General features: G+C 35.7%; 8 protein-coding genes, 1 long non-coding RNA gene and 1 pseudogene across 18 annotated transcripts in view; 5 read left to right on the top strand and 5 right to left on the bottom strand.

The window, feature by feature from the left end:
* Positions 1-13,973: 13,973 nt before the first annotated feature.
* On the top strand, positions 13,974-15,332 carry LOC110621608 (annotated as a pseudogene).
* Positions 15,333-17,207: 1,875 nt separating this feature from the next.
* LOC110620445 (protein SINE1) lies at positions 17,208-20,844 on the bottom strand. 3 transcript variants are annotated; one of them, XM_021764185.2, is made up of 3 exons: positions 20,508-20,844; positions 18,514-19,865; positions 17,208-17,938 (listed from the first exon to the last, which is right to left on the bottom strand). In XM_021764185.2, exons 2-3 carry the CDS (start codon positions 19,855-19,857, stop codon positions 17,453-17,455), a joined length of 1,830 nt encoding a protein of 609 aa, XP_021619877.1. In that variant the 5' UTR covers positions 19,858-19,865; positions 20,508-20,844; the 3' UTR covers positions 17,208-17,452. The 3 variants fall into 3 exon arrangements, with proteins under 3 accessions (XP_021619877.1, XP_021619878.1, XP_043814681.1); XM_021764186.2 differs by having other exon boundaries at positions 18,526-19,865; positions 20,508-20,842; XM_043958746.1 differs by lacking the exon at positions 20,508-20,844 and adding an exon at positions 19,984-20,480.
* A 1,586-nt stretch (positions 20,845-22,430) lies between these two features.
* On the bottom strand, positions 22,431-25,608 carry LOC110620393 (PHD finger protein ING2). 2 transcript variants are annotated; one of them, XM_021764112.2, is made up of 8 exons: positions 25,437-25,608; positions 25,238-25,309; positions 25,044-25,094; positions 24,715-24,923; positions 24,020-24,083; positions 23,442-23,698; positions 23,265-23,303; positions 22,431-22,660 (listed from the first exon to the last, which is right to left on the bottom strand). In XM_021764112.2, the coding sequence occupies exons 1-8, from the start codon at positions 25,480-25,482 to the stop codon at positions 22,550-22,552; spliced, it is 849 nt and encodes a 282-aa protein (XP_021619804.1). In that variant the 5' UTR covers positions 25,483-25,608; the 3' UTR covers positions 22,431-22,549. The 2 variants fall into 2 exon arrangements, with proteins under 2 accessions (XP_021619804.1, XP_021619805.1); XM_021764113.2 differs by lacking the exon at positions 25,044-25,094 and having other exon boundaries at positions 25,437-25,602.
* A 941-nt stretch (positions 25,609-26,549) lies between these two features.
* On the top strand, positions 26,550-32,470 carry LOC110621338 (pentatricopeptide repeat-containing protein At4g13650). Of its 5 annotated transcripts, none has more exons than XM_021765592.2 (7): positions 26,550-26,882; positions 27,143-30,334; positions 30,448-30,521; positions 30,702-30,911; positions 31,020-31,074; positions 31,897-31,998; positions 32,345-32,470. In XM_021765592.2, exons 1-2 carry the CDS (start codon positions 26,763-26,765, stop codon positions 30,218-30,220), a joined length of 3,198 nt encoding a protein of 1,065 aa, XP_021621284.1. In that variant the 5' UTR covers positions 26,550-26,762; the 3' UTR covers positions 30,221-30,334; positions 30,448-30,521; positions 30,702-30,911; positions 31,020-31,074; positions 31,897-31,998; positions 32,345-32,470. The 5 variants fall into 5 exon arrangements, with proteins under 5 accessions (XP_021621284.1, XP_021621281.1, XP_021621282.1 ...); XM_021765589.2 differs by having other exon boundaries at positions 30,685-30,911; XM_021765590.2 differs by having other exon boundaries at positions 30,685-30,911; positions 31,511-31,998.
* On the top strand, positions 31,875-33,597 carry LOC110621340 (NADPH-dependent aldehyde reductase-like protein, chloroplastic). Its single transcript, XM_021765594.2, has 2 exons — positions 31,875-31,998; positions 32,505-33,597. The coding sequence occupies exon 2, from the start codon at positions 32,578-32,580 to the stop codon at positions 33,391-33,393; it is 816 nt and encodes a 271-aa protein (XP_021621286.1). The 5' UTR covers positions 31,875-31,998; positions 32,505-32,577; the 3' UTR covers positions 33,394-33,597.
* An 8,907-nt stretch (positions 33,598-42,504) lies between these two features.
* Positions 42,505-43,375, bottom strand: LOC122724461. Its single transcript, XR_006351834.1, has 2 exons — positions 43,236-43,375; positions 42,505-43,144 (listed from the first exon to the last, which is right to left on the bottom strand). It is a non-coding gene; the product is annotated as an uncharacterized LOC122724461 (long non-coding RNA).
* On the top strand, positions 43,279-47,063 carry LOC110620100 (myb-related protein 2). Its single transcript, XM_021763681.2, has 6 exons — positions 43,279-44,124; positions 44,219-44,295; positions 44,759-44,816; positions 44,905-44,989; positions 45,076-45,145; positions 46,057-47,063. Exons 1-6 carry the CDS (start codon positions 43,911-43,913, stop codon positions 46,792-46,794), a joined length of 1,242 nt encoding a protein of 413 aa, XP_021619373.1. The 5' UTR covers positions 43,279-43,910; the 3' UTR covers positions 46,795-47,063.
* A 2,647-nt stretch (positions 47,064-49,710) lies between these two features.
* LOC110620847 (general negative regulator of transcription subunit 3) lies at positions 49,711-61,331 on the top strand. 3 transcript variants are annotated; one of them, XM_021764774.2, is made up of 16 exons: positions 49,711-49,971; positions 51,442-51,573; positions 53,511-53,648; positions 55,036-55,086; positions 55,473-55,562; positions 55,644-55,790; positions 56,005-56,115; positions 56,313-56,369; positions 57,012-57,749; positions 58,019-58,180; positions 58,878-59,043; positions 59,118-59,266; positions 59,966-60,250; positions 60,349-60,483; positions 60,569-60,750; positions 61,071-61,331. In XM_021764774.2, the coding sequence occupies exons 1-16, from the start codon at positions 49,879-49,881 to the stop codon at positions 61,135-61,137; spliced, it is 2,703 nt and encodes a 900-aa protein (XP_021620466.1). In that variant the 5' UTR covers positions 49,711-49,878; the 3' UTR covers positions 61,138-61,331. The 3 variants fall into 3 exon arrangements, with proteins under 3 accessions (XP_021620466.1, XP_021620465.1, XP_021620464.1); XM_021764773.2 differs by having other exon boundaries at positions 49,712-49,971; positions 58,013-58,180; positions 58,881-59,043; XM_021764772.2 differs by having other exon boundaries at positions 49,712-49,971; positions 58,013-58,180.
* A 1,901-nt stretch (positions 61,332-63,232) lies between these two features.
* Positions 63,233-64,927, bottom strand: LOC110621019 (GATA transcription factor 5). Its single transcript, XM_021765011.2, has 2 exons — positions 64,542-64,927; positions 63,233-64,186 (listed from the first exon to the last, which is right to left on the bottom strand). The coding sequence occupies exons 1-2, from the start codon at positions 64,683-64,685 to the stop codon at positions 63,425-63,427; spliced, it is 906 nt and encodes a 301-aa protein (XP_021620703.1). The 5' UTR covers positions 64,686-64,927; the 3' UTR covers positions 63,233-63,424.
* Positions 64,928-66,301: 1,374 nt separating this feature from the next.
* The window catches only part of LOC110621020, a 5,207-nt gene continuing 2,251 nt past the window's right edge, over positions 66,302-69,257 (bottom strand). The window contains exons 3-7 of the mRNA XM_021765012.2: positions 69,083-69,157; positions 68,838-68,929; positions 67,959-68,040; positions 66,889-66,972; positions 66,302-66,645 (exon numbers count right to left, since the gene is read on the bottom strand). Of these exons, the coding sequence (XP_021620704.1) occupies positions 66,520-66,645; positions 66,889-66,972; positions 67,959-68,040; positions 68,838-68,929; positions 69,083-69,157 (459 nt within the window). The 3' untranslated portion in view covers positions 66,302-66,519. The remainder of the gene's footprint in view (positions 66,646-66,888; positions 66,973-67,958; positions 68,041-68,837; positions 68,930-69,082; positions 69,158-69,257) is intronic.

Genomic DNA, 69,257 nt, shown 5'->3' with positions numbered 1-69,257 from the left:
AGGCAGTAAGAGATGGGGTAAACCCAAGGGTAAAAAGAACAAGTTCTGGAATAAAGTCAAGTCTAGTCTGGGATTTGGGAGTGGCTCAAGCTCTGGTGCGGATATTCCAAATTGTGCAAGGTGTGGTAGACCACACAAGGGAGTATGTCGGTTTGGGACGAACGCCTGTTTCAGATGTGGTCAGGAGGGGCATATAGCTCGAGACTGTCCAAGAGCGGCCCCGATGGCTCAGTCCCAGCAGACAGCTTCAGGCAGTGTAGCGCAGCCAGCAGCTCCAGCCATGACTCAGGCCAGTGGCAGAGGCAGAGGGAGAGGGGCAGCCTCTTCTTCAGCGGGTTTCAGAGGTGAAGGTCCATCAGCTCCGGCACGGATCTTCACAATGACTCAGCAAGAGGCAGATGCATCTAACACCGTGGTGGCAGGTAACTTAATTATTGGTTGTTCAGATGTATATGCCTTGATGGACCCTGGTGCATCTCATTCTTTTATTGCTCCGAGAGCCGTGGGGAGGTTAGGTCTGATGACTTCTGGGTTAGAGTGTCCTCTCTGGGTCAGTGGACCCAAGTGTGATCCATCTGTGGCAGAGTCAGTCTGCCAGTGTAGTCCTGTGTTTGTTGAGGGAAGATGCTTGTCCGCCGACCTAGTGGTTCTAGATTTGACAGATTTTGACGTCATTCTAGGGATGGACTGGTTATCTACCCATGGTGCTACCTTGGACTACAGGGACAAGGTAGTCAGGTTCAGAGGTCAGGATGGGTCTGAGGTTGTCTTCAGAGGAGACAGGAGGGGTACACCTAGAGGTCTGATATCAGCTCTTCAGGCTCGTAGGTTGCTCAGGAGGGGATGTCAGGGGTATTTGGCTCATGTGAGAGAGCTTAGCAGTCAGGTCAGAGAGCCCACCTCGGTGCCAGTGGTTAGAGAGTTCTTAGAGGTGTTCCCAGACGAACTGCCAGGATTACCACCTGCTAGGGAGATAGAGTTCGAGATAGAACTGATGCCTGGAACCCGACCAATCTCTATCCCTCCCTACAGGATGGCGCCAGCAGAATTGAAAGAGTTGAAAGAGCAGTTACAGGAGCTGGTAGACAAGGGCTTCATCCGACCGAGTACCTCACCCTGGGGTGCTCCAGTGCTGTTTGTGAAAAAGAAGGATGGATCTCTTAGACTTTGTATCGACTACAGGCAGTTGAACAAAGTCACTACCAAGAACAAGTACCCATTGCCAAGGATCGACGATCTATTCGACCAGCTAGCAGGAGCGGGTTGTTTCTCCAAAATAGATCTGAGATCGGGGTACCATCAGTTGAGGATCAGGGAAGAGGACGTACCAAAGACAGCTTTCAGGACCAGATATGGGCATTTTGAGTTCCTTGTGATGCCGTTCGGGTTAACCAACGCCCCTGCAGCATTCATGGACCTCATGAACAGAGTGTTTAGCCAATACCTGGATCACTTTGTTATTGTCTTCATAGATGATATCTTAGTGTATTCCAGGAATGCAGAGGAGCATGCCCATCATCTGAGGTTGGTTCTACAGACCTTGAGGGAACATGGCTTGTATGCCAAGTTCTCCAAGTGCGAGTTCTGGCTAAGGAGCATTTCATTCTTGGGGCATGTAGTGTCAGAGAATGGGATAGAGGTGGACCCCAAGAAGACAGAAACTGTGGCTAACTGGCCTAGACCCACTTCAGTGACAGAGATTAGGAGTTTCTTGGGTTTGGCAGGTTACTACAGGAGGTTCGTTCAGGACTTCTCGAAAATTGCAGCTCCTCTGACCAGACTAACCAGGAAGAATCAAAAGTTTCTGTGGACCGACCAGTGCGAGGAGAGTTTTGAAGAGCTCAAGAAGAGGTTGACTTCAGCACCAGTTTTAGCTCTGCCATCTAGTGATGAGGACTTTACAGTCTTTTGTGATGCGTCCCGTGTGGGACTGGGTTGTGTGCTTATGCAGAGTGAGAGGGTGATTGCTTATGCTTCTAGACAGCTGAAGAAGCATGAGTTGAATTACCCCACACATGACCTTGAGATGGCAGCAGTAATCTTTGCACTCAAGATGTGGAGGCATTACCTCTATGGGGTAAAATGTGAGATCTTCACCGATCATAAAAGCCTGCAGTACATCCTGAGTCAAAGAGATTTGAATTTGAAACAGAGGAGATGGGTAGAGCTGCTGAGTGACTATGATTGCAAGATTCAATATCATCCGGGTAAGGCGAATGTCGTGGCAGACGCCCTAAGCCGGAAGTCACTAGGCAGTCTATCCCACATCACGGCAGAGAGGAGACCAGTGGTGAAGGAGTTTTACAAGCTCATTGAGGAAGGTCTACAGTTGGAGTTATCTGGTACAGGTGCCTTGGTCGCTCAGATGAAAGTGACACCCGTGTTTCTGGAGCAGGTGGCTCAGAAACAGCATGAGAACCCAGAGTTAGTGAAGATTGCCAGGACTGTTCAGTCAGGCAAGGACAGTGAGTTCAGATTCGACAATAAGGGGATCCTCTGCTATGGGAGTCGATTGTGTGTACCAGATGACATAGGGCTAAAAGGAGACATTATGAGAGAGGCTCATAATGCAAGATACAGCGTTCACCCCGGAGCCACCAAGATGTACCAAGACCTGAAGAAAGTTTATTGGTGGCCAGCGATGAAGAAAGAAGTGGCACAGTTCGTATCAGCCTGCGAAGTGTGTCAGAGGGTGAAGCTGGAACATCAGAAGCCGGCTGGAATGCTTAACCCGCTACCTATTCCAGAGTGGAAATGGGAGAATATAGCTATGGACTTCGTAGTGGGGTTACCGGCGACGTCCAACAGATTGGACTCCATATGGGTGATTGTGGACAGACTCACCAAATCTGCTCACTTCATCCCTGTCAGGAGTGGCTATTCTGTGGACAAGTTGGCGCAGGTGTACGTTGATGAGATAGTCAGACTGCATGGGGTTCCTGTTTCTATAGTGTCAGATAGAGGGCCCCAGTTCACCTCCAGGTTTTGGCGGAGTCTGCAGAATGCCATGGGTACTAGATTGGATTTTAGCACTGCCTTCCATCCACAGACAGACGGACAATCAGAGAGGACCATCCAGACCATAGAAGATATGCTGAGAATGTGTGTGCTGGACTTTGGCGGTTCTTGGAGGCAGCATCTACCTTTGGTGGAGTTTGCCTACAATAACAACCATCATGCTAGCACCGGGATGGCTCCATATGAAGCTTTATATGGAAGGAAGTGCAGGTCACCTGTTTGCTGGGAGGAAGTTGGAGAAAAGGCCTTGGCAGGGCCTGAGCTAGTAGAGATCACCAGCAGGGTGGTACCCTTAATCAGAGAGAGAATCAAGACAGCTGCAAGCAGACAGAAGAGTTATGCAGACATCCGCAGAAGACTAGTAGAGTTTCAGGAGGGGGATCTGGTACTGCTCAAGGTGTCTCCTATGAAAGGAGTGATTCGGTTCGGGAAGAAGGGTAAGCTGGCTCCACGGTACATCGGACCCTTCGAAGTCTTGCAAAAGATTGGGAATGTATCGTACAAGCTGGACTTACCTGCTTCTATGGCAAGAATTCACCCGGTTTTCCATGTTTCTATGTTGAGAAAATTCGTGTCAGATCCGGGCAAGGTTCTTAGTGAGCCTGATGTGGAGATCCAAGAGGATCTAACCTATGTTGAGCAGCCAGTACGGATCTTAGACACCCAGATCAGAAAGCTAAGGAACAAGGAAATCCCGATGGTGAAAGTCCTTTGGAACCACCACAATATTGAGGAGTGTACCTGGGAGACACGGGAATCCATGCTCCAACAGTATCCCCATCTCTTTTAGAGGTTAGTATCTATGTGTTCTATGTGTTTAATATGTATGTTACGTTTCATGATATGCATGTACTAGTTGAGGAACATTCGGGGACGAATGTTCTTAAGGGGGGGGAGAATGTAATACCCGGCTAGACTCCGGTATCGGAATTCCTACCATCCGGTGGAATCTCGGATGTCGGAGACCTCTAGAAGGGTAGAATCATGTTTTTATGAAATGTTTTTATGTTTTTAATGAGTTTTAGCATAAAAAGTCCTTGGAGGAAAACCCAGGTTCGGCTGCCGAAAGTCAAGTTCGGCCGCTGAACATGCATGCGTTTCGGAGGCACGTTAGGCCCCCGAAAGCATGAGTTAGGGAAGTTCAGGTTCGGCCGCCGAAAGTCAAGTTCGGCCGCCGAACATTGCATGGATGCGGAGGCACATTCGGCCCCCGAACGTGGCCTGGCCAGCCACCTATAAAAGGGGCACTTAGCCGAAATGGGCGAGTTTTCTCCCATTTTCGGCCACAGCAAGCTTCCGACCTTCCCTTTGCAACTCTAGTGTTCTTCCTCCAAATCTCTTCCATTTTTCTTGAGTTTTAAACTCACATTGCAAGTTTTGAGCGTTTAAAGCAAGTTTTGGAGCTTTGGGAACTCAGGAGCTCATTTTTGTGGATCTCCAAGTTTAGGTCGTCTCCCTCTCGATCTTCAAGAGGTAAGAGCCGATCTTAAGCTCCTTATGTGTTTTAAATAAGTTTAATGCAAGATCTATGGATAGAAATGCATGTTAGGTTATATGTTGAGTTATGGGTTAATATTGATGTTTTGAACAATGTGGCTTGTTTGAGTATGTTTGAAGTGTTGTAGTTGGGGTATTTGATGTTTTGAGGCCCCTAGGAACTTGTATGCATGATTTGGTTGAGATATATGCTTGATTTGAGGTTTTGGGAGGCAAGGGGTTCATGTGAACCAAGTTTCTGCCCTTCTGGCAGAAACCAGGTTCGGCCGCCGAAGGGAGTTTCGGCCGCCGAAGGGAGTTTCGGCCGCCGAAGGGAGTTTCGGCCGCCGAAGGGAGTTTCGGCCGCCGAAGGGAGTTTCGGCCGCCGAACCCCCTTTGTGGAGGCAGCATTCGGCTGCCGAAGTTGCTCCCGAAAAGAGACTTTCGTCTCTGTCTGGGACTTTCGGCCGCCGAAGCTGCACCGAAAGTGCCCTGTTCAGCTATTTCATGCATATCTCTATGTGATATTTTCAGGATGTTTTAGGGGGTTTTTGGGGAGTATATTAGAGTTGTAATTACGTATGTTTGGTCCCTCATTTGAGTCCACCTGTGTAGGTTCGGACCCGAGGAACCGAGGACCCCAGCAGTGAGTTCAGCTGCTTCCGTATTGTCAGAGTCAGCCAGAGGTGAGTGGAACTAAAACTTAATCTTTTAAATTAAATGCTTTATCATGTTTCATGCATCATGATTATGCAATAGGATGATTGCATTAGTTTTCACGAATATGCCGCATTGCATAATTTATTGTTGTTGTGGGTGAATGTCGGATGACCCAGTTAGTCCATGACAGGAAGACCAGGCCCCATGCTACAGGCCTGGCACAGAGTAAGGAAGACCAGGCCCCAGTCTACAGGCCTGGCACAGAGTAAGGAAAGATCAGGATCCCATCTTATGGTCTAGCGCGATTATGGGACTTGAAGACCAGGAGCCAGAGGAGGCCCTGGGAAAATGGTAAGTAATGTATGTTCTTACAGGAAAGACCAGGACCCCATTCTACAGGCCTGGCACAGAGTTAACTTGGACTAATTGGTGACAAGTTCACCCAACCCTTATGTGAATTGTTTGTGTTATGATGCATTTCATAGAGCATAGTATTAATGTGTTTTAATGGTTCAGCTCACTGGGCTTTTAGCTCACCCCTCTCCCTTTACCCCCAGGCTTGCAGGTACAGTATAGTGCGGGAGTCCGGATAGAGTAAAGAAGTCATGCTTATGTAATAGCTAGCAATGGATATGATCAAATTGTAATGTAAAAGTACAGTATAGTTATGTAATGAGTTTTATGGATGTTAGTGTGTGCTTGACCATAGATTGTTGTATCCCTTTTAATACATGATCTTAGAGATTTTTATGATGTTTACGTAACCAACTCAGCATATGTTATGTCACCCATTGGGGACACTGATGAGATCCCACAGAGGGATCAATGTTATGTTAATGTTTATGCACAGGCTGAGTTTGGTTGATGTTCATGGAAAGAAAAGTTTTAATTTTTATGTATGTTGTTGATCATGTATGGGATTAAGCAGGTTTTCAGGATGCATGTCAGGCTTGCTACGGGTCCCGGCGGCCTTAAGTCGACCCTGATCCTAGCGCCGGTAGCGGTCCGATTTTCGGGTCGTTACAGGACTATACCAGTAGACTGACTCTGCCACTGATGGATCACACTTGGGTCCACTGACCCAGAGGGGACACTCTAACCCAGAGATTATCAAACCCAACCTCTCTATGGCTCTCGGAGCAACAAAAGAATGAGATGCACCAGGGTCCATTAAAGCATACACATCTGAACAACCAATGATGAGATTACCTGACACCACGGTGTTGGATGTGTTCGCCTCTTGCTGTGTCATAGTGAAGATCCGAGCTGGAGCTGATGGACCTTCACCTCGGGAACCTACTGAAGAAGAGGCTGCCCCTCTCCCTCTGCCTCTACCCTGAGCCACGGCTGGAGCTGCTGGCTGAGCCACACTACCGGATGCTGTCTGCGGGGACTGAGCCATAAAAGGTGCCCTAGGACACTCCCGAGCCATGTGTCCCTCCTGCCCACATCTGAAGCAGGCTGTGGTCCCAAACCGACACACTCCCTTGTGTAGTTTACCACACCTCAAACATACCGCACCATCTGAACCCGAGCTCGAGTCACCACCGAGTCCCAAACCTGATTTCAAGCGATTCCAGAACTTATTCTTCTTTGACTTTTTGGTGGTGCTACTCCACCTCTTACTGCCTGAAGTTGCTGCATTCAGAGAAGAGGGATCCAACCTTCCCCCGCCTGGGGTCTTGGAACCCGAAGACTGTGCCACAGACTGCTTAACTGTCGCCTGAATGATGGCACTAGCCTCCATCTTCCGTGCCGCATCCACAATAGTGTGGAAGCTCTCCCTCTCTGCTGCAAGAATTAAGGAGGAATACCTAGAGTGGAGCCTCATGTTATACCTCTTTGCCTTCTTCTGATCCGTATCATAGGTTTGCTCCACAAACGGCAACAGCTCCAAAAACCTGTCTGTAAACTCATCAACACTCATCTTTTCGGTCTGCCTCAACTGTTCAAACTCAATTATCTTTAATTCTCTTGAGTTATCAGGGAAAGCCCATCCTGCAAACTCATTAGCAAATTCCCCCCATGACAAACTGTCCAATCTGGGGTCCACATAGTTTTTAAACCACTCACGGGCCTTTTTGCATTTAAGAGTGAACCCCGCCATCTGAATGGCTCTACTGTCATCTGCCCCTAACTCATCTGCAATCATCTTAACTGTCTTCAGATACTCAAATGGATCATCGCCTGTCTCGAACTTGGGAGCATCCAGCTTCAAGTAATCTGTCATCCTAACTTTGCTCCCTCTAGACGAGCTAGGCTTAGGTACTTGAACTTCAGGAGCTACAAGTTCAGAGGGGTGGTGGAGGAGGTGCAACATCCCCTTGATTAGGGTTTGTTACATTTGGACAGAAAGGTGAGGGTGGATACATTGGGTATTGGGGGTATGGTGGATAGAAAGGGGGGTAAGGCATGAAAAAGGGATAAGGGTTAAAGCTAGGGTAATCCGATGTACCTCCCATCGAATACCTGGGGCCTTGTGGAAAGGGTTGATATTGGGGTGGTTGAGCAAACCCCGAGGCTTGAGTGCCTCCTTGAGATTCTCCCATGCCCTCTTCAGACATGCTTACACCCAAACTTCCATCCCTTCTCTGATCAACATCCTTATAATCCCCCTCAGCTGATACTCCTCCCTGAACTGCTCCCCTTCTGCTTGTATCAAAAGACCTTCTAAGGTCCCTTGACACACTCTCCCTACTAGACCTGCAGGACATTGCCCTTAGCAATGCAGGGGGACGGGCATCCATGCCCTCACTTTCTGGTGGGACTCCAGTCAATCGTGCAGATCGACGAGTGCCTCTCATCTTACTTACTGAAAAATAGCACACATCACATAAAACATTAGCATCAAATGGTTCATGTGGAAACACATGAACCCGCATCATACATAGCATAACATCAATGCACATGCATATCATCATGGCATTTCACATCATCATTCAAGACAGGACTCTACATCCTATCCTAGTGGACATGATTTTTCCTATTGTGCTTGCCCTTCTATGACATCTATGAGCCCGACACACTCTAGGTCCGACCATATGAACCTAGGGCTCTGATACCAATCTGTAATGACCCGAAATCGGACCGCTACCGGTGCTAGGATCCAGATCGACTTAAGGTCGCCGAGACCCATAGCAAGCCTAACATATAACCTGTCATACCTGATAAATCCCCTACATGATCATACATTACATAAAAAATTTTAAACTTTTCATACACCAAGCTTGACCTGCATACAACATAACCATAAACATACAAACTCCCATACTAGAACCCTCATCAAATGCTCTAGCTGGGTCAACATTACATTACTCAAGCTTAGTTCTCATATAACATCATTAAAACATTTCATTAAAAAGATCATGTACCAAAAGGGATTAACCATACACTAGGGCCAAGCACAATTCTATCCTCAATACACCTCTATACAATATCTTACATTACCATACATTACATTACATTATTTCTCATGTCCACAATCTATCTATTACATACATAGACTTTTCACTCTTGCTGACTTCCTGGTCTATCCCGTACCTGCAACCTGGGGGTTAAGGGAAAGGGGGTGAGCTACTAGAGCCCAGTGAGCAGAATAGTAAAACAGTTTATAAACATATGCTTTCATGGAATGCATCACATCACAAACAAATCACATCAAGGATGGACTTGTCACCAATAGCCCTCTACACATTCCAATGGTGCTAGGGGCATAGAATGGGCCTCACTGGTCTTTCTCTTAACATAACATAACATAACATTCCAATGTGCCAGGGGCGTAGAATGGCCCTCACTGGTCTTTCTCTTACATCGTGCCAGGGGCGTAGAATGGGCCTCACTGGACTTCTATACCGTATCATCATCATCATACCATATCGAGGACTAATGGGTCATCCAACGTCCATCCCCATCAATATCAAAATATGCAATGCAACATATTCGTGAATTCTAATGCAAACAACCTAGTATATATCATGGCATTCGTGATGCATGAACATGATTGAAATTTATTTGCTTTGAAACATAAAGATCCATTCTACTCACCTCAGGCTGACTCTGAGAAGACTCTGAAGCAGCTATCTCACTGCTGGGGTCCTCGGTTCCTCGGGTCCGAACCTACACAGGTGGACTCAAATGAGGGACCAAACATATACTATTATGACTCTAAACAACTCCCCAAAAACCCCTTAAAACACCATAAAACAATCATAGAAAACATGCAAAGGAAGGCTGAACAGGGCACTTTCGGCGACAGGTTCGGCGGCCGAAAGTCCCTCCAGAGCCGAAAGTCATGCACCTCCGGCAGCACCTTCGGCGGCCGAAGGTCCCTTCCAGATTCGAAACTCATGCATTTTCGGTGGCACCTTCGGCGGCCGAAACTCCCCTCTAGAGCTGAAAGTCCAAACTTTCGGGGGCGAGCTTAGGCGGCCAAACATGCCACCACAGGCAGGTTCGGCGGCCGAACATTGCTTCGGCTGTCGAACCTGAGTTCTTCCAGAATGGCAGAACTCAGCCTCTCATGCACACTTTGCCTCCTAACTCTCCAAACTCAAACACAACTCATGCAAACACATGCATAAACATGAACACAAGCATATAGGGGTCTCAAACTATCCTATACCCCAACAAAACACCACATAGCAACACATTAACATGCATTTCATCTTTAAACCCATATAAACCCTAACATTTTACATCTAGCTTAAACATGCATCTCTACTCCAAAACCCTTCACACAACTTGCTTAAAACATCAAAGAAGGTGAGGATCGACGCTTACCTCTTGAAGATCGAGAGAAGGCGTGACCCAAACTTGGAGATTAAGAGGATTTGAGCTCCGGGGTCTCCAAGCTTCAAAACTTGATCTTAAGCTCAAAAATCTTCAAAACCAAGTTAAAACTCGTTAAAACTTGAAGAGATTGAAGGAAAAACCTCAAATCTAACATGGAAGGTCATGGACTCACCTCTGTCCGAAAATGGAAAAGAAAACTCGCCCATTTTCGGACATGGGGCCTTTTATAGGTGGCTGGCCAGACCACCTTCGGAAGCCAAAGGTGACTCCAAAACTCTACCATGTTCGGCAGCCGAACCTGGGTTTCCTTCCTTGGTGCTTTTCTTTCAAAACTCAACGTCTTTTGTACTTAAAACCTTAAAACTCTTGAAAATATTTTAGAAAAACATATTTTACCCTTTCTAGAGAGTTTCGACATCTGAGATTCCGCCGAAAAACAGGAATTTCGATGCCGGAGTCTAGCTGGGTATTACATCTTTGCCTTTGCTGAATTTTCTTTTTCTCAATGATTTGGGCAAATCAACACCCATTGCTAAAATAAGTCATGTTTGTTTCACACATCTTTCATTTTATTATTCTCTCTAATAAGTAATGAAATTCATTTTTCACCATAGCAAGCTCAGAGATTCAATTGAAAAGAAAATTCCCAAAAATGAATACAACTCACTGCAATTAATTTAACTTAGGTTTAAAGAGTCATCACATCAATGGGGTCATGGAAAGAAAGCTCATTCAACATAGCCTATGTGTTTGAGTAAAGCATACCAAAACAGAAAAAAGAAAAAACTGTGGCTACATGTGTGTGAAGGCTGTGGTTGTGTGAAAGCAAAAATGAAAAAATTTCACCTAATGTATGCTAATTAAAACTTAAATGGATATAAAAGAAATAAAAAAGAATGTATGAAGCATCAAAATTCAGAGATATGCACCCCTACACCTAACTCATGTATTGTCCTCAATGTATTGGAAACATTAAAGTTCAAAAGAAAAACTGAGTACTCCCTTGGTGTGGTTGCTTGCCCAGTCTGTTTGGGCAAACAGTCTGGTCAAACTAGGTGTCTTGGTGAGCAGATGGCAGTATGTGCTGGACTAGCAACTCCAGCATGCTTTCTATGTGGGCCATCCAACTTCTACCTGCAAAATAATTGAAAATCCTGAAAGTGGGTTAAAGCTCTTGTTCCTGCGCGTCTGGTCTGGTTTGCCTCTGCTGTTTGGGCAAACAAACACATATCTTTTTTTTTTCTTTTTTACTCTAAGCTCAGCTCCTATGGAGGATGATTCAGTGGAACTTCTTCCAATACTTGTATTGCAAACCCTTCATAAAACGGTTTTAGACGATACCCATTCCATTTGAAGATCTTCCCTATTTCTATACTGCGAATATCTATGGCTCCATGAGGATAAGTATGCTCCACAATGAATGGCCCAATCCATCTAGACCGTAGCTTACCTGAGAATAATTTCAAACGAGAATCGAAGAGTAAGACTTTATCACCCAGCTTGAATTGTTTTCTTGAAATGCAATTGTCATGGAAGGCTTTGGTATTGACTTTGTAGTCCTAAGAAGTCTCGTATGCATCTCGTCTGATTTCTTCCAGTTCTTGTAATTGTAACTTCCGATGAGCTCCAGCCTCCTTAAGATCCATGTTGTAATTCTTGACAGCCCAGTAAGCCTTATGTGCAAGCTCAACTGGAAGATGACAGACTTTTCCGTAGATCAATCTGTAAGGAGACATCCCTATAGACGTCTTGTAGGCTGTCTTGTATGCCCACAAGGCATCTTCCAACCGTACACTCCAATCTTTTCTGCTAGGGCATACTGTCTTTTCTAAAATTGCCTTGATTTCTCTATTGGATACTTCAGCTTGCCCATTTGTTTGAGGATGGTAGGCGGTGGATGTTCTGTGTATAACATGGTGCTTTTTGAGAAGGTTTTCCACTACCTTGTTACAAAAGTGAGTTCCTCTATAGCTGATGATCGCCTCGAGTACTCTATGCCTGGCAAAGATGTTAGTCTTCACAAAATCTACTACGACCTTTGCATCATCAGTTCTTGTTGCTCTAGCTTCCATCCATTTGGATACATAATCTACTGCGAGGATTATATAGGTATATCTAAAGGATGGTGGAAATGGCCCCATGAAGTCTATACCTCACACATCGAATATCTCACAAACCATGATTGGATTTTGCGGCATTTGATTTATATTGCTTAGATTTCTAGTCTGCTGGCATCGTGCACATGATCTGCAAAACAAATAGGCATCTCGAAAAATGTTAGGCCAAAACAGTCCACTTTTAAGGATTTTATGGGCTGTCTTTCGTGGTCCAAAGTGTCCACCGCAACTGTATGAATGGCAAAATGTAAGGACTGAGGCTATCTCTTGATCTGGGATGCATCTTCTTATCACTTCATCAGAACAGTGCTTCCATAGGTACGATTCATCCCAAACATAGTATTTTACACTCTTCTTTATTTTGTCTTTTGTGTGCTTGGGCATATCAAAAGGTAAGTTGCCTGTGGCGAGGTAATTCACAATGTCTGCATACCATGGTTCATCGGTTTGGGCATAGAATGAATGTTCATGGAAGTTACTTTAATCTTCTGCATATTCTAGAAGTTGCTGGATGGAGATCTACTGCTTGGGCAAACAAGTTTCTGTCTTATCTTACTGTTTGGATAAACAAGTTTCTATCTTATCTTGCTGTTTGGGCAAACAACTTTCTGCTTGTGTCATTTGTATAGCTTGTTTGGGCAAACAAGCGTCTACCTGTGCTAGTAATCTGGTCGAATTGGATTCTCCCCTCTCTCGCTGTTTGGTCAGACAACAATCTTCATGTGTCAGCAGCCTGGGTAAACTAGACTCTGCCTTCTCCCGCTGTTTGGGCAAACAATAATTTTTCTCATGCTCCTTTGCTGGCTGCTTGAGTGAATGGCATTCAGTCGAGGCTACCTGCTCAACGGGTTTGGGCAATCTGAATTCTGCTTGCTGAAGTGGTGTGGACAGACCACGATCTGTTTGTGTTGGGTGCTGGACTTGCTTGGGCAAACAGCAGCTTGCCTGTTTCTTCTCTTCTATCTGTTTGGGCAAATAACAATTTGTCTACTGTATGCAGTTTGCCTGTCTATTTGGCCTAATGTTTGGGCAAACAAATTTTCTGGATCATTTTCTGGCAGATTTCCTTCAGCTACCTGTTTTTGCAATTGTGCAGCCCTATCATTAGCTCTATCATTCTGAAGCTCTCTCCCACTTCTCAACGTGGTGGCACTAACATTTTGCTTTAGATTAATCTATATTTGGGAAGGTAATTTCCCTTGAGATTCTAGCTCACTCATGGAAGTAGCCATTTGACTCCTTTGCTCTTGAAGGTTTTGCATCGTATTTGCTAAAGATTTTATGATCTCTTCAAGGGGCACACTAGATTCCTGAGGTGCTGCTTGGGCTAGATTTTGATATTGATTTGCCCTAGCATAGCTGAAGTTCGGGTGCTCCTTCCAACCTAGATTGTAGGTGTTAGAGTAGGGATTGTATCTCTGCTGTCCATTTAATCCTCCATTGGCATTGACTTGCTATTCTTGATGAATTTGTTGAGCCTGATCTACAACCAAACTACGGACAACAGAAGTTAAATCAAAAATTTGTGAGGCTAAGGAAGATGTACTTACCTCATTAACTCTATTTGGTAGTTCTCTTTGATCTCCATATTGCTTGGATGCGACTGCCATTGTTGAAATTAACTCTCTAATTACTTGAGGTGTTTTATCTTCAATTGAACCTCCACATGCTGCATCAATGAATTTTCTTTCGGATGGCAGCAAACCTCCATAAAAATGTTCAATAAAGGATTTATCAGAGATGTCATGTTGAGGGCAGCTTGTGCACAATCGATTGAATCTTTTTCATCTTCATAATCTTTTTGCTTGATGCAATGGATCTCTCTTCTGATGCCAATAACTTTTGAGGTTGGGAAGTATTCGCTCAAGAAGGCTCTTACCATCCCTTCGCATGAAGTGATGGATCCGGATGGTAAATAGAACAATCAATTTTTGGCAAAATCATCAAGAGAAAAGGGAAAGGCTCTTAATTTAACATGGCTTCTCTTCTTTCCTTCTCTCTCTCCAAACCAAGCTTAATAAAAGCTTCTGCAACCACCACTACACTTCCTGCTCCAGAGATTCTTGAAGAAAGGTTTGGTAGAAAAGGTATCAAATTCTTGGAATGCAACAACATTCCAGTTGTTGAGCTAACAGTTAGAAATGGCTGCCCTTTAAGGCTCCAGCTACCTGATGCTCATGTTACTTCCTACAAGCCAAAAGTTTATTGGAAGGATGAAGGTTTTGAGGAGCTTCTGTTCACTGTTCCAGGAAATTAGGAAAAGACCCTAGTAAGTCAATAGGTGGTATTGGTTCGGTCATCAATGATGCTTCTAAAGCTAGTTCTAAAGAATCACTCATTACTAGTTCAGAGTGGATTATCAAGAATGTTGATTCTCATGCCATTGATGCTTTCCAGCTATTTGCTTTGCTTAGTTTCATTCCATTATTCACTCTTCTTGAAACTAGTTCACTCCTCACACTGATTGGTACTTTTGGGTTTGATTTTGATGCCATTAATTTGCTGTTAGTTGGTGATCAACTGCAGTGATGGAAGGGAGAAGAATCTAGGATTAATTTCAGGGAACTTCAGTTTATCCCCTTTTAAGCTTTTTATCCGAGTATTTGTCTGAATTTTCAGAAAAAATTAGTCTGAACAATTTTAAACTCACAATAGACTGAACTTGTGATTGTTGATTTCTTACAGGTGGAACTCAGCTTTACTAGTGGAGTCCTGGATATAACATACAATGTCTCACTATATCCATTTAGCATTGCAACAGCAGTTATTGTAAAGAACAATGGCCGCCGTCCTGTGGCTCTAACCAGTGCTATACTGAGTCATCTCAAATTCAAGAGGCGAGGAAAGGCGGCAATCCAAGGATTCAAGGGTTGCTCCTACTGCCCACTCCTCTCCTTTATTTTCTCCTTTCGAAATTTTGTCACCCAGTGAAGCCATGAAATCTGAGTTTCCAGGCTTATTTGATTTTGATTCTGAGCCTGAGGACAAACCAGGCACATGGAGAATTCAAGATGTAACCTTCACAGTTTTGAAGGATAAGTTCAGTAGAGTATATGCTGCTCCACCACAAGAAAGACTCAAGGCAATTTATAACACCCCACCTTCAAAATATGAAACACTTGATTCAGATGGTTTTCGAAGCCCTTATCAGAAAGGTATAGTCAGGAGTAATTTATCTGCACTGACCCTGCTGCAATGCTGGTGCCTGTTGTTGTGGAGCCAGGTAAAGATTGGAGGGGGGCACAGGTTATTGAGCATGATAATTTGTAATTAAAAATTCGTCATACTTTTCTTTTTCAGTTTCTGTGGTAGTCAGATTGGTTGATTTGTCTGGAAATCAATCTTGTAATCACAGAGTGTTGTCTTTGCTCAAGAGATGTGATTATAGATCATTAGTCCTTGAAGCTCTCACTCTGATTTGAAGCTCTCACTCTGATTTAAAGCCCAAAGAAGTGACCTATAAGATTGAATGAAGTTCCTTAGCAGCTTGGAAAGAGAAGGCCTCGAGGACATCTAACAAGTGTTTAGCTGCAAAATATTGGTGGCTGTAAGCCAATTTGGAAATCAATAGTAATGCAAACAAGATCAGCATCATATTTTGTATTTGTTGTTTATATTACAATGGAAATGAAAGAAAAGGCAGCAATATCTGTAAATCTGAAGAGTTAAAAGAATGACACAGGTAATTTCTTTCTGTCACCTGAAAGGATAAGATTGAATTCTTGGCGAACAATATTGGAATTGGAGGAACTTAAAGGCACAATGGAAAGATGTATTCAAAATACCTAAGTAGTTTTGAATTAGAGCCAACCAAAAGGGACTAGCTGAGGCATCCATGGAAAGAAGGGTTAAGTATAGCTTCCAGTTCTCTATTCTCATTGAACTTTGTTTCTATCTCCTTAAGTCCCCCCAACAAAAAGACATTTTCTTTTCATTCTTAGTTTCTTCCTATTTTTGTTCAATGCAGCAAGAGAGAATTCCCACTTCCATCTGCAGCTTCATTCCCATACCAAACAATCAATGTGGACTACTTTGAGGGAGAACCCAGTGGCTGTGGAGTGACTTTCGAAGATATCAGCGATAGCTGCATTGCCAAGACAGATTGGAGAATGGCAGTTCAGCCACCTTGATACTTCCAAGTGGCCTGATCCATCATAACAGACTCATATGCAGCATTGTGGTGCAGTTGAGCTGCTGCAAACATCTGTCTCAAAAGTAAAAGATGGTAATCCTGTTGTACATGGGGATCCTCAGCCTTAAACTTTGGAAGGAATGCTGAAACTTCATGATCTCCAAGTACTTGGGCTGTTCATGCTATTTGAGGATCTCCTCGAGACGATTCAGTTCTGTCCACATGATATTGTCAATTTTAAAGAGATATTCCCAAGAAACTGGATATGGTTCCGGCAAACTAAGAGATATCGTGATTTGTGAGTCTCAACGGATATGGCTGGGGTGCAAGAAGTCAAAAGAACTCTGACAAAGGGAGAGAAAGGCAAATACGAGTGGAGAAAACATGAAGCCTGAACTGAAGAGACCGATAACTATAAGCATTTAACTGACCAAATTAGCAAGAGTTTACAATAGTGGACCATGGGATTTCAGTCATTGACAGGATACTCGCTCAATAACTCATTTCCCTGTACGAAACATTTTCCCTTTCTTTTCTTAGATAAACGATTAATCTAAAAATTCTGTGAACTCCTCGGGTTTGCAACGTTGATTCCAGTAAAATGTCCATCCCAGAAAATATTTGATATTTCCACCTTTGGTAAGCATCAGAGTTGGTTCAACCAAGAAAATAGCTAGGTTGATATGTGGGACTTGCAAGCCAGTCCTGTCTATGAAACTTATTGGATATACTCAAGAAAACATTCAATGCATTCAGTTTTACTTTGTTTTTGAATCTTGCTTCAGAATCTTTTCTATGCTGATACAAAAGCTATGACATGTATTCATTCATATGTGTAGGAAATCAGAAATGTGTAAGCCAGTAATGTCCTTGAGATGTTTAGCCAGGTAGACAGCATAACCCTGATCCTTGAATAATGATAAAACTCAATAGTGCTAGAAAATATAAACTTTCCTGTTCTTAATTAGAAATGATGTGTCGTAAAAATGCTGGTATGCAAAAACATCTTATTGTGTGAAAATGAAAATTTTGCAACTCATAATGCATGTAATGAAAAGAGAGCACTATTTCTTCCATCTTTCAACCACCTCCATAACAATAATTTAAACTTTAAAAAAAATCTCAACATACATTTGAACACCTAAACGAAGTGAGATTTCGTTCAGACAAGCTAAAAAATTTTCTACGTAGAAGCACATTAAACATCCAACAAATTGTTGGAATGTCTATCAAAGATTTTGATTCAACAAGGAACTGATTAAGTTGGAACAAGATATTGGCCTTCTTTCTGACCATCAGTCCACATTAATGAGGTAAGAACTGCAAGAAGAGCAAAAAACAGACCAACAACCAACCTGTAAGAATTCCTCCAATGGCTCTTTCTGTTATGACACCTTGGAGTATCATCTTTACTTTCTGTAACCACTTCAGGAGACGCTTGCCCATCAGTCTCAACTGGAATACCATCTGTCGAAGATACTGACTCGGAAGTGTCTTGGAATTGCTCATCATCAGCATACAAGTTTCTATTATCTTCAACCTCACATCCCACGCTATGTTGAAAGCCATTTATGTTGAACTTCATATTTGGACTATAACCAAAATTGCTTGACCATGGACTTCTAACCTTTCTGCTTAGTTTCTCAGAGAAGTCTGAATCCACATCTGTGGGGTCCTGAAGAGAGCGAATGAGCTTTCTTGGAGTTGTGAAGATGTTCATGTTATTTATATGAGAACCTGATCTCTGAAAAAAAAACAGAGAAGCAAATATGATTCATATTAGTAATCACAACCAATTGCATGAACAACAGGGGGAAAAATGCATTGTAGGCAAATTGTAATATTTTTCATGCTTCAACTAGCATAACAAGGAAGCACATAGTAAGAGTAATAAGTATATGGAAAAATATCAACAGTCAAATTACATTAGAGCTATGAACTCTCTAATATGTGATTCTCGTTCCAAATTGGCAACAATTTTTAGATATAAAGTATGCTGCTCCAAGGGCAACAGGAAAAGAAAAAACATCCACTTACATAAGAAAAATCAGAAAATGAAGATAGCGCAGTGGCTAGAAGGGTCAGAATCAGAAACCCTTGAAATTAATTTCAAACATCAATTTTTTTATCTTCATTTTGAAAAACTTGCTAGAAGTTTAAACATCTATTTTTTCCACTTTTCAATGGAAAGTTTATCACCATAACTTACCTGTATTTTGCAGGCTCAGGTTAAAATTTATTACCTCCATCTGACCCATGCTAAAATATGAGAACCAAAACAGAAAAAAAATTGAAGCAAGCAATCGTTGAAACATGTACCAGAACAATCACCTGAGGGCTGGGAGTGGTACTCCTTGGTCCATTTCTAGGAGTTCTTGGCAAGAAACCTGCAAAATCTCCAGCTTGATCTCCATTTTCGGTAACTTCATGATGGCCAGAGTGATCAGAAAATGCATCATGGATTGAACTTCCATGAGCCAAATCTGAAAACAAACCATCTTTTAGAGATACATCCACCCCTCCATTCTCAAATCTCCAAAGTTTTCGGTTCACACTCTGACGGTCAAAATCCATGTCTTGAGAAATCTCAGTAGTTGAAATAGGTGATTCAACCAAAGTGTCATATTCAATAAAAGAATCAAGTGTCTGTGATTCAGGTGATATAGATGCTGGAGAATGATTTCCAGATCTAGATACAGTCCTCCTTCCTTTGTGGTCTCTTCTACCAAAATTTGAGCCAGTGACTGAACTAGAGCTCTTCTCAAATTTTGATCCTTTCTCTGTGGATAATTTTTTGGCGGTTTGCAAAGCTTCAAAAGCAGCCCCTCTCACAAAAGCCATCTGATCGGTCTGGCACTTCTCCATCTCCTTAATTATCAAGTCAACCTCTGAAAAAATGCTTCTAGGATCTAAACACTTCATCAAGAAATTGACCATTTGAATAGCAGACAACCTTTTTTGAGAATTACTCTCTATGACACCAGCATCCAAAATACGCAATCCAGATTGTATCAACAATCTTGCATATGCTTCAACTATTAAAGGATTATGCTCAGCCAAAGCCATGACTAAGCCCATATGTGAGATAGTCTGAGTGCACTTCTCCTCTAAAGCTACAGCTACATTTTGGCAAACCATATTCACCATCTCATCTGAACAAAACCGCCAATTATCTGAGTCTACAAGAGCCTTTAAGCAAAGAGCAGCCCCAGAAGTAAGGCTTTCCTGCGAACCCAAGAGAGCTTGTGAAAGTGGCTTACAAAGAGAGTGAATCACATGCCTCTTCTTGTCCTCATCCATTGTTGGGTCTATGCCATATCTTGCAATTGCTGGCACCACTTTGGAGCATGCTTGTTGAAGAGGAAAAGATCCTGCACTTGAAGCTAAGGTCTTGATAATGGTAGCCATGATGCTATCAATCTGAGAAACGATATTGACTCCATGGACACGAGCAAGAACTTCATAGAGTGAGATAGTGTATTCCCCAGATAAAGAACCCGTTTCTTTGGTTTCGGAAACTTGGGCGAGAAAGAGCGGAATTGCCTTAGAATCCAAGCTCTTGACATATGATTTCAGTGCTCTCATGGCTGATCTACGACTATCAGCATCTTTGTCGAGATTTGCCAATTCTTGCCGAAGAACTGGACTGAGATTCCTACCCATTTTTTTACCTGAAAAACAGACGTCCCAATGGTTATTGAAACTAAAGATAGTTAAGTTACTAATGGAATTTCTTTCATGATTTAACTAGGGTTCTTAAGTACATCCAATTCTACACCCAATGATTACATCTTTAACAACTTAATGTTGAATTCATGCAAAGTTGAGAATTTCTTCAATGAAGATCTAAGACTGTCCAAGATTTGATTTTCTTTTTCAGGACCAAACTGATGGTAAAGAACAAAATTATGCAATGTGGAGAACAAAAATAAACGAAGATCTTTATCTAGGAAAAATCACAAAAACGCAAACAGAAGAGAAAACCAGGACCATGTATGTCAACATTGGGTACTAAATCAACAGATATAAATAAGAAATAAGAAAAAAATCAAGGAGTAACTACAGAAATACAACAGAAAAGAATCTTGCTTTCTGTGAATAAAGTTCAAAACCAAAGGTTTATCAAATGGGTCCGTTGAATGCCGGGCAGCTAATAACATAATGAATCTAAAGTGCACAAAAATACAAAAGCAACAAACACTGAAGAAATACAGCACATTAACTAAAAAGCCTCAGATGACTAACTCAAGACTTTTTTCCTTTCAAAGCAACTTAAGCAAAATCAAAACTAAAGCACAGAATTATAGAAATACCTCCCGAATAACGCTCTCTTGCAGCTTCTTCTTCTTCTTCTTTCCCTTCTTGCAGGGCAATGCTCAGCTCAGTGTTCAATAGACTCCAATACTTGTTTACTTAAATAAAAAAACAGGGTATCCAAATTCAAGAAAATGAAAACAAGAACAAGAAACAAAACCACCCCCAAAAAAAAAAAGTTGGAGAATTTGGAAGCAAATCCAAATCAAATAGTGTTTCTTGAGGGTGTGAAGAAATTTAGCTTGTGAAACGTATAAGCAGGTGAGCGTTTTAGGGTTTAGTCCAGGATAAGAAATATGAATCATTAATTTTTATGGGCTGTCCTATGAGATTTCCTTTTCTGGGTTTCTTGTTTTTATACAGTAGGAGTACGTTGAAATTCAAATCTTTCTATATAATTCCGCCGCTATCCCTTCTCTAAGGGCTTTAGTATATTTGAATGGTTTGACTTTCTTAATTTAATTTGATCCAGTAATATTTATTTCTTTAGTTACCCGAATATTATTAAAACTATTACTTTCCATATTATGGATTGAGAGTAATTAAAATTTTACTATATATTATATAATTAATTACGTTAAATTAATATTATTATTATTATATGTATATGATTATTTTTTTCCTCAATAATATTGAGAAAATTAAATTCAAAATTACTGGAATTGATTATCATAGTTTTAAGGGTAATTTCTTATTTAATTTTTATTATATAGAAAATTTTTTTAGTTTAAAAATATATTAAAATATAAAAATCTATTAATTTTAACTATCAAATACTTTATTATTTAATTTTGGTAATATAAAAAATTTATTAATTGAATTTTTAATTTATAAAAATATTTATTAATTAATTTTTTAATTTAAATTTTTTTTATAATATTATAAGAATTAAATAGTAACTTTGATAAAAATCGATTATTTATATGACTACAATTTATTTGAAAAAACAATTCCTACAAATCTCCCAAACCAAGTAGGCATTCGATCGCGTGGCGGTTATCCGGTAGTGATGGCAGATGATTGAGGGTAATGTAGTAGTTTTCTAAAAAATTTGTTCTCTACGGTTTCGCGCTACAAAAGGAAAAGTTCGTAGTGTTTCCCGCTCTCTTATACTTACTCGCCCAAGATTCCAAATCCCACAAAATGAAATGACCGTGAAGCCCTTCTCCCCAACAGGTTATTTTTTTTGGACGCAAAGCTTCTCCCCAACAAGTACTTATAAAAAGCATTCCATTCAGCTTGTTAAATTGAAATTTTTTGATATTTTTCTCTTTTTTTTTTTTTTTGCCAAAGATGATATTTTTCTTTAATTCACTAGTCTAATTGACATGAAAATAAAGTGAAGATTCATCCCTTTTTCAAGATTTTGCCTTTTTTTGAACCCTAATTCTCAAGGAACTAAATTCCAACACCTTGTTTCCATCAAAGGTTGTGCCAAGAAGATGAAGAGAAGGGTGTGGTCCCATTTTCAGTAGACAAAAGTGATAGCTTGTGATCACATCTCTGCCAAACAGATAATAGGATAACTATGTGAGCTGCAGCGTCATACTGGCATCCATTTATCCAAAAATTTACTGTTTGTTTCCATTCAAGATTTAAGAACCCAGAACCAGACTATAAAGTCCTCTATTACCATTTTGTCCAGTTTAGTCAAATTTTAAATAAATTAAATCGATTTCAATTCAGGATTGAACCAATTCAGTTTCGATCCAGACCATGGCCAAGACTAGTTAGATTACAGATTTTGGCTCCACAAACCCAGAAAAGCAGAAAGTATTAGTGACAAGCTTTGTATACATGTCTATACTTATTGTCTTCAAACCAACAGCATTGAAGGCATGCATTGCCAGCACATTGTTGCTGTAAATTAGGAGAAAGTTGAAGCAGTGGACTAAGGAGGACTATAATTGGAGAGTTGTTACTTGCAAAAGAACTTGGCTCTAATTGACTAAATCACTGATCATAATGTTGTGTTGCCAACAAGAAGGAACAAATAAAGAAAGCAGCTGAAATCATCAAATTCATGTACATATATATATTATCATTGACATTGAGGTAGCAGTCTGCATGTCGGACAATACCATTTTCCCCTGAACCTTGTTTCTGGTGTCAGACCAACACATGCGTAATGGAACCATTCACCTCCCTCGCACTGTAATGAGAAATTGTGAGCGTTAAAGAAAAAGGTACTCACAAAATAGTTTATGAATGCAAGAAACAGTAACAACTATCCATTGTTCATAGAATGAATTTAAAAACTACCCATAACCTTTTTTAATTAAAGTTCTATACCCGTAACCTTTTTTAATTTCAGATGATCTCTCTCTCTCTCCATCCAGTCTCCAGCAACAATTACATATTTCATTAGCGCACCCACCCCAACCAAAAAGGGGTAGAAATGGGAGCAAGTAGCTAAACCATTTTACTGCTCTATTGAGTCTGCCTTTTACATTTATGCTATATGCTCATACAAATTCAAGGGCCTGTCCCAACTTTCATTAACTCCGTTTCAGTTAGAAAATGAGAAAATAAATCATAACAAACTCATAAAACTTCTCCATATTATGTACTGTGGTACAATTAGTTAAACACACAATTTTAGATCTTTACTCTCACTATGTCAATTTATCATGTGAACATCAGAAATATCGTCCAGAACTCTTAAAAAGTATTCTAATGCCCAACATGTAGAAATTAAAATAAACAATTTTAGAAAAAGAAGAAAAGAAGGATACAGTAAAGCTAAATCTACTTACATTTTCATTGTCACAGGCAATCATATCTCCAAAAGACACCTAAAATGGTCACAACCATTATGGTAGTTTAGTAGATGTTCATGACCTTTTATCCATAACCAAAGAACTTGCCAAGCAACTCTCTAGAAAAGGAGTTGACTTTGAGCTGAAAATAGTAACAAAGGTAAAAGTAAGAACCTGATGGCAGACGCAGTAAGTAGGTTCATTTGGATCGATGGGCTGATCAACATCAAGAGGGACATTGAAGTCCTTCTTAATCCCTGGAGGAGGCATGAGCTCAAAATCCCTATCACGTTCTCGATCCCATTCTCTCTCCCTGAAATCAATCCTTTTTGATTGAGGTGTTCCATAAAAGGACCTGCGTTTTTCATTTTTAGGGACTAATAGAGGTTGTGGAGGAAGTATTGCTGGCTCATCTGCTGATATTTTTCCCTCTGAGAACACGAAAAAAGGCAAAATAAAAACATAAAGTCTGTGAACAAAAGAATATGAGCAGTTCAAAAATCTAGAAGAAGCACTGAGTTCCCAGAAAAGTAGCCAGTTTACTTCGTCTTGAACAACTAGATGAAATTGATTTTGGCAAATGGTTCATAATGAAAATTTGTCCGTAATCACAATATGTTAAAAGGCCCTTTTTTCTATGAGCAATGATTTGTACCGAGGTAAAAGCCCAATAACTAATTTTTCTTCACTAGATAAGGGCTGTTCTGGGGTTGAGTGTTAAGATGAAAATAAATAAATTGCAATCATTGTACCATGCTTCAAATCCTCAGCAAAGTTGTTCAGATCTTCATCCAGACGTTTTATGTGGCTGTCTATCTGCATGACATAAAAAAGACAATGATTATAAGTTAGCTATAGTAGATTCATTAAAGCCTGCAAACAGTTAAGCTGTAAAACAAAGCGAACCAACAAAACAGGCTCTGGTTTACATTGCAGTAAGCCAACAATAATTGTTCTTTTACTAACAGAACACTGTCACATTTAATTGGTTTTATATATGTTAAGGGCCTGGTAAGACCAAAGCACCAGAGAGGACATGTTTAGAACCAAGGAACATGATAAAACTGAAAAAGTAGGGGACTAGAGAGATATAATAGTGTGTCATCGGTGGCAGGGGTTTTCATTGAAAAAAGAAGCTCCAAAAGAAAATCTGCATATCAATAGGCATTAAATGCTCTTTTCCAATTTCAACAATTGTAAATTCAAACCTCACAATATAACACTGTACTCAACCACTCAAAGATACTGCTCAATATGCATTAACCTAGCTCTCAAACCTAAGATGCATATTTCAAAACATTTGTCAATAAATAAACACTTTTCTAACAGGGACTACAGCATAACCTAGGAGTACATGGAAAATGTCCAATTTCTCCCAGCACAATCTCACACCATAAATATTTAGTAATTTCAACTGATTAAAGGCCTTAGCATGAAGAAAACTTACGAGGTCATAAGCTTGCCGTGCCAGCAAAACTTTCTCAGTGCATAAACTCAATGCGTTATCCTGATTTGCCTCAATATCCTTTCTCATCCTCTCAACAGCATCATCCTCTTCATTATTGCTGTTATTATAAGTACCATTCCCTCTCCTTGAGCCTTGTAATGCCAATCCCAAACAGTAATTTGTTTGCTGTCTGGTTTGGTTTATCATTGCTTCCACCCAATACAGAGACAAATCAGACATATGCACACTTAAAAGGGGAGAAACACAATAATATACAAGTGCGTGAAAGACATTTATGGACCCGCATGGAAAACTAGACATATGCCTACATGGAATTGGATGGAAGTGTACATTAATTTCAATAAAAATTGCATGCACCGCTGCATATACATGTAAAAGATTTGTATTAGAAATATTCTTTTGGAAAATATCACTGAAAATCCTAAAAACGAAATTACCCTACATTCATACGCTGGAAAATGAAAATAAGGAAATATACACGAATTACACGTATAAGGCTTACAATGGGATCGTTCATCGAGTTCTCTGATAGTATTCAGAAGCCTTTGAAGCTCAGCTGGCAATGTACTTGCATCTATTCAAATTAAAATTCAATTTCAGGTCGACGAAATTGGAGAAAATTAATCTCATATCAAAATTTCACCCAGGAAAAAAGTTATGAGGGAGGTTCTAACAAAATGCGACGAAATTGTGGAACTTACACTCAAGGTAATCGTCGACGTAGACTCCGGTCCGGGCAATTGCCATATTTGGGTTTCTTTTTCTTCTCTTGTTTGGGTTCTAGGGTTTTGCTTCTGCGAGTTCTTTTTTTGTGTGCTGTGTTTAGCGGGATGAGAAGGAAGAGGAAAACGGTGTCGCTTGGACTCCTGGCTTCAAGGAATTTAACGATGGTCAGAAAGTTTTTTCGTTTTACCGTTGGAAGCAGACACGTAATCGTAAATGGGTAAGGTATCGATAAAAATTAAAATATCTAATTTTAAATTTGATTTATATTTATAATATTCGACTGGTGTTAAATTTAATTAAAAATTAATATAAATTATTTATTTATTTTAATTTAATTATTATTATTATTTAAATAAAATTTAAATTTATTTAGTATCATATACTTTAGTTAATAATTTATATAAAAAAAAAATTTTAATAATTTTTATTTAAAAAAATTAATATTTTTAAAAATATTTAATTTTTAAATAAAAAATATACAAAATTTTATAAATATTATTGTAAAATATATATTTTTATATTAAATTAATTATTTATATAGATAAATTTAGATAATAAATATTTTATAAATAAAATCTCAATTTAATTTAAACATGTCATAAATATTAATTTTCAAATTTAATTATAATTATTTAAATTTATTTTATGAGAATTTAATTAGATCGACTATCTGATAATATTTTACCCGTTGCCCTTTCTAATTGGGAAGCGGAAAATTTAAATAACTACTAACAATTCTAGTTTAAACACTTAAAATTATTTTTACTAAAATATATATAAATAATTCTTACATTACATTTCAATAGTTATCCACGACCTGGGAGTTCAATTAGCCAAACTATAGTAGCATCCATTTATTTGAGCTATTTGCTAAATGCGTGTTGTAGATTTTTTTTTTTTTTTCCTTGGCGTTAATAACTTAAAATTATGTAAAAACATAAAAATTATTTTTAATAAAAAAATAATTCGTACTCGCTTATTTTTATTTTAAAGTTTATAATTTAATTTATATTAAAATAATATTTATATATTAACAAATAATAATAAAAAAAAAAAGAGCAGGTAAAATTTAAAAGATTTTGTAAATTTAAGTTTCTAACGTGATCTTTCATGGAGGGTAGAAAATTATCAGTTTCAATATCGCCGAGTATGCTTCTCATGTCTATGCCGACGGGGCGCCAATAGCACCACTTCTCAACAGACAAGCAGACTAGAGAAAACCAAAGCTTAGTGATCCATATCTCTCTGAATTTTCTTCCGCATATTAATGCTATTTCTAGCCATCTCAAAACCACCAAGGCATGATTATTAGCCATTTCTGCCCAATGTCCCTTAGAGGGTCTTCAACGTCCCTCCCTTTTCATGTCCTGCGTAAATTCAGACCACCATTCACTCTAAAACCCATCCAAATCCCCTGGAAGGTAATACCCAATTCGCCATTTATTCATTTCATTTACTTTCCCAAGAGCCTTTGTTTCAATTATCTGTACTTCTTGTTTCCTCTTTGTTGGTTGCGTTTCATTTTTTGTGCAGCGAGTTCATAGGAATTATAGTAAACTGACTCACAGTAATCTTATAGAATCAAGTATGGCGGTGTTATTTATTTACAGTCCAACAAAATGGGTATTCATATATATGAGTTATCCTTTTGTTAACTGAACTATTATATTCATTTTTTCAGTGTTTTCGTAGGAATTTAAGTCCACCGAGATTAGCTTATGATGCAGTTGACGAAATTTACGACCAGGAAAATGAAGGTCACTTTAGAGGAACTGAATTCCTGCATTTGATGGACGAGCAAGGAGTTCGAGCGAATTCTCAAACATATCTGTGGCTTTTGGACTTCTGTTTGAATTCTGGGTCCTTTGCAGAATGCAAAAAGCTTCACGGAAAGATTGTGAAGGCGGGTTTCGATAGAGAAAGAGTTTTGTGCGATAAGCTTATTGATTTTTATCTTGCGGAAGGCGATTTGGATAGTGTAGTTCAGGTTTTTGATGATATGCCTACTAGAAATATGATTACTTGGAATAAGGTATTATATGGTCTCGTTGCAAATAAAATGAGTAACCGAGTATTGTCTCTCTTTTCGCAAATGGTACAGGAAAATGTAAATCCGAGTGAAGTTACATTTGCCAGTGTTTTAAGGGCCTGTGGAGGTAGTAATACTGCTTTTTGCTACATTGAACAGATTCATGCTAGAATGATTTGTCATGGGTTTCTAACAAGTCCAATTGCGTGTAATCCTTTGATTGATTTGTATGCCAAAAATGGGTTTTTAGATTCTGCTAGAAAGGTTTTTGATAAGTTAAGTGTAAAGGATAGTGCTTCTTGGGTGGCTATGATCTCTGGTTTTTCACAGAATGGATATGGAGAAGAAGCAATTCGCCTATTCTATGAAATGCATATATCAGGAATATTCCCCACTCCCTATGTATTTTCCAGTGTTTTAAGTGCCTGCACCAAAGTAGAGTTGTTTGATACCGGGGAGCAGCTTCATGCCCTGGTTTTCAAGTATGGATTTTTTTGGGAGACATATGTGTGCAATGCTCTTGTCACATTGTATTCCCGCTTAGGGAACTTTGTATGTGCTGAACAAGTTTTCAGCAATATACATAAAAAGGATGAAGTTTCTTATAACTCACTAATCTCAGGACTAGCACAGCAGGGATACAGTGATAGGGCTTTGAAATTGTTTAAGAAAATGCAACTCGATCACCTGAAACCAGATTGTGTTACAATTGCAAGTCTCATGAGTGCTTGTGCATCTATTGGGGCTCTTTGTAAGGGAGAACAGCTACACTCATATGTGATAAAAACAGGAATGTGTTTTGATATTATTGTTGAAGGTTCTCTGCTAGATCTTTATGTGAAATGTTCTGATATAAAGACTGCCCATAAATTCTTTCTCACCACACAAACAGAAAATGTGGTTCTATGGAATGTAATGCTTGTAGCTTATGGGCAATTGGATAATCTAAGTGAGTCATTTCAGACATTTAGACAAATGCAGATTGAAGGGTTGATACCTAATCAGTTTACCTACCCAAGTATTTTGAGAACTTGTACGACATTTGGAGCTCTTGATCTTGGGGAGCAAATTCATTCCCAAGTAATAAAGGCTGGCTTTCAGTTTAATGTGTATGTCTGTAGTGTGCTTATAGATATGTATGCTAAGCATGGAAAACTAGATATTGCTCAAGGAATTCTTAGAAGACTTACTGTGGAAGATGTTGTTTCATGGACAGCTATGATTGCTGGGTACACGCAGAATGATTTGTTTTCTGAAGCTCTTAAACTTTTTGAAGAAATGCTAATCCGAGGGATCCAATCAGACAACATAGGGTTTTCAAGTGCAATCAGTGCATGTGCTGGTATTCAAGCACTGAATCAAGGACGACAAATTCATGCTCAATCATATGTCTGTGGTTTTTCACAAGATATTTCAATTGGCAATGCACTTGTTAATCTTTATGCTAGATGCGGTAAAATTCAAGAAGCATACTTGGCATTTGAAAAAAATGATGCCAAGGATAGTATATCATGGAATGGATTGATATCTGGATTTGCACAAAGTGGATACTGTGAGGAAGCGATGAAGATCTTTGTTCAGATGAAAAGAGCTAATGTTGAAGCTAGCGTATTCACATTTGGCTCTGCAGTTAGTGCAGCTGCCAATATGGCCACAATAAAGCAAGGGAAGCAGTTCCATTCCTTAATTATAAAAACAGGATTTGATTCAGAAATTGAAGTTTCTAATGCTTTAATCACACTCTATGCCAAGTGTGGTTGCATCGATGATGCCAAAAGAGAGTTTTTCGAGATGTCTGAAAAAAATGTTGTTTCTTGGAATGCTATGATTTCAGGCTACTCTCAACATGGATGCGGAAAAGAAGCAGTAAATCTCTTTGAAGAAATGAAACAGGTAGGTGCACTGCCAAACCATGTCACCTTTGTGGGAGCTTTATCAGCTTGTAGCCATGTTGGTTTGGTCAATGAGGGTCTTGCATACTTTGAATCCATGAGCAAAGAGCATGACTTAGTGCCTAAACCTGAACATTATGCATGTGTCGTGGATCTTCTTAGTCGTGCTGGTCGTTTGAGCCAAGCAAAAAAATTTGTTGAGGAGATGCCATTTGTTCCAGATGCAATGGTTTGGAGAACCCTTTTAAGTGCTTGTACAGTTCATAAGAACACAGCAATTGGAGAGTTTGCTGCCCTTAATCTGCTGGAATTGGAACCTGAAGATTCAGCAACTTATGTTCTTCTGTCAAATATGTATGCAGTGGCTGGGAATTGGGATTGTAGGGATCAGACAAGGCAGATGATGAAAGACAGGGGTGTGAAGAAAGAGCCTGGTCGTAGCTGGATTGAGATTAGGAACTCAGTTCATGCGTTTTTTGTTGGTGATAAGCTCCATCCCTTAGCAGATAAAATATATGAATTCTTGGCTGACCTGAATAAAAGGGCAGCTGAGATTGGTTACATGCAAGATCGATATAGCCTGTTAAATGATGTGGAGCAGGAGCAGAAGGATCCAACTGTATATATTCATAGTGAGAAACTGGCTATTGCATTTGGACTCCTTAGTTTGTCTGATCCAATTCCCATACATGTAATGAAGAATCTTCGTGTCTGTATTGATTGCCACACATGGATTAAATATGTATCAAAGATTTCAAACCGGACAATTGTGGTACGAGATGCATACCGTTTTCATCATTTTGAAGGTGGTGTATGTTCATGTGGAGATTATTGGTAAGCAAAATTGCAATAATTTTGTTGTAAACAAGGATTTCAAGGGGTTCCGAGAGCATGTTATGTTCCCAGAAGAATCTGCATCAGTGCTAAAATCACCTGCCACTTACAACTAATGGTAGGCTAAGATTGTCAGATTTCTTAGCTTTTTATAAAATTTGATTCATAATCTTTCATGGGAAGGCAGTTAACTCTGATAATTCCTTTTTGTTGTTTGTTGGTGATGGCCAGTCCAATCCTCTCCTAGCTTTCTGCCTTTTCATTTATTGATGTAAGAGTGGTGCTTCTTCCTATAGAGATTACAGGTAATTTCTTTTCCCCATTCTTTACAAGTTACCTAAATTGGTTTGTGAAACGTCCATTAATCAGTTTCTTCTTATTTTAAAAAAATTAAATAGTAAATTTAATTGCTGATTTTGATCATTTATTCATTTCCTTTTTGCAATTGAAAAGAACTATCCCTTGCAGTATTCTTGTTGGTACAGATGGTGCTAGAAGTACCACGTGGAAGCTTGTTGTGATAGAGCTGAGAAGTGAAAAGGTCCTGCAAAAGCTTGTTAGCATTCATTTTTTAGCAGACCTTTGGCAATGCTTGCTCAATGAGAGACCTGGAATTCTTTTCTTCATTTCTCAACACTGAAGCTGTTGGGCTCCTTGTTGTACATGATCTCAGGCAAGGGGAATCCATATTGCAAGTATACAGAATTAGAGAAGTTCAGAATGCATTATATATATATATATATATATTGTACTGTTTTATTATGCTCTGAGCACTAACAGTATTGTATTGTTTCATTGCTTAGCATCTCATAGGTTACCTTCTATCCTCAGCAGAATGTGGATGATTTCAGCTCAGAGGTATTTTTCTTTCATTTATGTAGGCTTTCTGAATTTCAGATAATCTTCATTGTCCTTCTCTGTAGTTTCCTTAGCATGATTAAGTGCGAAGAAAGATTACTGAAGTTAGGTTGAGGATAAGAAAATCATAGCTGTATGGTGCTCTATATAATAAAAGATGCTGTGAATTAATATTTATAATAAGATTTAACATGCAAATATGGACATCTTCTCCATGTAAGTAATTGTTTCTTTGAAGGGCTCAGCTTCTTGTAGATATGTGAGAGATTAATTTTAAAATTAGTTGTTCAAGAGTGAAACTAATTCATGTATGCTGAAGTTGCTGAAAAGTTTGTGAAATGTGACAAGAGAATAATTCGCTAGTGATGCTGCTTATTGGTTTCCTTTAGCTGGTGAATATTTCGGTGAGTTAGTTGTGTGTGATTTGTATTTTCAGGAAGAGTCTTCCCTACTGGGAGTAATTTCATGGATGCTACATATGATTTCAAACTGACATCAAGAAAATTCTTTGCAGACAAGTGGGGGAAGTCGATTTTATGTATAATTTTTCATGGCATAATATTTTTATGCTGCAAATGACCGTGGTGTGTCCATTAGAATTTACCTAGTTAGCATTATAATTGTACAGTTCAATGCATTTTTATCTTCTTGTCATTTGTCTACTCTGTCGACTGGGCAAATCACATACTATGCAAAGTTCTGTACATGCATTGCCTGGATGAATGCGGTATTTGGGAAAGTCTCTGCAGTAGTGCTTCATCATGTATATATATGTAAAGAAGAATTAAAGTCACTTTCTTATATTTTTATGATCTTTTTCAGACTAATGGAAAAGTTCTGTGATTCGAGAAAAATAACTCTGGTCTCTGGAGCAGGCAATATGTGGGGGTTGTAGAGCCGTGGGACATCGTTAGGGAAGAAAAGGTAAAAAAAAAAAAAGAAATTTTCCTCTCTAGTTTTATTTGTTACTTGATATTTCTTCTTGTATTCGACATGTCTAATACCCTAATGCTACTTTTCCTTTTTCTGATTATAACCCTCAGATTTTGAAAATTTTCCTTTTGAGATTTTTCTTAATAATGTGTGAGTGTGTGGTAGGAGGTGGGTGGGAGAGTTGTGACGAACCTGATGATGCATCATGCATGATTGGTTTAATTGATATAACTTTTCCACCTTTGCGTAGGCATTGACGCAATTCAACCAATTAAATAACAGTTTGATCAAGCTGACTTTTTCAAACTAATTGCTTCTATTTTTTTCTCGGGTGCAGTGACCAAGCTGCCCCTCTTGAGCCATGAATTACAGCAGGCATTCGAAGGGCAGTATTGGAATGCTAAGTTTAATGATGCAATGACGCATCTTCCAAGAAGATGATTTTTTTTTTCAACCTTCATATCCAAATCTGAAGATTTTTCTCTTGCAATCTTCAGCTACAAATAGTGAAGGCATCAGTTGCATACCTCCCAAAACAACAGAACTGTGCAAACTGTCCTAGTCTTCTTCATGGCAGGTGAAATTACTAGCGAGGTAGCAGTAGCTTCTTCTTCCCTTCCACTTAATGGTCGGGTAGCCATAGTAACCGGAGGTTCGCGTGGAATTGGCCGTGCCATTTCCGCTCATCTTCATTCCCTTGGTGCAAGAGTTGCTCTCAATTATGCTTCAAATTCCACCCAAGCTGATATCCTTGCATCTGAGCTCAATGCATCAGCTGCATCTTCTACTCATCCCCAAGCAGTTGCTATCAAAGCTGATGTTTCAGATCCAGATCAAGTCAATCAACTCTTTGAGAGGGCCGAACAGGAATTCGGCTCAAAAGTCCATATCCTTGTAAACTGTGCTGGAGTTATGGATCCCAAGTACCCAACTTTGGCCAATACCACAGTGGAGGACTGGGATATGATTTTCAATGTCAACACAAAGGGATCATTCTTGTGCTGCCGTGAGGCAGCTAATAGGTTGGCTCGGGAAGGTGGTGGAAGAATCATCACAATATCAACATCTGTCGTTGGAGCAAATTTTCCAGGATATGCAGCTTATGCTGCCTCCAAGGCAGCAGTGGAGACAATGACAAAGATACTAGCCAAGGAGCTGAAGGGTACAGGAATAACAGCTAATAGTGTGGCTCCAGGACCTGTGGCTACGGAGCTGTTCTTTTCAGGTAAAACTGAGGAAACAGTGAAGAGAATAGCTGATGCTTGCCCTTTAGGCCGACTTGGTGAGCCAAAGGATATAAGTGAAGTTGTGGGATTCTTGGCTAGTGATGCAGGGGAGTGGATCAATGGCCAAGTCATTAGAGTTAATGGTGGATTTGTTATTTAAATGACACGTGTCTGTGTTGATCTGAGGGTTTGAATTTCTTTTCACAAATGTTATGGGTGTAAGACTTGTCTTCAACTGCTCTTCCAACAGGGACTAGGCTGATGTTGTAGCCGAAGAGATCAGTTCTGTTCTTCAGAATGATTCGTTGGACTTGTATCATCCAATGGCTGATTTAGTCTTTATTTATTTATTAATCATTTTAGATTTTTAGAGAGTTAAAAAATTTTATTATTTTATTTTATAGAGATAAATATTTATATATATTAGTAATATACATTTTTATATTCATTATAATATTTATAAATTTTATTTATTTATATATATTATAAATTTAAATTATAATAAAAAACTAATTATAATAATTTAAATATAAACAATAATAAGAATTTTAAAATTTAAACTTATTATGTGATATCTTAATAATCTAACATTTAATATATTTTTATAAATTAAATAAATTTATTATTTAAATTATTTAACATTTTATTATTATTTTTTAATAAATTGAATGATAATGTTAATTATTTTTAATAAATATTATATTACATTATTTTATTTTTTTAATATTATGAAATTAAATTTTAAAATTTTAATAAATAGAATTTAAATGTAAAAAATCTTCTATAATAAAATTTAATAAAAAATATCGTCAATCAATTTAAATTTAAATATATTAATAATATAATTAAATAATTAAAGTAAAAATTTTTAATTAAATAATTAAATTAAAAAATTTTAAATAATAACATACTATAATTATTTTTTAAAAAAAATTATAATTTAACTTATAATAAAACTTAAATTTAAATCATTTAAATATTAATAGAATCTTTCCTTAATAAAATTTAATCAACTATAATTTAAATGTTAAGAGATTTCATCAACCAAACTGATTTTAAATAAAGTATTAATATAATTAAATAATTAAATAAAAATAAATTTATAATTAGAGGTCTTTTTTATTTTTTATTTTTAACTGAAAATTGGAGATTGAAATAGTAGAATTTGAGATTTTTTATATTTATTTAGATGTATTTATTATTAAGTTAAACTTGTGAATATTTTTTTATTTATATATATATATATATATATATATATATAAATTATTTGATAAATAAAATAGCGTGGGAGTAAATTCATATTAAATTTTTTTCCCCAACAAAGTTGAAGGTAATGTATCTGATCCAGCCCATTTCAAGTCTCTTTTGGACGAGGCTGAAACTGAGCTGGTGGGTTACCGGTTCACGTCTTAAGAGTGTTGAACTTGGATCTAACCGTATATTGGGTGGGTAAAAGAAGCAAGTTTTTATTTGAAAAGAAGGAGATTCATTAATATATTTTTAACAAAAAAATATATATACATTTACGATTCTATTTAATCCCATTAAATATAGATCAACTTGATTTCTCAATTATTTATTAAATCTTCCTTACCCATTCTCATCCATCAAAGCAGTATAAGTATCAATGGGTTTTTATTTTTTTTTGGGTGGGGAGGGATCTTGTGAAGTGGGATTTTGTTCACTTCCATTCTTTGGGATTGATGATTAATTTTTCAAGCCTAGCAGATTTTATTATTTCATGCATTTTGTATATGTCATGTGTATCAGTTATTTCCTAGAATGAACCAAATTTTGGGCATAGGAAGACAAAAAGGAATGGCTAAAAGAAATACAAAAATTGATACAAAGCAATTTTTTGAAAAACTGACTTGACAAGACCAAAAACAGATCAATGAAATTCAATGAAATAAAGGCTTTACTTTTAGGCAGTGTGTGGCCTTCCTTTATTGGTCCCTGGATATTCATATATTCATGCCTGGCAAGGCCAAGCACACAAAGCAGATCAATGATTTGGTTCACTTGTCTTTATTTTTAACTCAAATGGAATTGAAAACTTTATATTCTACATATATTTTTAATATAAAGGAATGGATGGAAATATAAGAGAGCAGATTTCACAATAACAAAAATATATGAAAAGATGCAGTAGCTGACCATAACAATAGTAATAAAAACAAAAATTATTATTTAATTTTCATAGTATTGATTGATTTTGAAAAATATATTAAAACGCTGTTGACGTATTAAAATATTTATTAATTAATTTTTTTTTGTTAGAATAGACATTAAATATTTAAAAAAAATCTAAAATACTATCGGTCGAAAATATTAGTTAATTTAATTTTATAAAATTAAAGAATTAACTAATAAATTTTGTTTATATTGTTGAGACTAAATAGTATAATATTTAATATTTAAAATTAATAAAAAATTGATTAGTAAATTTTTTTAATATTTAAGTACGTTGTGATGTGTTTTAAATCAATACATTAATTAAGAAATTGTATTAAATTGAGGGATTAAATAATTATTATTTTTAATTAAAAAAAGCGTAAAGATACTGCCTCTACCCTTGTTACGTCAACATCTCCCACTTGCCATCACAAAAAAAAAAAAAAAAAGCTGAGAATATATGCATGAAATGGACATCTACTAAGTGTGCCTCTTGAAGAAAGTTTCGGAGTGAAAATGAAAGAGAGAGAGAATGTTTTTATGTTTAGTACTTGCAAAATGGATCTGTCTATGGAAGGACAACTTTAAATGGATGGTTTGGGAGAGGAGAGTAGAGGAGAGAAGAGGGTGACTTTCATAAAAGAAGGCTTTATAATCCTAGCTACAAATTAACCAAAAGTGAACCACATAACTATATATGGGGTTTGGGTGTAAATTAATTAAATTAAGCAGTTTTATTCATTAAAATTTTTTCCAATTACAGTCGAGAAAACAAATTAATTCAAGTTTAGTCTTTTTATTAGAATACATATGAATTCATTCTGCTATACATGATTGAGCAAGCTCATTGTTAATAATGCAAGTTAGTTCTTAAATATTGTTTTTATTAATGGAAAGATAGAAGTGGTGTTGTATGGAATTTGGAATTGGAATCTACTTTTCTGCCAAGAAGCACTGTGCAGGCAAACCCATATGCACAATATATATATAAAAGAAAAAGAAAAAAAAAGAGAAAAATATGCTATATGTTCTACAAATTTATTCTATTCTTATACTTGGAGATATCAACACTTTGATCATCATCATGTTCATGTTCATGGGACCTACTCACTGTGAAACCCTAGTTCATGCAGCCTGCAGGAGACAATGTCCCAAGAACATTGGCCCTTCCATGGAATCTGAAACCGTTAGGTATCCATTTGAAACAACCTATATGTTGATTTAGGGTGTATGTATATTTAAACTATTTATAGTTTGATTTATCTCCTTTGGTTATTTTTGCATTTATGAATTTAATAAATTTGAAATTTAGATTTTAAATATTAGATTTAAAATCTAGAATATAAAATTTATGAATTTTAAAAAAATTTATTTGGCTCTAAGTATTAGCTTTTAAATTTAAAATTGAAGTGGATTTTTCAAGAAAAAGATTTTATTAGGTTGAATTTTTAATTTGGAAAACATAATTAACATTGTTATTCAATTTCTTTTTCTCTGTATATTTATCTGAATTTAATTGAAACTCAAATTTTATTGTTTTTGGACCTTTAGAATAATAAATCAATTAATTCAAATTGATAAAACCAAACACAACATTAAAATATTTTAATTTTATAAAACATGTTTCATAATTTTAACCGATTATATTATTTATATTAATGTTATGAGATTAAGAAAATAAAATTTATAATACAAGTATAACCTTAGATGAAAATGAAAACCTTCATTTCTTTTCTTATTCCTTTCTTTTTGTCTACTAGTGACATCTAATGACATTTCTGCTACAATATCACCTATGTTTGTCACTTAAACTTATACGTACGGATATATCAGACCCCTCCCCATGCCGACCATTTAATTTCCTCTGATACGCATGTGGACAGGACTACGAGGTGACTGGGCATGCCATCTTCCCTCATGTCACATCATCGAGCTGGATTCTTTCTTGCTGGATTTGGGCTCATGGATAACCCGGCCTGCTCCACGTGTCTGGGTCAGAATTTGAAATGCTGAATAAATCAGCCTAAGGGATTTTGCGGGTTTTAGGCCAATTCTATTTTTTTGAGTCTAAATCTAAATTTATCTAAGGTAAATGAGATCCGACGGTCATCATATATATTATTATATATAAGTTATATCGAAACTTATCATTATTAATATTTATAATAAATAATTTATTATATAATTTTTTCATAAGTACACCAAAATTATATATATAAATAATACCAATGCATCAACATCAGCATCATTAGTTCACAGAGTTGAAGAACATTTCCTAAAAAGTTAAAAGAAAATGTTCTTTGAGTTGGCGGTTTTAAAGAAATATTCTTGAAAGAAGGGAGGAAAAATGAAAACAAAAATATTGCATTGGATTAAAAATCTAGGTGAGAACTCAGCCGTAACAATATAGTTTGGTTAAATTTGGTTTCAATAAGAAGTTTATTTTCATCTTTAAAAAAATATTCTTTTTATCTAAAATGTTTTTAAAAAAATTTACTTATTTTTTATTGTTGGATAGCAATATTAAAAATTAAAGAATGTTAATAAATTTATATATATATAAATTTAATAATATTAATAAGATTATGAAAACAGACTTTATTTTTAAACAGTTAAGTCATTTTCTTATATTTATTTATTTTATCAAAAATATTTTCACATTTTTAACGTTTAGAATTCTAAAAAAAAAGAGCCACAACATTTGACATACCGTATTTAATTAGGTAAAAGAGGAGAATGTTTGAAAGACAATGTGAAGAAATTCCGAAAAACAGAGTCCAAATTGCTCCACCTAAAAGATCACTTTCGAATACATTTACTTGTAAAGCAATCGTGTAGTCCAACAAAGCAGCATATTCATTTTCACTTATCACCAATCTTCTCTACACTCCCATATCTATCAAGTGATTATTCTTTTTATCTAAGTTTCCGTAAATAAAATAAAAATAAATTTTAATTTATAAATAAAATAACCTAATATTAGTATTATTTTAAAGGACAGGGACAAGAGATAGAATTAGAAGGCCGCATCTGGAGAAGGTTTTGGTTCGTTACCCTCCATTACCTTTTCTTTTCTGGAATCATATTCTCTACAAATCTTGATTTCTATATATGAAAAATTTTAACATGGAAACAAATCTTTGATCACTTTTTTATTTTAAATATATGGTATCTTGCTTGTCTTGCCACTTGAATATTTTGATACCAAAGGAAAATTACTATCTATGCCCCATCTATTTTTGCTGCTACAATTATTTTGCCTCACATGATTTTATTTTATTTGTCATCATCTTCTTTTTGTTAAAAACATTATGATTAGTGATGGTAATTCAACTAATTTGAAACAATAACAAACCTAAGGGCGCTGAAGGAGTCACCGCCTCTTCTAAAATTTTAATATTTAAGTGAGGGTAAGTTGAATATAAATTTATTTTAATGAAATGCCTCATTTAACTACTCTCTAAGAATTATCTAAAAAATTGCTTTTTTTATTATCTTAAATAAATAAAAATTTATAGAAATTTAAAATCTACTTCTAGTGAAATTAGAATTATTTTAATTATATTAAATTTAAATTTATTAAATAAATAAATATAGAGGAGTAGAATTTGAAATTTCTTAAATTTATTTAAATAAGCTTACTATAAGATAGATTTACTATTAGACTAAATCTGTAAATACTTACTATCAAATAGATTTACTATCAGACTAAGTCTGTAAATACGTATCCACAAGTAGAATAAATAATATTGAAATAAGTTCATATTTACTGGTTATTTTATTTTTTATTTTTAATATATGTCACCATTAAAATGATTTTCATCTTTTAAAAATTGTTAACATATTATTTTGTTTAATAAAATTTAACTTATTGTTTTGATAATAATTATAATTGCGTACGACAATTTATTTATTAGTTTGTTTGCTTGTGAAATTAACTTTAATGTTATCTATCACAACCGCAATTGTTGAAATGCTTCTATAATGAATATTGTGAAAACTCGATTATATTCTCTGATTACTTATATTAGAAGATTGTTTTTTGATAGCATCGATAATGAAGCAACCAACAAATAACACTTCAAGCAAAATGAAAATTTATTGAATAATATTAGGATTGTAACAAGAATATATTATTTTATTTTTTTTACTCGATTGTTGTTACACATTGAAAATTATATGCATTGCTTTTTCCCTCCATTGATAGTCTATTATTCTATATCATATTTTATTTTCATTTGAATTAAGTAAAATAAAAACATTTTGACCCGCTAGTTCAACTTTCTAACTTACAACTTACAGTCACCTTAAATAAGAAAATTGTGCATAGCTGTTCAAAGCACTAGAAAACTATAATATTTAAATGTCATAGTCTTAGTTTAACGAATTATGTTTAGAGCATCAATGCACTAAATTTATGGGAAGAGTGTAACATCCTATCAATAGGAAAAAGTAAATAATAAAGAAAAAATGTAAATAATAAATAGAAAAAAAAATACATATATATATATATATTGTAACTCAGAACTATTAATAACTTGGTTAACCCTATTGAGTCTCATAGACAAAAAAGAATTACTACTTACTTGGGCTACTTGGAGCTGGCTGTTATGCTCTACACTCTACTAGAGTTGAACCCTAGGTGAGCAAATGAATTAACTTGAAAAATATTAGGAACAATCACTTTTCAAGTAATGTCCAGCACTTATTGGGCGAAAAGTATTGATTATATTAATTATTATTTTTCCTTTTTAATAATTAATTATCATTTTTTTTTTCAAGAAACAGAGGGTGTTGGACAGTCACTAAAAAAAAGGTACTTGTTGCTGTCATTTCTCCTCTTAGCTAATATTAATGTCTAATAAAGCGTTAGGGGGCAAAAAATTACAGAACGTGAATTTACAAGTGGGATTGACAGTAATACAAGAAAAAGGATAAGAAGGCTAGAACCAGAATACCAGTTCCAGTTCGACAACCTATCATGGCAGAAGAGAGTTGCAAATGGTACTTGATGCTAACTATATCTCAAATAAACCTAAGCAATCTCTAAACAGAGTAAATATTCTCAACTTATAAGGACACAACACTAGTCATGAATTTCTGATAGGCATCTGACTATATTGAGTTAAAAGGGGAAAAAAAAAAGATGGGTAGGAATCCATTTTTTGTGGCTTTGAGTAGAGAGGAATAACAAGATTCTTGACTTGAGAATATGACTTATTGGCCTTACTTTGAGTTAGATTCTAACATTCCCATTCTTAGAATCTATGATAACTTTTTTCCTCCTCTGCTCTCTCTCTTTTTCTTTCTTTCCACAAAGAATACATTCCGTGGTCATTTCTCACTTTCTATTTCACCTAGTGCCACAGCACGTGTGGTCAAAAAAATGCAACCAATGAACATGTAACACATATTGTTGCTTATGATTGACTAGTCCTTAACATAATGATTCTTTACTACATGATGTGTTTCACTTTTCGGAGATTCTTCTAATCCTTAAAGTAAATTATAATAACAAAGAATCCATACAAGGAAATGTAAGTACAAGGAAGAACAAAAATCCAAGTCCTCTCTTCCAAAGTGGAGAATATCATCCACAGAGAGAGGAAGGTGATAACAGAAAGTTAAAAATGTCAAGTAAAAGTGCTCATGCATAGTTGCATACACAGTTGCATCCACAGAGAGAGCCCTTGTCAAGACAAAAAAATGAGTAAGGGCATTTTGGCAACATGGAAGAAAGTACTTTTACATGTACCAAAGCAAAGATAATCTTGTACTTGAGACATGAAATGAAAGTTAAAACACCCATGTTTATTCTATTTACAGCTAAGGCAATACAAACTTTAGAATGTCTATCACAATTCATCAGCAATTATATATAGTGCAAAATATGATGAAACATGAAGCATTTAACTTAAATTAGTTTCCAATGAAGAAAAATCATGCATATGATAGAAAATAAATAATGACTCTGTTTATCTGTTACCTTCACGGATTCCTACATTTTAAATTCTTTAGTTATACAGGAGTTAGAATAGAAAAAAGCAGCTTTTAATTACTGATATTTATTAATTCTTGTATAATATTCTTGTCATGGAAAGATCATCAGTTAATGTTAACCAATTTACTTGGCTTATTAAAACATACATTATCACTTGTTATATCTTAGATTATAAAATTATTACATCAGCATGATTCTAGCAGAATTCCAAGTGGTCACATTTGGTTCATCTAGTGCAAGTGATATAATTTTGTAACTTGCAAGTTACCCTATCAAGCCTCTTGCAATTTATTCCAATCCACATGCCAGCAAACTATTTAGGAATTCCACTTTAAACTTTACCTAAAGGTTTTTTCATAGATTCTCCCAAACTGCAAAAAGAAAAAAAAAATCCTGACAAATCAGAATCAAATTGATCTTCCTAAAAATGCCAATGGGAAGTAGGATTTTGTTCAAGGAATGGGAATTTTTGTTACACTATAGTTTAGAGAGTCTAATAATTTCTATAAATATTGGCAATGGTTGTTTCAGGCGTTTATCAAGCATTCAAATACGTCATCATTCATCAATAAATATTATATGTGTTGCAAGGGTTTAATGTAAGTTGGCAGATTTTTCTCCGTGGTTTAATATACGAATTTATTCTGCATTAGCTGTTGATCATATAGATAATATTCCCTATTTTAAATATGTAGAGTATAATTCTATATGATCACCTCAAGAACAAATCCTTCATTGAAATTCAATACAACTGCATAAGCATCGACAAAATGCAGTTGACACATACATGTCTTTTGGCAATGCAAATCTAAAAATTTAATTATTTTACAAAGTCCAACATAACGCAATATCTTTGATCTTATAGAAGCTAAGTAAAGACTAATACTCTTATAAGCAGCACAAGTTTTAGTAAAATGAACATCACGTCAAGATCTATTGTATTCATGCATGAAGATGGGTTCATAAGATCACATGTGTGCTCATTTAAAAACTTTTAGACGTACAGGTGAAAGTGAGACACCATTTGTGTTACCCTATGTGTATGATATCTTCTGTACATTTGTAGTGAAATTCAGTGAGCAAATTCATGCAAAATTATAGAATATAACAAGAATGAGATAATCTGTTCATATAATCATTCAGTGACAAGTTATAAAGATAGCAATGCTAAGAGTCTTGACAAAAATATTAGAAAAGACTGAAATTAAAAGAACATAAATCAATAATCAAGTGGTGAAATATGAGTGTAGATTCATACAGGAGAAACTGGCCAACGGAGCAGTCAAGGGCAGGTAGTCATGTCCAGGGCAAGGATTGTCTTTTCCTTCATCAAATGTTAGTATGGAAGCAAGTACAATCCTTCTCTTTTCTTTTAATTGGGTCCCAGATGCTTAGGATTAATCGGTGCAGTGCCGGCTGTCTTATGCCAATTGAAGATGAAAAGAATTGGGCCCCGCTTCTATTTTATACTATGTGGGCTGAACAAGTACCAAACTTACTGAAGGAAACAAAAGAGAATGTATTCCTTATTCCATTCCTTGCCTTCAAACAATGTCCAAGGACAAGCATCTTTCTACCATTTTTTTTTCCTTTTTCTTATTTTGTATCCAATTCCAAAGCTTCCTGGTGCTCCAGTCAACAGAATCTTCCTCTACATTCTCCAAATACAGCCAATTAAAACAATGTTTCATGTCCCCTTCTACTATCCGTGGTATAGTTAACATTCAATTAAAACCTGATTATATAATATGATTAGTTTTACTATGTAAATTGACAACTGGAAAAACAACTCTGAAATCATGGAGAGGAAAGGAGATATAATAAACCTGAGAATCTTCCATGAGAATGAGAGGGCGAAGCTCTCAAGTCTCAACGCTACGCAGCTAGTGGATTCCCCTAATCCAAGTCAGAAAAATACCTCTCATATCCTGGAATGAGATTCTTGCTTTTGCTAGATGGACAAATAGGAATGCACACAACTTAAAAAACTCAGTTGGATCAATTCTGGTATCTAATGCAAACCGTGAATGTTTTTTGGAGAGTTAATGTGCAGAAGAATTCAAATAGGGAGCAATTACAATAGAAAATGGAATTAGAGGAGAGGGCCCATAGCTAAACAAAGTAGGAAGCAATATCTCTTTTCAAGTCACTGTGAATATTGGATTGTGTCAGGTCTTCCATCAAACCTATCCAAGATTCTATGCCTCACTGGCTTCCCCACCGCAGTTGGCTTTATAAAAAGCCAGCTTGAGCAGATCTATGGTTTGTGAGCATCACTCAAAGAAGAAAAGAGATAGGCCAGGACAGTCAAAGAAAATTTTGCTTAGAAGTATCAGGACATGGGATTATCCCTGAAGAACACAGCATAATCAAGTTCAACATTTTAGAGAGTAACAGATTTGATCAAGCCAAAGAGGAAAAAAACAAGGCATCAGGTAAAAAGCACCACTAATCTTGACTACAATAATTAGACTGTTACTGCTTCAACATCAAGTATAGAGATGTATCATCATCATCATCAACACCGAGGAAAGAGCGTAAACTCCTCTTCAAGAATGTCAATCCCACCCGAAAGATATTTGTTCCTGCAAGGTGGGAATGGCCCTGGAGATTCTGGACTAGTCCTCTCAACTGATGCAAAGCCTCGACTAAAATGGACACCAGATCTCCATGAGCGGTTCATAGAAGCAGTCAATCAGCTTGGAGGAGCAGACAGTGAGTATATTAAAAAGACTACAAAATCATAAAGCAAAGTAAATAATTGTAAATTAAGTTCTGCATACTCAACTATCGTTACTTTTCTTTGCAGAAGCTACTCCAAAAACAGTTATGAAAATTATGGGGATTCCAGGACTTACTTTATATCATCTTAAGAGTCATCTACAGGTAAATTATGATTACCATCTACAATCTGCTTGGAAATATTATCAACACCAACTGGTAGAACTTTCAAAAGATTTTGTCTAGATTCAAGTACTAGTGTACTACCATATTTGGTCATCTAGCCAATCATATAAAAATATAAAGCAACTTTGACCTCTCTCTTATAAAGCAACACAGCCTGGTGATTTCCATGTTTCTTTTCATAATACATGTGGTGTGTTGTTTTCTGCTACTGAGAAACAAAAATAATTGTAAACAAGAGTGAGATAAATCATGCACCTTGAAGTGTCATTACTAATGAGTAGGAGACTTGAGAAGCCTGAGAATCAAAAAGCCAAAGATGCTAGTAACCATAATACCCTTTCTTTTTAATAATATTATTAAATAATGCTAGGGTAGTAAGGCTTTGATTTGCTAGTTTTATGTTCACATGTATGAAATGCTAACTCCTTCACTGGGTCCACAGAAATACAGGCTCAGCAAGAACCTGCATGGACAAGCTATTAGTGGGAGCAGCAAAATTGGTAAGTAATAGCAAAATGTCATAAAAGTTATCTTAAAATGATTTCAACAATTTACTGGTTAACATGAAAAATAACTCATTTGGTACAGGTGCTACTACTGTGGAAAGTGATAGAATGTCTGAAGCAAATGTTATTCATATAAACAATTTAAGTATTGGATCCCAAACAAACAAGTATGAATATTATAATATTTGATCTGATTTTTGTTAATTCATTTATTTTCAAAACATGTTTTACAATTATGCTTATTTAAATACAGAAGTTTACACATCGGTGAAGCACTGCAAATGCAAATTGAAGTGCAGAGAAGGTTACATGAGCAGCTTGAGGTACAGTGCTCAGTGCTTACTGCTTAAACTGCTGAAAATAAAATAAGAGGCAGTTCATTTCAACATGGTAGTAGTGCAAGTAAAAACCTTCATTAACCATAAGGGGAATTATATTATTTGGTCCTCATGCTACAGTGAAATTCATTAATTAATCACTCGGTTTTGAAAATATATGAAAAAGTCATTGAGGTTTTAAAAGGTCTATTAATTAGTTTCTATGTTAATTTTAGATGTTAAGTATTACAATAAAGTTTAAAAGACTCAATATAGAAGAACTAATTAGTAGACATTCTTATAAAACTGAAAAATTAACTAATGAGTTTTTTCATACTAAATAGTAAAATACTTACCGGGTAAAACTAACAAAAGGACTAATTGATAGATTTTTTAAACTTTAAAGAATATTTTAATATATTTTTCAAAACCGATGGACTATCTAACGAACTTCCTTATACTGCAGGGACTAAATAGTAAATTTTTCTTAATTATAATAGTGAAATAAGGAAAGTCGTTAATTATGAATAATTTCCTACTTTTCCCAAATGTTAAAGCCACAGCAACATAATTTTCAGAAACATAGCTGAAGTGAAGTATGCCATATCCTACTCATATGCTTTTTCATTTAAAATGAAGGGAATAGGTTAACACGAGTTTCATTTCAGAAATAGACCTTAGAGAACCATTAAATTCAGAAATACCTAGCTTAGTCAAGCATTCAATATGAGCAGGAATAGGTTAACACGAGTTTCATTTCCTTATAACAACTCAAAAAGCTTGGTATTTCTGTACACAACTTTTTCCATCACTTTTTCTTTTTGCTCTGTGTTTGCTCACTAGTTAATCAATGTAATTGATGTATCGCTATGCAAAAGACTTGGCCAAATTCTGATAGTTGTTCCGGTCTGAACCAGGTACAACGACATTTACAGCTTCGCATAGAGGCTCAAGGAAAATACCTACAAGCAGTGCTAGAGAAAGCACAGGAGACCCTTGGAAAGCAGAATTTAGGTACTATGGGACTTGAAGCAGCCAAAGTTCAACTCTCTGAACTAGTGTCCAAAGTATCTACTCAATGCCTGAATTCAGCATTTTCAGAGCTGAAAGAACTGCAGAGTCTCTGCCCCCAGCAGATACAAACAACTCCACCCACAGATTGTTCAATGGACAGCTGCCTGACCTCCTGTGAAGGATCTCAAAAGGAACAAGAAATACACAATGCTGGAATGGGGTTGAGACCCTATAACGGTAACACTCTCTTGGAGGCAAAAGAAATGGTGCAAGATCGCTTGCTACGTCCTACTGAACTCAAGTGGGATGTACACTTAAAAGATAATAAAATGTTTCTTTCCCCAGTGGGAAACAATGCAGAAAAGTCCAGCAATTTATTGATGAGAGTTGGACTCCAAGAAGAAAACGGGAACACAAGTAGTAGCTTTACTGAGGGAAGATTTAAGGGAAGGAGTAATGATAACAATTTCGCCGACCAGACTAACAAGAGGACAGATTCAGTTAAACTACACAATGGTAACATTTCACCAGGATATGGATTGCCTTACTTTGCGACAAAACTAGATCTCAATTCCCATGAAGAAATTGATGCCGCTTCAAGTTGCAAACAACTTGACTTGAACGGTTTCAGCTGGAACTGAGATGGTCCACTGGAAGGTAACAGTAAATTAACAATATCAGAAGATGAGGCATCTAATTCTGAATTTACATCAGAGCAGGAGGAAGATCCACATGACAATCTGCTGCATGCTTGTCCAAGCCAAGCGGCCAGGAAACAATCAGTTCAATCTCAATGAAATAAGTTGGACCAACACAAGTAGTTTGAACTAAGAACCATGTAGTGTAAATGGATCCAACATATGTACTTTTGCTGTCTTCAATATCATTAGAGTTCACAGATTGTCAGCCCCAAAAAATTCCGGCTAACTGCTCATATGCTTATTTCGTAATCCAGTTCTCAGATTCAAATGAAGTAATCTTAGCTCATTATTTATAAGAAAATGTTTCAGCTTAAAGTCATATCCACCGCTTGGAATTTCTTCTTTCTTATTAATCTCGGAAACATTGTTAACCACCAATTAAAAAATATAGCAATTCAAGCCATTTCTGGACATATTGATGAATGAGCTAATAATTTATCATTTTTATCCCAAATTCTTGATGATAATTGACTATCCATTTCTACATTCAATGCAGTGCAGCCCATAATCTGAAATTTACTCTGCATAGAGATTTTGAGATCCAGTATATTCGCAAAGAACAGAAATAGCACCGTTCCCCTCGTTAAAACAAGTATCAAATTTATAATAAAATTGTAATTGATTTTCAATAAATTGATTATAATCTATCATTTTCTTTGGTAAGTATAGAAGATGTGTACCTCTGGAAGTAATCTGATGGAGCTCTGCCATGAATGAAAGGCAAAAGCGTTTTGGGACATCCTGTGGAAAACGCGCGCAACTTATCTGCTTGAAAAAGATTAGATTAGTGCACAGGCAGGCTCAGCTACAGCGCTCGTTTGATCTATTTAAGGAAACAAAATGCAGTGAGGAGAAAAATTACAAGTTATAGGAGTCCAGAGTGATTTTGTTTTCAGGTGCCAATAGAAAACTCTCCAAGTTTGATCACAAAAAATCAAATATAAATCATATATTTAAATTTTAATCCAAATTCGTTCAATTTTCGTCTCATCTAGCTACTTCTCGTTCTCTTCTTCGTCGTCTTTTTCATTTTTCTCTGTCGCCGCACCTCCTCCTCACCTCATCATCTTCTTCTTCTTCACGACAGGTGGAAACGTAGCCATATTTCGATACACTCAACATGGAATCCATGCACATAATGTGCCAAAATCCTTATCTAATCTCATCAGTGCAAACTAGTAAGAACCTACAGCCGACACAACGGAATTCATGGAGGATTCTCAGGTCCCTGATGGCAAGAATGATGCCTGAACAGTGGCCCGAAGAGCCTTTTTAGCTGGTCGAGTCACGAATTCGATTCAGCGACGGTTACTAATCAGTTCTGGGATCTCAGACCCGCTGGGCAAAAGCATTTATACATAATTAATGATGATGAGCAATAACTGAAATATATTTATTGTTAATTCGAAAATTTTAAAAAATAGTAAAAAAATTGAAAAAAAGAAAAGAAAATAGAAATGAAGTTAATGATACAAAAGTTGCTGTCATGTTTGAGGCTGCTCATTATTTGTTTAAGAAATGTTTTTATTTTCTGCCTTTAAAAGAAATTAAACTGATAGTAAATTATTAAGATTTGATTTGATAAAATTCAATTACTCTTTATTCGGTTTTTAAATGAGTTGAATCTGAATTCTAAAGTATTTTGCTCATTAATAATTGTAACTTTAATTTATTTTTTAGTTTAAAACTAATCGCAAATAAATTCATGAGTAATTTTATTAAATAAATTAAAATTAATACTATAAAAGAATTAATATAAAATATTATATATATTTTTATGAGTAAAATCTAAATTTTTTAAAATTTAGTTTTATATAATTTAATTATAATTTAAAACTTACATATATTTAAAATTTCAAATTTTAATAAATTTTTAAATTAATTTATATATATATTTATTTAATTAAAATTATTTAATTTTTAATTTTTAATTTAAACTAAAATTTATTATATATAAATAAAATAAATAGAACTATTTAAAATTAAATATAATAAAAATTTAATTTATTTAAACTCATTTATTAAATAAGTTAAATTTAGTTGGATAGCTCTCTGAAATTAAACTCAATTTTATAAATTGTATAATATATTGTGCAGCAGGTTAAGAGAAAAAAAAACAGAGGAACTACTAACAGAAAGAATCAAAATTTAGAGACTTTTTACTGTAAATATTGAAATATATGGACGAGTTGCTAAATTATAACACATTTTAAGGGCATTAAATTAATTTACCCCTATTATTAATTCGAAAGTAAAAAAGTTTAATAAAAGAAAAAGAAAAAGAAAATGGAAATGAATCTTACAATTGCCACTATAGAGGTGGCAGTATTCGGTTTAAACTGAAAAAATTGATCGAATTGAATTGATTTAAAAATTTAGTTCGATTTTTTATACATTTTGATTTGATTCAATTTTTAATTTCAAAAATTTCGGTTATTTCGATTCGATTCGATTTTAATCAGAAAAAACCGAACCGAACCGATTAGTGATAATAATATGTTGTTTTAATAATATAGATAAATTAAATCATATTTAAATTAAAAAATTATTAAAAATCGAAATCGATCAAACCAAATCGAATCGAACCGAATCAGACTGGTTCAATTCAATTCGGTTCTGACTAAAATCAGTTCGGTTTGATTTTTATAAATACTAAAATTTCAATTTTTAATTTATTCGAACTTTAATTTTAAACCTAACCAAACGAATGATCACCGTAGGCACGAACAACAAAGTCCAAACTTCAAATTTGGACAATGGGCAAAGCCCATAAAAGGTGGAAGCCCAAATATATGAAAAAGCCCAAAGAGCCACTGTCAGTGTCGCAAACGAAACACTCCGATCTAAGTACATATCCTCCCCGCCAGAGTGTCAACTGCTTTTGCTTACATTTCCATCTCCGTCCCTCTGTGGTCTCTACACCCAAACAGAAGAAGAAGAAAAAACCCTAGCACTGAGCGTGCTCTATTTCTGTTTTTGGATGATAAAACCTGCTAATTCTTTTCACGGTTCTCTATTTCCACAATGGGGGCAAGCCGCAAACTTCAAGGCGAGATTGATCGCGTTCTGAAGAAGGTCCAAGAAGGCGTCGATGTCTTTGACAGCATCTGGAACAAGGTAATTGTTCTCCTATCTTTTTTTGCCTTTAATTTTTTTTTCTACTTTTGTTTGGCTGAGTAGAATTTGCCGGTAATTCTTCTATTCAGGAATCTAAGTCTTATGAGTAGTGACTATGAACCACTCTTGCTTTTAGTTTAAATTTCCAGAAAATCTTCTATTCAGGACCTTTGTTTTTGTTGCTTAGAAACTGCTGCAGATCATATATTAATGAACATTTTGGAATCTAAACTTAGTTATCCTTATCTTTGCAATAAGTAGCTACTAGAATGTGATGGCTATGCCAATTCTTTTACATTTTTAATTTAATGAACTTATTTTTGTACCTAGAAATGACTTGTGCATGCAACGTAACGTTTTATTTTAATGCGTCCTTTCTGAATGGTTATGAAGTAACTGGTTATGCAAATTCTTATATTTCTTTATTACACACATTTTTCAACAATGAAGACTCATTTCACTAATTTTCACTTTTCGTCTGTTTTAAGTTTGGACTTGCTTTCTCCCCATCTTAGCCTTGTTGGCTTTGTTTGAATCAATTCAGAAAAGAATTCAAGTCACAATCATAAATAAATTCCATTCTTTATTATGTTTTTTTAAGTTAAAAGAAATCAATTCTTCATTCCAAACAAGAGAATTGACAGAAAATGATTTTTTTGCAAAATTTTTTATTCTGGAAGTCGGATTAGTGATTGGTAAAGTAATAAATTTAATAGCTGAATAATTCAGTTCTGAAAGATAAATATCTGAAATTTACAGCTGGTGTATGGTTATAAAATTTTGAGTAAGAAAGGGGAAGAAAAGATAATTGGTTGGAAAAAGTGGTTGTGATGATTGTATTGACAATAATGATGATGATGATGTCTGTGGCAACTGCGATCATGGTGATTATATTAACTGTTGTGTTGGAAAAAATGATGCTGCAATGGTGGAAGAGGCAGATTAAGGCTGCACTAGCAGTGACGGTTGTAGCAATGATGTGGAAATGGTGATGGTGATGGTGATGAATGATGATTCATGGTAGTTAACCAACGATAAGATTAGATTGATGGCAGCAGTGCGCGATGGGGGAGAATCAACACACACACACACACACACACACACACACGCAGACATATGTGAAATAGTGATTATGGTGGTGATTGAGAAAATATCTTGTTGAAAGTTTTACTAAAATAAAATTTTAGTTGTGGCTATGATGATGATTACATTGGCATTACATGCTAAAGACAATATATTTTACAAATTAATTTCTGTAAATTTAAAGTTGAATTCTGAGTTTGGGTTATCAAACACCTCTTACTCAGTTTTAGTAAACAATTAAACACAAAATGCCTTTTTTTTTTGTCAGTGGCATGTTGTCATTTTGGTGATTCAAGTTATATTTTACTTTCTCAGTGACTTAAATTAAACATAGTTGGTTATTTCTTTCAAAATGTGGTTGTTTATCAATGTATATTGTTGCTTTAGGTTTATGATACAGACAATGCAAATCAGAAAGAGAAATTTGAGGCAGACTTGAAGAAGGAGATAAAAAAGCTGCAGAGATACAGGGATCAGATTAAAACATGGATTCAGTCTAGTGAGATCAAGGATAAGAAGGTCTGCCTCCTTGTTTCATTATCATATTCTCAGCGTTTGAAGTGTGCATAATATGAATCCACCTTGTGAATCCATGAGACACAGTTGGGTCTAATTCCTTGATTTAGTCTTCTTAGAAATCAATAGTGATTGTCAATTCAATCACTTAATTAGCGTGATTTATTAACGTTATTGTCAATTCAATCATTTCATTATCATGATGGATTTTGTGTTAAAGTAAGGTCACATGATCTCTTGATTTACTCTTTACCTGTTTGTGGAAAATATTGTGTCTATTGAAAATAATCTATAACAATCGATAACACATTTTCTGTTGTTTTATTGCAATACTAACAATCAATTAGAAATTATTTCTTGATGTTTGAGTACATCCAAAAATATTAATTTTCTTTCAATATATGATACTATGAATAGTTTATACCTACAAAAACTTCAGTATCTCCTATCTATTATTGAATATGAGAGAACATAAGACAAAAGATGGTAATTGTGTTTGTCATTAGTGACTGAGGGTAGTTGATGTCCAAGGATGACCAATATTAGTCAATGCATTTATGTGTGTGTTCATGTGGTTTCCTTATAGACAATTTTGTCAAAATTCAGAAAATGTTTAATCTTTTGAAAAGGGGAAGTTAGTTTCTTTGAAAATAATTTCCGTTGTCTAATTTTTCTTAGAGCTCCAAATGTATTGCATGTCCATTGAAGCAGAATTGGACCTGTCAAACAGGACAGAAAACGTATGTCTCTGGTTTGATTCAGGGTCAAGGATTTTGCAAACCGTGAACTGGCAATTCCGAACTGTATCAAACCAGCGGTTTGAAACCCGATTAAACCACCTGTTTGATTTAAAACCAGGTGCCAGCTGGTGTCTGGGTGCAGGTTGTGACCGTTTCACACATGAAAGTTGCATCTTTTTCTTAATATTAATTGTAAAATTACCATTTTAACCACAATACAGCTATAAATAGCTATTTTTTAAGGCAATTTTTGGAATGGAAAATTTATAATAATCCTATATAAATGCTTAATTTATTTTAATTTACTTTTCTTTCTTAATTTAATTTAATATAAATTAATTTTAAAACACAAATGATTTTTTTTCTTTTATTTAATTGAAAGTTTTTATTTATTGCTTGTTTAAGTTATTGCTTTTTTTTTTTAACTCATTTAATTTCAAATTTCGTGCTCTAAACCACCCAAACTGCACTTGAAACTATCTTGGACATTCCTAACCATCTATTGAACCATTTTGAACCGGGGCTCTAATTGGAACTGGTAGTTCATAAACTGTCCTACAAACCATCTCCCCTTGGTCCATTTTAGATTCAAGAAAAAGCAGTGTTCCACGAAGAGGTACTGCTGGTTCCTGAAATGTGAACATGGCTATCCAAATGTTAGAATAAGTGGAAATATTCTGCAAAAAAATTATGCCTTATTAAGTTCTTTTTAATCTGAGGATAATCTAGCTAGTCTTTTACATCTTTATAACAGTTGAGCTCCCTGTTCCAGTTTTTGAACTTTCTGATTTGAAAGTTAATTGCCTGTTTGTGATGCAATTTTTTGATGGATGATTTCTGTATGATTTACTATTTCATTATTTTCTTAGGTATGTTTACAGCTTTTCCAATGTGTTTTAACATAACATTACTAGTTTCCGCTTTATGATTTTTTACCTTTTCTATATATGCTTCTGAAAAGAAAAGCATACTTGGCTACTTCTGGTAGTTATGATTTTTTTTTGTTCTCCTGTTTTTCCTGTGCTAAATTGCTTAATTGTTAAATAAGCATGAATTTTTTGGTACTTCTGTGTCAACTTTGACTGCTTAATTATGATGGCAGCTTTTTATTCTTTTGATCTGTGTTTTAGACAGATGCTGAAGTTGATGATTATCTTCCCATTTTCTTTTTATATTTTCTTTTGATTTATGTTCATGTAGGTTAGTGCCTCTTACGAGCAAGCTTTAGTGGATGCTCGTAAGCATATTGAGCGTGAAATGGAGAGATTTAAGATCTGCGAGAAGGAAACAAAAACAAAGGCATTTTCTAAAGAAGGGCTGGGCCAACAACCAAAAACTGTAAGCATTGTACATTTATACCGTTTTGTTAATCAAATTGGTGAATATGATTGGTAATCTTGAGATCAACTAAACCTCAGATTCTTTCCTTCCATTGGTTCATGTGTTGCGATGGTACAATAATTGTTCTCTGAGGCAGTATTTATTTATAATACAATCTACCTTGGCTGTTAATACTTAATCTGATATGTTAAGGAAGAGTTTAAGACTTATTTTATATATAGTAACAATTTCTTGGTTTTTACTGCTTATCATATATTTAAATATGGTTTCTCGGTTTCCCCTTTTGATACTGTCCTATAGTTTTAGGTGGAAGGAAGCAGCAGCAGACCTAAAAGGTATTCTGCTAGCAGCGTCCCACATTTGAGGTCATAGAACTGGGCAAGTCATTAAATTGTTTTTGTTTTAGTTTGCGTGATATTTTAAATGTGATTTAATTGGTGATTATCCTTGCTCTGGGTATTTTTAAGGGCTATTGGACAAAAAAAATTCAAACATTTACAATAATTCACATTTATATTCAACACTTCAAATCTTTGATGGTAAATTAAATTTTTTCAATTTGTCACGATTATAACCAAGAGGACTAAATCAAATTTAGCAAAGTTAATAGTAAAATACAATAGAGTCCCTAAAGTTATATTTGACTAATAAATTAGTCCTTAAATACATATTTTTATTACAACAATGTCATTTTTTTGTTAATCCCATTATTTACTCTCTATTTTCACTTTTATATAATATCATAAATTATTAATAAAAACTTAAATATGGAAAAAAATAAAACTTTAAATTTAAAACATATAATATTTCATTTTGTTTAGAATATTATTAATAGAAGTAATAATTTATAATATTGAGTATAAGCATTCAATGAAATATTTTAATATATATTATTTATATGTGATACTTTATATAATATGAATTTATTTATAATAAATATTTATAATATATTTAATATTTCATGTAATAAATATAAGATATATTTAATTTCAATATAAAATTTAAATTAAAGGATTATATGTCTTATTAATAATATAAAACTTTGACGACTATATTGTAATTTGTCATTAACTTTTCCAAATTTAATTCAGTCCTTTTAGCTATAATTATAGCAAATTGAAAGGTTTGATTTTACCATCCAAGATTTAAACCTTGGATATAAATATAAATTATCGTAAACATTTGGATTTTTTTTTCCAATGTCCCTATTTTTAAGGGAATTCTAATCGATAATTATGATGTCGGGTGACTTTCCCCAAAATCCTTTTCATTATTTTTCTATGTTTTGTCTATGACAATGTAAAATTGTTTCTTTCACCAGGCACCTACTGTAAAGTTCACTTTTCTAGTAAAAATTCTAATAATGTCAATCTCCTTTTGATAGGATCCAAAGGAGAAGGCTAAATCAGAGACAAGGGATTGGTTAAACAATGTGGTATGTAGAAAAATTACAATCACAACCTTTTGTTTTAAATTCATTTCATCCAATTCATAGTGTAACATTTTCATTATCTGGTAGCGTTTTGGTAACTTGTTTGCACAGTCTATACTCTGTATGCTAGCTGCATGTTGTGTTTGCAAAAGCGAACAAAGTTCTCAAATGAAAAAAATTATATTTGTTTTCCTTTAGAATTTATGTTCTCTCTCTATCTTTCTCCCTTTTTTCCATTTTTAAATTGAAGTACTCTTTTGTATTGTCAGTGTTATGAGTGTTTTAAGTTTTGACCTCATAACTACACTTATGGAATCAAAGTAGCCTCTCTTGTATTCCTTACAAACTATTATTATTTTGTCATGGTGTAACTCAATATGCTTGATTAGGTTGGGGAGTTGGAATCTCAGATTGATAGCTTTGAAGCTGAGATAGAGGGGCTATCTGTTAAGAAAGGAAAGACAAGGCCACCTAGACTGGTAAGGCAGGAAATCATTGTGAATTTTGGAAGTTGGTATTATCTTTCTGTATTCATTTATTTATCTATTTTTGATCTTCAGACACATTTAGAGGCGTCTATTGTGCGGCACAAGTCTCATATTATGAAGTTAGAACTGATCTTGAGGCTACTTGATAACGACGAACTGAGTCCTGAGCAGGTCAATGATACTAAAGACTTCCTGGATGACTATGTAGAACGTAATCAGGTTTGCACTTCTCAATTTTTTTTTAGTTAATGAACACATAAATTATTCAATTCCTAAATAAGTGGTATAACTTAGAAACATACATTTTCTAATGGATTGCCTTTCCCTGGTTGACCAGTTTTTGAATAAATTTAATGTTCTTGATAAGAGAGAGTTTCATATGCTTTCTTTTGTCTAACCTTTGTTAGCCATGTCGCTTCTTTTCCCACTATAGGAGGATTTCGATGACTTTAGTGATGTTGAAGAGCTTTACAGCTCATTGCCATTAGACAAGGTGGAGGCTCTTGAAGATCTGGTGACAATTGGCACTCCTGGTCTTGTCAAGGTAAACTTTTCTGACAAGATATTTAATTTTTCTAACTCTTTACCATGTTGGCGATACAAAATAATTGTATTGTTCCTTAATTGTTTTTTGCTTTATTTGAGATGAATAAATAATCTTAATACTCTCTTTCTCTTTTTCCCTTCTTATATGTTTCCCACCTCTCTTTTTCACTTGTGAAATTGTAATATTTTCCACAGGGTGCACCAGTTCATAGCGGGAAGACTTCTTTAGCAGCTTCAGCATCTCAAATGCCTGTAGGTTGTTTGTGTTGAATTGACAATATTATTGTAATTTGCTTTCTAATTCTTATGGACCTTGAGTAAATTGAAGCCATGACTGTGTTAGGACTTGGGGCTGATCTCAGTCCTAGCAATTTCAGATTAATTATGGGACTAAATATAGGAATAATAGAACAAATTAGATAGAGGAAAGAGGGGAAGAACAGAGAAGAAAAGTTGTCATTTAAATCATTTACCATGCCCTTCCTCTTTGCTATTCTAACATTCTAATATTTGGCAAAAACCTTGTCTTGGAATTTGGGTTTGCTGGTTCCATCAATCTTTTACGTTAACTGTTAAATGTTTCATCATGGTACTGCTAATGATGCTATGCTATGTTGCAGTGCCTAACAGTTCTTTTTTCAAAGTATGTTATAGTGGGCGTGCATGCTCACAGAATCAGTTTCATAATTATGAGAGCCTTTTCTCACTTAGTGTGTGATAGATATTCCGTATTTCATTTTGGACTTAAACTTCCTTATTTTAGTTTATACGCTTTTTATTGATTCCCATTTATACGCTTGATATTGATTCCCATACTTTCTCTCAACTCTATGGTTTGCCCTCAAATGGCATCTTTGTAACATGTAATTATGAAATTGATGGTTTTCTGTTCAGGCAGCTGCTACTTCTACTCATCAGCAAGCTGCTTCAGTTCAGGAGCAAGCTGATGATACAGCTTCTCAGGATAGTAATTCTGATATTGTTGCAAGAACTCCACCAGCCAAAAGTAGTACAATTAGTTCTTCTGTTGCATCGACACCGAATGTTAATCACATGACCCCTGTTTCTGTCAATGTTCCAGTTCAGACATTGTCTAGTGTATCAGCCTCTTCAATTCTTCCAGGTTCAGCATCTGTTCAAGGTGTGCTGGAAAATGCAGCTGCTGCCCTTCCTTCATCTCCTGCATCAATGGGAAATACTGTGAAGGAGGAAGAAATTGCTGGTTTCCCTAGCCATAGACCATCACCAGCTCTTGCTGATGCTGGACTAGCTAGGGGCATTGGTAGGGCTGGCCTCTCTAGTCAGCCTTCATCTAGTATCCCTCTTAGCTCTGGTGGAGTTCCTAGCAATGGAGCACTTGGTGTGGTACCTTCAGCATCTGACATTACAAAAAGAAATATTTTATCTACAGATGATAGACTAGGGAGCAGTGGACTTCAGCAACCTTTGGCTTCCCCACTAAGCAATAGAATGATCTTGCCTCAGACTGGCAAGACTAATGATGGATCTGCTATGGTTGATTCTGGTAATGTTGGTGAAGCTGCTGGAATAGGTGGAAGAGTTTTTTCCCCTTCTTTGGTTCCAGGCATGCAGTGGAGACCTGGAAGTTCCTTCCAAAATCAGAATGAACTGGTATGTCGTCTGTTCCATTTTTATGCATTTTGCTCTAGTGCATAGAAGAGCCTTATTTGTGATCATATGGCTTTTCATTCTATGTTCTATCCCCATGAGCAGCAAATAAGCTGAAGAAATGGAGAAAACATATTGGTCATCCAAAAGGGTTGGGAATGGTGACAAAACATGCAGACAATTGTTTTCACTTATTTAAAAGAAATAAAGTTTAATTAAGGCTCCTTGTTACTTCACACCATGCCAGTCTCAACTTTTCTTTTCAGGGACAGTTTCGTGCTAGAACTGAAATAGCACCTGATCAGAGGGAGAAATTTTTGCAGCGTCTTCAGCAAGTCCAGCAACAAGGTCACAGCACCCTTCTTGGTATGCCACCACTTTCTGGTGGAAATCATAAACAGTTTTCTGCCCAACAAAACCCCCTATTGCATCAGGTGCTTGTTATTTTGTAGGATTTTTCAATTCCATGCTCTTCTTGCTTTTCTGCGCTAACAATTTATGGAGAAACTTTGTCTGGTGAATGAGATATTTCAGGTTGTTGTTTTGCAACTGGTCTATCAGTCCTTGCATAAAACTTAGCTTGGTCAACATTTGCCAATGCAAGTCCTTTAAATTTGCTCTAGTTAGGTTAGTTAGTTGTTTCTGCAATAAGCTTTGTGGCATGGAAACAAAATTCATAATTATTGGTCACAACAATCTCCATGCATTTGTTGGTATGCTGTATAATGATTTATATTTTTTAGTATTGAGTATTTGTCTTGATTTGAGAATTAGTCTATATATGTTGTGCTTTCTTTTTCCTTTTTTTTTAAAAGAAAATTGTTGAATCAATAATAGGGCATTACGTGAATGGATTGTGTTTAACTTCAAAATTTCTTAAATTCAATGTAACAAGTATTAACACAGTTTTTTATTGGATGATACAACAGAAATTGAATTATTTTTTTTATCATACTCTTGCTTCTCGATGACACATGTTGATGGTTGATACTCTGTGTTTATGGAACTTATTTATTTATTTTTTACTTTCTTATGCACTATTTTCTGGTGGTCCAATTTATTCTTCTTCTTGGGCTCCCCATACAATGAAAAATTAGTTTGATACCTTTTGTTTGCTTTTCTGACTGTTAGCAGTTAAATTCTCAAAGCTCATCCGTCTCTTCTCAAGCTAGTCTGGGACTTGGAGTTCAGGCACCAGGTCTGAATACTGTTACATCTTCTGCCTTACAGCAGCCAAACTCCTTCCATCAACAATCAAGCCAACAAGTTGTAATATCAAATAATGCAAAGGATGCTGGTAGCACTCAATTAGCTTATCTTGACTGGCTTCCTGTGGTAAAGAGAGCTTATGTTACTGAATGAATAATGCAGATATTGGTCATTTGAAAGCCGAGGAGCAGCAGCAGCAACCTTTGAATTTACCTGATGATTCACTTCCTGAATCTGCTGCTACATCTGGGCTGAGCAAAAATCTTGTGCATGAGGATGAATTGAAAACCCCATACACAATGGATGCTCCTGTATGTACAATAATTCATTAATTTGCATGCTGTACTATGGAATATGCTGAATGGTGTATGTCGTAAGTCTTGCAATTGCATTTTCCTTGTCAATTTGGGGAACCATCCATCCTCCCAGGAAGAGTTGCTTAATTTCCTTGGTGGGTCTGATGGAACCAATTTCAACCATCTTCCTGTTCTGGTTGTAATCTCCAGAATTGGCCAATGCATAAAAAATTTGACAAGTTGGTGGCCTTTTATAGTATCTGTTTATTATTAAAATGAAATATTATGCTAGTGAAATGTTGTGGGTTGCGAATATCCTCAGACAGCTTGTTAGCGAAATTAGATGAAGAACCCGTTTCTTAGTACGTTATTTAATATTGGGAGTGGCATATATTTGGAGTTCAATGGACAGCTGCTAATTTGTGGTAGAAAGTTAATGTATCTAGAATATGTTTTGATTCTTCCAGTGGTCATTCCAGGTACTCGATTTAAGAATTTATGTTTACATGCTATAAACTAAAACCAGATATTACATATAGCTGTAGTCTTTGGAAAACCTTTATACAATGGCACTGGTTGCATTTTTGTAAGTCTTTGCAAATAATTGTTCAAAAAATGATCTTGTTTGTAGTGTGGTAGTAATGTTATAACTATAGTTTAATGTTTCAGAAAGATGTGATCTAAATCTATTTATTTGTTGCTTTTTTTTTTCAGACAGGAACATCTGCTTCTTTGGCAGAGCCTGTCCAAGTGCCAAGAGATATTGATCTCTCTCCTGGACAACCAATTCAATCTAGTCAACCTTCTACTGATCTTGGTGTTATTGGTCGGAAAAGCGTTTCTGACCTTGGTGCCATTGGAGATAACCTCAGTGGGTCTGCTGTGAATTCTGGGGCTGGGGCCATGCACGATCAGTTGTATAATTTGCAGATGCTTGAGGCTGCATATCACAAACTTCCTCAACCCAAAGATTCAGAGCGTGCTAGAAGCTACACTCCGGTGTGGATCCCAATTATCTTCTATCATATTTTGACCTATTGAATTGTGGCCAATTATAGCTTATTGTGAAAATACTTCCACCCGTTTGTTTATTTCAGAGACACCCTGCAGCCACACCTCCTAGCTATCCTCAAGTTCAGGCACCCATTGTAAATAATCCTGGATTCTGGGAACGACTAACCATGGATAGTTATGGCACTGATACTTTGTTCTTTGCATTCTACTATCAGCAGGTGATACAGCATACTGTATTAATTGATTATATTTGATATTGTTTAATCACAGTGAACTCGTTCTCAACTCGGTTATTGTCTGCAGAATACATATCAGCAATATTTGGCTGCAAAAGAACTGAAGAAGCAATCCTGGAGATACCACAGAAAATACAACACCTGGTTTCAGCGGCACGAGGAACCCAAAGTGGCAACTGATGAATATGAACAAGGAACTTACGTTTACTTTGATTTCCATATTGCCAATGATGACCTCCAACATGGATGGTATGCTAATGTTATTTTAATTATTGAAAATGTTTCTGTAGCTGTTAAATTTTGTTGCATGAATCTGTATCTGCGAGGATGAGAGCGTTGCTTCATCATATATAATATGTTCAACAGGTTTGCTTGCTTTATTGAACCAGGGATGATAACTAGGTATACGCACATTTGTGCACATATAGACTAGGGTGAAGCATCTAATAATAGTTTTAGCCATTTGAAATTTTTAATCGCGCTACGTAAGCATATGAGCTTTCTTCATTAAACAAGAGGATATTCTTTGAAAACTGTGCAGTTCTCATGATGTTTGTTGCTCTATTCAGGTGTCAAAGAATCAAGACTGAGTTCACTTTTGAATATAATTATCTTGAAGATGAACTTATAGTTTAGAGGATATGTAGCACTATAACAATTATGTGAATTGGATTCATACTTCATGTCTCAGAGAATTGAATTTGCTGATATTTCCGTAGCAAGTGCGTAATTAGAACTATTTGTGTAAATTGTGATTTGTTCTCGTTAGTGCTGTTGGAATATGTACTCAAAACACTTATATGAACAGAACCTCTCAATCTTCTTAGAAAGACTGTTCCCTACAAGTTATTTAATTATTACAAGCAGCTTTAATTAGTGTATATATATTGGTCATAATAATTAACAATATAAAATTTTTTTTATAAAATTTTATTATTTAATCTATACATTATGAAAAAAATTAGTTGATTTCTATATTTTGAAAAATATATTAAAATATTTTAATATTTTGAAAAGTACTTAAGGTGAAAGTTGTTTCAATAGTGAAGGCTCAGTAAGCCTAACAGAAGCAATACTATCACTTGATACAAATTCATCAAAAACAAAGAACCCTAGTCTTCAATAGAGGTTGGAAAAGGGATTGCCGGCAACAAACCTCCGTTGCGCGGAGCAGCGCTAGACCCTCCAGCACGACTGAAGCATATTGCAAAGGAGAGGAACAAAGGAAACCCAACCAGGCGCTATTAATGAAAATCAAGGACTCCAGGGAAAGATAGCGGACAAGGACGCGAAGCCCTGAGGTCTATCAAATGTATCTCTTTTTATTTAAAAAAAAAAAAAAAAAAAAAAAAAAAAAAATCTGACTACATTTAGATACCTTTTTCAAACTATATTTTATTCAGTGTGTTATAATAAGTAAATATATAGATATCATATTATATTTTTCGAACAAGCAAATTTTTATTTGATATTAAATTGAGCTAAAATACAATTTTTGGACTAATTTAAATAAAAATGGATAAATTAAATCAAATATTCTTAATAAATGCAAGAGTAAAATTGAATATATTTGAAAAGAAAAAGAAAAAAAAGAGAGAAAGAAGACATTTTGAAATGGGAAGAGTTAGTGGATGCTAAATAGGATGATAAGCAACCACTAAACTTGTCAATTCAAAATAGGCAAAATCATGTGCTTCTTTCCTATTTTAACTGAAAACAATTAAATGGGTCCTTGACTCCAATTCACTAAAGTTCAAAATTATTTTATATTTAATCTTTTCCCTCCTTCAATTATGCACCTATCCAACACCTACCACCAAACACAATCCCACTTGTGCCTTTCTCTTATCCCATGAATGTGATATATCTTCACAATAATACTAACAATAACGATAACAATTTTTTATCCTAATAAAATATATTTAATTTTCATCTTGTTCAAAAGGATGAGTTGATTTAATAAAAGAAGCTAGATGTTGCTTAAATAAGATTTTGAATTTGAATTTTACTCAGACAATTGACATGAGCATGGAGCCAACTGATTGAAAAATGCTGCAAACTTGAAAGAGACTTCAATTATTGAGATTTAAGTTGCAAAGTTTTGTGTCACACACACAAAGCTATTATTTGCTATTTATATTATTCTCATTTTTAAAAAAAAAAATTAATTATTACTCACTTATACTATTATATGGTTCAGACTGTATTTCTTGCTAGTTTCAAAAGGACCCTATTTGAGAATCTGGGTATCTTTTGCCATGGAATTTAGTTTCTAAAGAGATACCTCGACTATTTTGTTATTGCTTTTCTCTTATGTTTGCACTTATTAAGGTCAAATGGAATAGTGGCTGGTGGTAGTTTGCAGGATATAGTTTATAAGGCCCAAGCAGGATACAAAAAAGACTTAGTGCCCCTAAAAGAAAAAAAATCTTATAAGAATTGCATCCTCATTTCAATGGAATTTAATTATAATAATGACTTCTTGAAGTTACCAATCCTAAATATGACTCATTTGAATATGCACTTGAAGAATGAGTAATTTTTATTTTAAGGTTCAAAAACGGACAAGACAAGTCTTCTTGTACTTTTTGAAAATTCAATGACTAAGAAGTTCACAAGAGAGCTATAATGAACTACTGGCTGTACCCACCAATCCTTGCCAAAGGCAATAAATACTAGATAATTTCATATTCTAAGATTTGCTTAAATTATGTTTAGGAGGGACAAAATATTCATAAAATAAAACTATTTTGCAAATGGTAGTTTGATAGAAGAAGGAAAAAAAAGATTATTCATAAGCTAATTAGTTCAGTCTTAAGAAAGAAGGATCCGAATTTCTCCCATATTTTAATTTCTATTGGAAAACTGAATTAGAATTTTTTTTTTCTTGATATACACTAGAGAGTGAAAATTTCACAGCTCACTAAGAATTGAAGTGAGCAGAGCCAGCCATTCTCATTTCCATAACTTTCTTGTGAGAATTGGAATGCAGGTAGCTCACAAAGGTAGGACTCTTGGCTGGTCTGTACTCTGGCAACAATCTGCCTGACTTGTACCTCACTCCACATGCATTGCACAGTGTTTTTGGACCCAATGGTCCAGCCCTCCACTGTGGGGTCCTCTGAGCCAGGCAATGGGTGCATCTCCTTGGCTGCTGCCCACTGTTATTTTCCAAAATGGCCAAACTTCCCTTGCCATTATTATTCACAGCAACCTCTTCTAGCTCCTCATCAATATCCTCTTCCTCCTCTCTTGTTTCTTCTTCTTGAACTTCATCATCTCTTCTCTTGATATTGCATGTGGTGGTGGTAGCGGTGTTGGTGGTGGTGGTTTCTTTTTTAGGCATGATGAGTTCACTGTCAGCTAACCAATATGCTTGTTGGAGCAAAGGAGGGTCTGAACTGGGAAAATGGAGGATTTGGTGGCCATAGGACCAGCTGGATAATGGGTTTCTGGTGTTGAGACTTGTGACTCTTTTTCTCTTGCTTCTTGCCTTGCCTGGGATTACAAATCTCTCCAAGGAAGATTGGGGATTTTGCTGGGGCTTCTGTTTCAAGGGTTTTGAAAGGTTTGGTGTTGTGTTTATGTTTTGAACACTAGCTGTGGGCGCTGCTGGGAGACAATTTCCTGAGCTGGATAGGCAGTCCTCTACAAATACTGACAGCCATTCTAAGCTAACATCTTCCTGCATTCACAGCACACCCAAGAGAAAAATTAGCAAAACCCATGAAGAGATAAGCATATATGAGTCATATATGAATTGGGTATGAAAAATTGAAACCAAAAACCCTGTAAAGATTACTCCTTTCTTATGTTTTTTAAGCACCTATACTAGCAAAGGATGCCTGTAGCCAAATTCAAGCACAATAGAAAAGAAAGAGGAGAGAGAGAGCGAGAGAGAGAGAGGAAGCATAAGCAAGCAAAAAAGAAAAAGGAAATTTCTTGCAGCTCTAACTTAAAACTCTGCAAAATCTTAGAGAGAATCAAGTACAAAAATGTGCAAAAAAGAAAAAAAAATGAAATGAAGGGAAAACACCAACCGAGTTCTGAGCAGAGAAAAGGTCATCAAGAGAGCTAGTGAGTGTTATAGCAGCGCCGAGCTTAGAGCAGTGAGAAGGGGATGGAAGGAGTTGCTCCTGCTGGTGATATTCACCGGAAACTGTCACATTCTGGTAAAAATCCATGGCCTGAAGGAAAGTGAAGAAAACACACAACGCGGTAATGGAGATAATAGGAGAAAAAGCAAGAGAAAGTGAGGAAAAGAAAAAGAAACCGAAAGAAAATGCAGTGTCCCTGGACCCTTATGGCCGGGGTTTCTGTCGGCAGATAAAGCTAAAGAAACAATGAAAGTTAATCTTCATTCGCGAAAACACGAGCTCACGTCTCTCTCTCTCTCCTGGCCTCCTCTGTTTACCACTCCCTCCTTTCATATATCACTTTTTCAAATAGCATAATTAATTATTGCTGAATATAAAAATATATATATATATATATTTTTTTACAAAATTTAAAATCATTGTAAAATTTCAAGTGAAAGTCGCATTTTTCACACGATTTCAATCTCAATCATGACAAGAACTTAGCTTGATTCAATTATATTTATATTTGAATTTTAAATTTATTGTCACTGTATTGTTTTATTTTTTAAGAAAAAAAAATTATATGGCCTTTTCTTTTTCATTTTTTTAGTTGATTCTATTAAATATGAAGCTAAGAAGCATACCTTTCTGGAAGAGGAAAAAAAGGTGGGAAGATGCAAACAGCATACCGACTATTAATTAATTACACAAATAGATGGGTGGGACATCTGTTAGCTGAGCATTTATTTGAATTTCAAAAAATAAAACTTTGAGAAGAAAAAAGAAAACCAAATTGGTTTGATTTTCAATCCTCCAGAATACCCATTTAAAAAATAACTGTGATAACTACACATTATGTTAATCATGACCCTTTGAAGAAATGGCTCCCACAATCATGCATGGCTCATATTTTTCACTGCCCAATAATTTGAAATTTGTCCACATCACCAACCAAATATAATTAATTCATATACACAGTATTATTCATTCAGCATATCTCAGTAATTGCCCATTTCAATAATCTCAATAAAGGCAAAGCTTTATCTTTCAAAATTTTAAAAGAGTTCGAATTCAAAACTTTTGATTAAAGAAGAGAACGTATCACTGGGTGTCATCTTTCTAATCTTAAAGCAAATCAAATGGGGGATCAGCCTGCCCATGGTTTCTGTGAACCTTTAGCATTTCTGAGTTTTTTTGGATGCAGGCCTTCTAAATTAAGGTACTAAATGAAACTGTAGGTTAGGTTGCATTTGATTTTGAACTATGAATCTAAGGCCCTAAGAAGAAATAAGAGTAGTAAATAGTTTCAAGTACTCCTCTGTTTCCTGCACTGGCCTGGCTTGGGCTCCTGTTAAGAATTATGGCACTGGGACAGGCTCTTCCCCATCTGCCCATTATCAGTGTTAGGGTAGGACACAGAAAGCAATTATTGTACAGATGAGAAGTGACAAGAATATGAATAATACTCTAAATAAAGGCAGAGAAAATAAAAAAAAGAAAATTAAAAAGTGCCCAGGATATGATTCTGTCCATACAGTGCTCAAAGTCCACAAGCATGACAGCACCCTTCCACTCCATAACTTAGCCCCATTACATACAGCTTGCAAAAAGATTCCATTTCCTTCAACTTCATTGATTTTTGGGATTCAAGTAGCAAAACACAAACAAATGGAGGAGGAACCAGAAGGAGGTAGCAGCAGCAGAATTTGATTAGCTTATCAGAACATAAAAGGATTGTAAATTTCGTGCGTAAAATTTGGTTGTGAAACGTAAAAAAGTTGTAATACAATGCAAGGATTACATTAGATAGATGTTCTGTATACATGAGTTAATCTAATTCGTAAGCGAAAGAAAGAAAATCTACAAGTCATATTGCGTCTTGAATGCATGGATTTTAATGTGCTTTACCAGAATGTACAGCATTTACTTAGAATGGATGTCATGGTTCTGAGGATGGCTTCGCCAAATATTGACGCCACTCATCTGGCGTCCCTTTTCTCATCCTCAGCATCCTTATTGCTGCACTTGTCAGTGGTATGGCGAGTATGTCGAAGTCTTTTGGTGCCTGCGAGAAAAAGTACAAGAGCTCTTAGTTTGTCATGTTTCAGTTGGTGAAACTTCAAGTGTTCACTAAATTTAGAACAGATAATCATCTTGATAAGCTTCTGATTGTTCATTCATACATTGGAAAAGATAATCGAAATTGTTTCCGGTAACTAAAGAAGCATTATCTATATTTTTAAAGAAATGATTTTTGGATTACAACCATCACTTTTTCTAGAAGGGCAAGATCAGAACAAGATCATACCTTGGGAACCTTAATCAGCTTCATATTTGCTTCTTCTACTGTTTTTTGACCTTTCTTCGAGTTGCATTTGTCACAAGCAGCAACCTGTTATGAGAAGCACCAAACCAAAGAAACAAAAGGTTTAGAAAATGGATGCATTCAGAATCTAGCTTTCCATAGCCTTTGTCTCGAACCGCCTTCCAAAAAATTAATAATCAGCAATATTTTCTTGACATAAATCTTTCAGAACTAATGCAATTGAAGTGTGTGAAGAATTATGCATTTTTTACACAATCTACAGTCGGTTCTGTACAGTCTCAACCATGTAAAGCAAACTTCTAAATCTTCTTTCAGTGTGAAGGGAGATTTGAGAAAACATTTTCCAAAGAACGATTGAGGGAAATATTATTTCCCCCATATATGGGTGAATTTGGCAATGTAGAAATCAATTAGAATCAATTTGTGATTTTGAATCATGCTTGAGACATGACAAGAAGATGGCCTAGTCATGGCTTATAGTCGCGACAAGAACTTTTTTTTAAAAAAAAAATTCTTTCATGCAAAAGTTAATCTTAAATAGATAGGTATAGCAAAAGGTGATGAAAAAATAAATTTTGAGTTATCTATAAAATCCTTGATTTTTCTAGCATGAGAGATTTTAGAATTTGATATAGGCTTAAATTGGGGATTTGATAAAAATATATATATCTTATTGTAGTTTCTATTTTACATTCCAGCTAAGTCTGTAATTTATAGTCACGACTAAGCCAAGGCGTGAATAATATCACACCCAAGCACAAGTCGTGACCAAAAGTCACAACTTGTTTTTATTTTGCTTCTCCCCTTCTCAAGTTGTAATTTTTAATCACGACTTAAGTTTTGTTTACTCAGCTAAATTCATTCCCTATAGCAGAAATAACATTCCCCTACCATTTCTATGGAAAATGTTTTCCAATATGACTCTTTTTGGAAAGAAGCCTCTTGGTGTTTGACATTTCTTTGACTTTGTTTCTTCTTTCAGTTTTTTGTTGTTACCGCATAACCAAAAAATATACCCCCACTGAATTCGTAATGATAGTAATAAATCTTACTAGATTCTCCCAAGTCCACTCTCCTCCTCGTACAGTTGGTAGAACATGGTCAATTGTCAAGTTCTCGCGTGAAGAGCAATACCTATCGACAAAGGAAACATGATATTAGCTCATATAACAATTAATTCTGATTATGCAAACCATCTTCTGTGCAAATAAAGCTTTACTAGGAAAAGGGAGCAATGGCACATTATATGCTGGAAACAAAATAAAAATCTGTTTTTGGTCCAATTCCATGTTTCCTATTTATTATAGTCTCTAGCTCGATGTCTGGATGGAGGTCGCATGAACAGGAACCTCTATTTGCAATCTTTTTCCATGAGGCAAAGAAGTGTTGGAAGTCAGCCAAGATATGAAGATAGATGAGCTGAGCTACTTGACCAGCATCTCCATCTAAGAAGGGACCGGTATAGTTTTGTCTCCCACTCTACGCTGTGTAGGGTCAGTTTTTAAAAGAATATAATCTCCAATAAAATGGCCAGGAGAAGTGTTAACAAAAAAGAAGAGGTAACCCATTAGGATTTGTTTTATCTTGAAAGAAAGAACCTTGGATAGATTCTTAACTATCTTGACAAGGATATCACTGTTCTATTGCATTGGGATTTCTGTCTAGAACTGAATTTCAGAGTTCAAAGCTATGAGTTAATAATCACAAAATGACAAAATACAATCCTCAATAACTTCAACTATGCAAGTGCAGGCCAACTATATGTCTTTCTAATGCACAAGTAAAAAAACCTGAAATGACTTTGCTTCATGTAGGCCAAATTGTCATTTCAGCAAGCAGAAAAAACTGCAAATATTATCTGATACAATTCAGAGGATTGACTATTAAAAGCAATGGACTAAAATTAAACTGGAAGTCAGCATACTACTTACTGACAAGTGTAGTTATCCCGAAATAATATATTCTTACGACTAAGGTTACTTCTGATTCTTCTTCTCTTTACAACCTGCAGCAAATGAGGAACCTGAAAGCAAACAAGCAGAAGTCAAGTGTACTGGGATATGAGGAAAGGTACGACGTTTTCAGCCAGAAATGTAATTAAGCTTTAAGAAAATAGAAAACAGCTGTATATGATCGTCATAAGGAAATACATCATAAGAGCTCTTGAATTGCATACCCTTAATACAGCAGGTATGTAGAAGGATCCACTTGGGGAATTTACAGTCTGATCATAATATTCTAGTACGTCAGCCTGAACATAGAGAATTACAAGAACTCAGCTAAAGCAGTTGAAGAAAAGATTGCACAGAGTACCAGTGGTGTAGATGGGTGGGCGTTTTGATTGCAACGAA

The sequence above is a fragment of the Manihot esculenta genome, chromosome 8 (genome assembly GCF_001659605.2).
Source record: "Manihot esculenta cultivar AM560-2 chromosome 8, M.esculenta_v8, whole genome shotgun sequence".
NCBI classification, from domain to species: domain Eukaryota; kingdom Viridiplantae; phylum Streptophyta; class Magnoliopsida; order Malpighiales; family Euphorbiaceae; genus Manihot; species Manihot esculenta.
The sequence above is the reverse complement of the archived record's forward strand: the minus strand, read 5'-3'. Positions and strand labels throughout refer to the sequence as shown.

What these genes read in the sequence shown, in the direction of transcription:
- LOC110620445 (XM_021764185.2), bottom strand. Translation starts at nt 19,857, where the DNA reads ATGGGTAGGAATCTCAGTCCAGTTCTTCGGCAAGAATTGGCAAATCTC. An exon ending in GCCCTCAGGTGATTGTTCTG is followed by an intron (nt 17,939 to 18,513) that starts GTACATGTTTCA and finishes TTTTTTTTTCAG; the next exon opens with AGATCAGGTTCTCATATAAA.
- LOC110620393 (XM_021764112.2), bottom strand. Translation starts at nt 25,482, where the DNA reads ATGGCAATTGCCCGGACCGGAGTCTACGTCGACGATTACCTTGAGT. An exon ending in CGTCGACGATTACCTTGAGT is followed by an intron (nt 25,310 to 25,436) that starts GTAAGTTCCACA and finishes TAATTTGAATAG; the next exon opens with ATGCAAGTACATTGCCAGCT. An exon ending in ACACTTCCATCCAATTCCAT is followed by an intron (nt 24,924 to 25,043) that starts GTAGGCATATGT and finishes ATTGGGTGGAAG; the next exon opens with CAATGATAAACCAAACCAGA.
- LOC110621019 (XM_021765011.2), bottom strand. Translation starts at nt 64,685, where the DNA reads ATGGATTTTTACCAGAATGTGACAGTTTCCGGTGAATATCACCAGCAG. An exon ending in TTTTCTCTGCTCAGAACTCG is followed by an intron (nt 64,187 to 64,541) that starts GTTGGTGTTTTC and finishes CTGTGAATGCAG; the next exon opens with GAAGATGTTAGCTTAGAATG.
- LOC110621338 (XM_021765592.2), top strand. Translation starts at nt 26,763, where the DNA reads ATGATTATTAGCCATTTCTGCCCAATGTCCCTTAGAGGGTCTTCAACG. An exon ending in CCATCCAAATCCCCTGGAAG is followed by an intron (nt 26,883 to 27,142) that starts GTAATACCCAAT and finishes TCATTTTTTCAG; the next exon opens with TGTTTTCGTAGGAATTTAAG.
- LOC110620100 (XM_021763681.2), top strand. Translation starts at nt 43,911, where the DNA reads ATGTATCATCATCATCATCAACACCGAGGAAAGAGCGTAAACTCCTCT. An exon ending in TCAGCTTGGAGGAGCAGACA is followed by an intron (nt 44,125 to 44,218) that starts GTGAGTATATTA and finishes TTTTCTTTGCAG; the next exon opens with AAGCTACTCCAAAAACAGTT. An exon ending in GGTTACATGAGCAGCTTGAG is followed by an intron (nt 45,146 to 46,056) that starts GTACAGTGCTCA and finishes GGTCTGAACCAG; the next exon opens with GTACAACGACATTTACAGCT.
- LOC110620847 (XM_021764772.2), top strand. Translation starts at nt 49,879, where the DNA reads ATGGGGGCAAGCCGCAAACTTCAAGGCGAGATTGATCGCGTTCTGAAG. An exon ending in CTTCAGCATCTCAAATGCCT is followed by an intron (nt 56,370 to 57,011) that starts GTAGGTTGTTTG and finishes TTTTCTGTTCAG; the next exon opens with GCAGCTGCTACTTCTACTCA. An exon ending in GATGACCTCCAACATGGATG is followed by an intron (nt 60,751 to 61,070) that starts GTATGCTAATGT and finishes TGCTCTATTCAG; the next exon opens with GTGTCAAAGAATCAAGACTG.
- LOC110621340 (XM_021765594.2), top strand. Translation starts at nt 32,578, where the DNA reads ATGGCAGGTGAAATTACTAGCGAGGTAGCAGTAGCTTCTTCTTCCCTT.